General features: G+C 54.9%; 1 protein-coding gene across 3 annotated transcripts; it reads left to right on the top strand.

Moving 5' to 3' along the window:
- Positions 1-44682: 44682 nt before the first annotated feature.
- Positions 44683-62440, top strand: FRMD6 (FERM domain containing 6). Of its 3 annotated transcripts, none has more exons than XM_082284328.1 (15): positions 44683-44760; positions 46339-46460; positions 52975-53160; positions 53945-54035; positions 54178-54257; positions 54934-55010; positions 55501-55687; positions 56681-56836; positions 57367-57432; positions 57522-57590; positions 58275-58449; positions 59327-59662; positions 59757-59882; positions 60596-60687; positions 60770-62440. In XM_082284328.1, the coding sequence occupies exons 3-15, from the start codon at positions 53062-53064 to the stop codon at positions 61052-61054; spliced, it is 1839 nt and encodes a 612-aa protein (XP_082140454.1). In that variant the 5' UTR covers positions 44683-44760; positions 46339-46460; positions 52975-53061; the 3' UTR covers positions 61055-62440. The 3 variants fall into 3 exon arrangements, with proteins under 3 accessions (XP_082140454.1, XP_082140452.1, XP_082140453.1); XM_082284326.1 differs by having other exon boundaries at positions 54178-54320; XM_082284327.1 differs by lacking the exon at positions 46339-46460 and having other exon boundaries at positions 44709-44760; positions 54178-54320.
- The last annotated feature ends 7171 nt before the right edge of the window (positions 62441-69611 follow it).

Here is a 69611-nt window from a genome sequence, read left to right as displayed (position 1 = left end):
CCCTGAGCTGGTGTTCCAGAGTGAAGCCAGCCTGGACGATTAAAGGTTCAGTCAATGATTGCACAGATGTCTCGGACATCCGAGACGGCTCATCCAAGCTGTGGCTTTGGAGCTTCCCAGTGACAACTGGGAAGGGGGAGATCGTCTTTCCTCTCGCAGCCGGTGCCCGATTTAGTCACGGATGACACTTGTGCATCCTCAGAGCCGTAAATCTCCCTAATGGTGGAGTTCCAATCAGCGATGGGAGGCTGGCGGTGCCGAGGCCGGATCGCGTATCCCGATGATCCCGATGCTCGTCTCTCCAGTGGGAAATGAGGCATTTGTGCTGTGCACTGTATGGGATAAATGAACCCAGTGCAATGGTGCTGTTTTAATCCCGAGCTCTGTGCAGCACAGTTGTTATCCTGTGGGAGATAAATGGGAAGAGCAAGGAGCTCGTCCTTCTGACGGGGGAGTCTTGATCAAGGCTTTGGTGTGTGCTCTGTATTCACAGACAGTTCCATGTCTGCTTTTCTCCTCTAACCACCTCATTGTGTTGGATTTCCCAGATGAAGAGTCCCTTTTTATGAGCTCCTCCTCTAAGATTGAAACATGGAGTTTCATTATCTCCCCTTTATTGATTTATTTCAACGCCACGGGCTCGCAGCCCTTCCGTGGAGCTGCTCCCCTGCATGGGAGGCTGGAAGGAGAAGATTCCAGAGTGTGACTCATTTGTGGTGCTCTGCTTTGCTGAGAGCATCAGCAGTATCTGAGGAGCTGGAATTGCTCCTGGCTGCTCGTGCAGTTGGGAATGAGCCGGAGTGTGGCTGCACGGTGAATTATTGATAAGGGAATAATAGCAGCTGGAGATAATCTCTCCCATGGAATACAGGGAATAAATCTTCTCTGCTGTACAGGGAGTTAAGTCTTTCAGCAAGAAGAACAGCAATAATGGTGGCAGGAGGTTTTCCTTGAGTGAAGAGCGGGGAAGGAGCCCCTGGGAACTGCAGGGAAGGGATTTGGCTCTGAGAGGGATGGTGTTACCCACAGACCTCACTGCTGGTTTGGGAACTTCTACTTAGATGAGAGCTGCAGGTCTTTCAGGAGAAAGAGGTCGTGAAAACTTTGGGAATCAAACAGGCATCCCTGTACCTGCCAGGGCAGGTGGAGAGGAGTGGATGCCCACGTTAGAAATGGGATTCCCTGGACTACCCCTGCCTGACTTCGAGGAGCTTCCAGGAGCAATCACCCACCTTCCCAGAATCCTGGTGTGGGCAAACTCTGATCATAGAGTCATGGAATTGTTTGGCTTGGAAGGGGCCCTAAAGACCATCTTGTTCCATGGGCCAGGGCCTTACCACCCTCACAGTAAAATTTCTTCCCAGTATCCATCTAAGCCTGCCCTGTGGCAGTGGGACGCCATTCCCCTTTGTCCTGGCACTCCAGACCCTTGTCCAGAGTCTCTCTCCATCTTCCCTGTAGCCCCTTCAGGCACTGGAAGCTGCAATTAGGTCACCTAAAGCCTTCTCTTCTCCAGGCTGAACAATCCCAACTCTCCCAGCCTTTCCTCACAGCAGAGCTGCTCCATCCCTCTGATCAACTTGGTGACCTCCTCTGGACTTGCTCCAACAGCTCCACATCCTTGCTGGGCTGGAGATACTGCAAAAAAACCTCCTTAGATCCACCCAAAGCCTGGATTTCTTACCTATGCACACACCTGAGCTTATGAAAACATGACCCCCTCTGCCTCACTTAAATCCAGCTGCCTGCAAACCATGGGAAAGTGGGAACACATCGATTGCAGAGGAACATTTCTGGTCACATTTCAGAGGCTCCTGGAACTGTCCCTCCCCCAGGACATAGCTGGGGAAGGGATGACACAGCTTCAGGCTGGGATGGGACCAGGAACTGCCCAGGGCCGTGAGGGAGGAAGGGTTGTGGGTGCACTGGCTTGTGGATGGGGAAAAGGCCCAGCAGGGTCAATACCTGCTCCAGTGAGTCTGTTTCCAGCTTTTCCATGCTGGAAAGTTCTGCCCTGACAGCACCTCCTGGTTATCATTTACACCAGGCCGAGCTCTCCATCCGTCGCCAGTGCTGAGGGCAGTGAGGATGGCACAGGAGATGCAGGCCACAGCTGGGACACCTGGACAGTGTTGGGTTATTTATGGTCGTCAAATACTCCAAATTAAAGTCTTCAGGGGCACCCACAGTGTCTGACCCCCTTCAGGAGGGTTGCAGTGGCGTGGTGGGGCTGCAGTGATCCCTCAGGCCCTGAAATCCCAGCAGCCAGGCTGTGCTCTGCCCTGGAGCTCCATATGGAGATGGGGACGTGGATGCAGCCTCCTCAAATCACAGCCCTTGTTTTCTTCTCCGGTGTCGAACATGAAGAACATAACCCTGAGGTTAGGGGGGGGATGGATTCCCTCCCTCCCCTCTGTTGCAGAGCAGATGGCTGAGCAGTGCAGCTGGGCTGGCTCTGCAAACACCATCAGGTTGGTACAAATCACACGTTGGGGACAGATGGTCCTTTCACCAACAGGATCTGCCCAGCCTCGCCCGACCTGTGTGTTTTCTGCAAACAGATTCCTCTGCACATCCATGATCCCTGTGCCAGCCTGTGGCAGATCTGGAGCGCCACGGCTCTGGTGATGGAGCCTCAAGGCGTTTCTCTCCTCCTTTAAGAGGTGTAGAGGGATTTTCTCCTCTCCTCACCATGCTCAGTGAACCACTTTGGGAGAAAAACTTATCAAAACCAGTAGATGCTCTTCCGTTGTTTAATTTGGAAGCAAAACCATCACCCTGCACCACACGCCTGGATTTCTTACAGCTTAAAAAGCCACTCAGATGGGTCAGTGGACATCTCTCCCATCCATCTGGGAAGAGCAGAGTTCACAAATTCAGTTAAATCCTGGTGAGATGAGCCCCAGCAGCAGCACAGACCAAAGGGCACTCGGGAGCTGTGGTGGCCCATGGGCGGCTGCAGAGGGCAGGGGACAATTCCCTCCTTCCCCATTTCCATGCTGTGGGGCTGGGAGGCAAAGCACCAGTGCTGGGACACTGCCTGGGCCACCAAACCTGTCCCTCTGATATGGAAGAGCAGTGCAAGGAATTCTTGCCTGTGAGGGTGGGCAGGCCCTGGCACAGGGTGCCCACAGAAGCTGTGGCTGCCCCTGGATCCCTGGAAGTGTCCCAGGCCAGGTTGGATGGGGCTTGGAGCAGCCTGGGATAGTGGGAGGTGTCCCTGCCCATGGCAGGGGATGAAATGAGATGATCTTGAAGGTCATTTCCAACCCAAATCATTCCATGATTCCTGCTGCAGACCTTCAGCACTGGGGACTGACAGGGCCCCTCCAGGCTCTGCTGCCAGCTCTGTGTTTTCCCAAATCTTGGGCTGGGCGTTTTTTGGGCACCGGCTGTTGTGGTGCATGGCTGGAAGGGGCGCTGGGGAAGTTTCCCAGTCCCAGGGATGTCATTTCAGGGGTTGTGGTTTGGCTGAGCGACCGTGGAGAGCCACATCTGGCCTGTATTTCTGGGAATCTGTAGAGCTGAGCTCTGTGTTCTCACTCAATTACAGTGGGACACTTGTCAGCAATTTCTTGTTTTGATTTCCTGCGACTTTCCAAACTTGGTTGTTTAAAAAAAAAAGAAAAAAATAGGCAGGAGTTAAAAAAAAAACCCAACAAAAACCCCAAAGCACATGACATGGGTTGAAAGTGCATCAGGAATGGACTTTTTCTGGGCAGGAATGACTCCACTTCTGCTGGAGTGGTGTGTGCAGGGAGAACCAGGCTGCCCAGAGAGCTCCTTAATGAGCCTGTCAGTGTTCCATGGAATCACAGAATGGTTTGGGTTGGAAGGGACCTTAAAAACCATCTCATTCCACCTTCCACGAGACCAGGCCTCTCCAAGCCCCATCCAGTGTGGTCTGGAACACTTCTAGGGAGGTTTAAGAGGCACAGTTCCCTCAATAAATAACTTTTGGTCAGCCCTGAGGTGATCAAGCTGTTGGACTTCATAATTGTGACAACTGAAATATTCCAGTCCGTTCCTGCTGAGGATGAGAGATGCTCAGTGCCCTGTTTTGGGTGGAGTCCAGGAGCACCTTCAGACCTTCCAGAGCAAAAGCAGCCCCAGAGTGATGCAAAATCCACCTCCAAATACCCTGGTCCCTGCATCCTCCTGCTGCCGTGGGTATGGAGATGGAACAACCCCAAAATGAAGGACTTCTTCCAGTAATTGCTGCCTGAAAGCACATAATTAATTCTGATAGATTGAGATGGGACCTTCAAATTGATTTAATGGCAGGTGGAAAAGAAGAATGCCCAAGGGTTGCCAATTTCTGCAGTTTCACTTCCCTGATATATTGGGGGAGCTTTGGAATAATCACGTTTGTTATTAGCACTGTCAGCAGCGCTAATACATTTCAACCACACTAGTGCTGAATTGCTTTATTTTAAAATTTATTCTATTCACTGGGCCAAAGCCATCGAGCTTGGAAATTTCCTTGTTTTGGAAAGCAACTGGAGAATCACAGAATCATTAAGGCTGGAAAAGACCTTCAAGACCATTGACTCCATGTCAGTGCTGTCAACCTCTGTCTCTTACCTCGTCACCACCTTCTCCCACAAGAGTCCTGCTTGTAGGTGTGGCATTAACAGACCTCATGGATGTCACAGAGTGGGGATTGTCCCTGTTGGGCCTTCATTCCCCCCAAATCCCACTCCTGTTGTGGCACTGTTGGAACAAGCACTGTGGACTCACGGAGCCTGGCTTTTGCCAGCTCATTTGCTTTGCCTGTTGGATCCAGCCCCATTGATCAATGGAAGATCAGGATCTCTTTGCTCCAACAGGGAGAAAATCCCTCCTGGCCCCGAATCCTTGGCAGCAGGTTGGCAGAGTGGGCAGCTTCCAGCCCCCTTCTGATGGCTTGGCTTCGCTGCAGTCCCTCCTTCACTGGGAAGCTCTTGTCCAGATGGTGCTGGGAGCCAAAACATCCGTGGTCCCTGATTTCCAGGGCTTTTCCCAAGGATTTGGCACAAATGTGCTCCTGCTGAAACCTCTCAGGTGTCTCTCCTGCATTTGTACAGGGATGAGCGTCCCCAGTGCAGACCTGGATCCGTGATCCTGCTCCTCAGGAAGCCTCTCAGGAGAGCAGGGAACCCAAAATGTTTCCCAGCCCCTCTGAGCAGGTCCCGGGAACCTTTGGGAAGACAGGTGAGAGCTGACCTTGCTGGGAAGGAAACTGGAACATCACCTGGGAATTTTCCTCCAGGTGATGCTACTCACAGTCATCTTGGGCTGGTCAAAACCATTGGGGTTGTTCAGTCTGGAGAAAAGGAGGCTCAGGGGGGACTTTTTCACTCTCCACAACTCCCTGACAGGAGGGTGGAGCAAGGTTGGGCTCTGCTCCCAGGGAACAAGGGACAGGACAGGAGGAAAAAGTCTTAAGCTACACCAGGGAGGGTTCAGATTGGATATTGGGAAAATCTCTTCATGGAAAGGGCTGTCCAGCCCTGGCACAGCTGCCCAGGACAGTGGTGGAGTCCCCATCCCTGGAGGGATTTAAAAGCTGTGTGGATGTGACACTTGGGGACACGGGGCAGTGGTGGCCTTGGCAGTGCTGGGGGAATGGGTGACCTTAAAGGGCTTTTCCCAACCTCAGCAATTCCATGACTCCATAAGAATCTGTGTCCTGCCAGCTGCCGGGAACTAATGGCTGCTGCTCTCCCTTTCTACTTGGGACAGCTGTAAATCAGCACATCCCAACCTCATTCCCGAATTTTTTGTGTTCCTTGGAGCACCATCACCAACAGAACCGGCTGTTCAAGGCTGGGCTTTGCTGGGAGCTCATCCTGGTGTTCCCGGCCTCTCCACCTTTGTTCCATGGCCATTCCCAAACCACACATGCACTGCTGCCCCCAGCCCTGCTCCCAGCCTGTGGAGAGGCATCTGCACAGGCAAATCCAGGCTCTCCTGCAATATTTATCACACAGGAAGGTTCACCATCTGTTGCCTCCTCTGATGCTCCCCAGGACCAGCACTCTGCTGCTTTTCCAGGTTTTCCTGTGGGACTCTAGGGTTGGGGCTGTGCTGAGTTTCAGGCTGCCCACCCAGAGGGTGACAGCAGCACGTCCCAGAGCTGCTCTGCATCCCAGGGCCCTCCCATGGCACATGTGATGCTGTAGCACTGCATAAAAATGCGTTGATAGGGGTCGATTTTTCTTCTGTGATTTATTGTTTTTCTTCACCTGCCTTACAAAAATCCTCACCCAAACCCACGAGAAATTCTGGGTTTGGAGCCTCCCATCTTGTTTCTCCTTTCCTCTTCGTGACCAACTTGTCACCGCTCCTTTTTGGATGAAACCCCACCTCAGCTCCCTCCATTTGTCACATCCCTCACCCTTGAGGGAGTCGACACTTCCACCCTCCTCCTCACCTCAGAGCTCACCCCTTGTACTTTATCTCCCAGATTGATTTGTCCTGTGTCAGCTGCTCCCTCTTGCAATTATTTTCTTCAAGGCTGAGGAAGCAGCACTTGACAGGGATCTTTTCCCACTGGCTGCCTGCAGCCCTTCATCGGTAAACCCAAAAAGCGCTGCCAGGTGGAGCTCCTGGAGCTTGGCTTCACCCAGAAGGTTTTCCTGCAAGCCCTGCCGACTCTGAGCCCCCACCCAAACGCTTCAGCATCCCATGGGATTCTCAGTGGGGTTGGAGCTCGATCTAAGAAAGGGTTTCCCACCCTTGCACGTCCTCTCCAGCTCTGCAGCATCCCATGGGGCACCTGCATCCCCCATGGAGGTGAATTCCTGGTGGGAATGGTGGGGGCTGAAGCTCTGATGGGGTCACTGCTTCGCATCCAGCTGGTTGAACACTCAGAGTTGTGTTTGTCCCTGTCACTGACGCCCTGTCTGTGCTTTGCCCTCTCCCACTTGCCCATTTGAGGCTCTCAGTGAGTCTTGGAGCTGCTCTGAATTGCAAATTTCCCTCTGAGTCCTGATTCTGGGATCTGAGTCCTGCATAATCCACGGCCCCAGGGCTGAGGGGTTCAAATGCAGCCCAGGAGAAGAGTCATGGAGTCATGGAACAGGGAGAGGAAACCATGTCTGGGAATGTAACACCCTGCTGCGAGCTGATAGACCACGGCCATGAGCTGTGTGTGATGCATCACAGGCTCCCTGGTTTCCTGCAAAGGACATGGAACTGTTGGAATGAGTCCAGGAAGGGCCACGGAGCTGCTCCAAGGGCTGGAGAACCATTTCCTATGGAGCCAGGCTGGGAGAGCTGGGGGTGCTCACCTGGAGAAGAGAAGGACCTAAAGGGGCCTAAAGGGGCTCCAGGAGAGCTGGAGAGGGACTGGGGACAAGGGATGGAGGGACACAGGGAGTGGCTTCCCAGTGCCAGAGGGCAGGGATAGATGGGATATTGGGAAGGAATTCTTCCCTGTGAGGGTGGGCAGGCCCTGGCACAGGGTGCCCACAGAAGCTGTGGCTGCCCCTGGATCCCTGGAAGCGTCCAAGGCCAGGCTGGACAGGGCTGGGAGCAGCCTGGGCTAGTGGGAGGTGTCCCTGCCCATGGCAGGGGGTGGAACCAGGTGGTCTTTAAGGTCCTTTCCAACCCTGGCAGGCTGGATCCAGCCTTCCTGGGAGCACAGCTTGGTGTCACCCCCAGGACAGCTCAAGTGTGGGAGGAAAGAGCTCTGGCCCTATAAATTTCCTCCCTGCACAGACAGTGTCACCTTGGAGCTGGCAGCAAGCAGCAGCCAGGCTGTAAATCACTGCTCCCGGTGTTTTTGGGCTGTTCCCAGATTTTGGGTCTGTCCATGGTGAGTCAGAGCAGCCCCAGATGACGCTGTTCCAGTTGCTCCCTGTGTGCATTCCCAGGATTTACAAGGGCAGGGATCAGAGGCTGGGTAAGCAGCTGGAAGGAGACCAGTCACCTGCTAACTGGGGGGCTGCAGCTCTGGGGGGAACTGGGGAGGACATGGGGTGTCCTACGTTGCTTCCACTTGGAAATCAGGCATGGCTTTGCTGGAAGAGCTTTTCTCCCAAGGAACCAAGTGAGACGGAGAACAAAAAGAGCGGGAGAAGAGGACAATCCAGGCACTGAAGAGATCATGAAAATAGCAGATATTTATTTCTTTGCCTTCTTGTTCTCCCAGATGTGGGGATGGGGAGTTCCCAAGGGCCTGGGCAGTGTTTGCTTGGAGAAAGAGGAGTCGATGGCGAGGGCAGGAGCACAAGGAGGGGAGATCCTGCTCCAGATTCCTGAGGGATTCCTGCAGCTGTTCCCTCTCTGCCCCTAAAATGGCGACGTGAAGATGATTTGGGCTTGTGCTGAAGTTTTCAGTGATTTTGATGATATTTGTCAGCCCAGGAGTTGTGGGACTGGGCAACACATCCCTCACCAAAGCCTGGCTTATCTGCAGGGGGTCACTTTAAACCCTTGTTGCTATCCATCTGATTTCCCTGTAAAGCCCAGGCAGGGGAGCAGAGGCAAATCTGGAGACAAGACACAGCAAGTTTCACAGCAGAGTCCTGAAAATTCTCTGATCTGTATCAGGACAGGAATTCTGGAGGAGAACAGAGCAGAGCTGGGCCGGGTTGGGGTCATAAAATCACGGAATTATAGAATGTAGGATATCCTGAGCTGGAAGGGACCCACAGGGATCATCCAGCCCAGCTCCTGGCCCTGCACAGACCCCCCAACAATCCCACCCTGGGCATCCCTGGCAGCGCTGCCCAAACGCTCCTGGAGCTCTGGCAGCCTCGGGGCCGTGCCCATTCCCTGGGGAGCCTGGGCAGTGCCCAGCACCCTCTGGGGGAAGAACCCTTTCCACTGGAGTGGTGAGAGCCTCTCCTGGGTGCTGAGATGCTCTGCTGGAGCAAAGGTTGTCCTGGCTTTAGGAGGAGAAGAGACATAAAGGTGGGAATGTGGGGGATTTCCACGGTGTTGCATGAGAAAGCCCAGAGGAGGCAGAGCTGGAATCTCATTTGAGGCTTTGCTATTTTCCCTCTGATTTTAGTTGTTGTTTATCTGCAGCATCAAATTCTGCCCTTATCTCTTGTTTGTTCCTCTGTTTCCAAGGCTCTGAGAGCACCAGATGAGGCAGGACCAGCCTGGGGTCAGACGAGGGGACCTTTGGCTCATCTTGGGATGGGGAGCCCTCAGAGCCCAGCAAGGGGGATGTGTTTGTGTGCTGGGTGTCCTCTCTAAAGTTCTTAATAAAATTCACAAACCCATCAAGATCAATCCCTGTGCCAGCTTGGCTCATCAATACTTCAGTGCTCGTCTCCCCCGGTCTCTTTGAAGGGATTATTTTAATATGCACCAGCTCCTCAGACATGGATAATGAGGGGTCAGGCGGACGCTTTTGTGTGCTCAGAATGTGTCTGCAGCTGGGCTGCTCCCTCGCTCCCTCCTGCTGGGGCTGCCAGAAGATTCTTCTGGAGCTTCCCAGCTCCCAGACTCCTGGGGCACATCCTGACCTCGTGCTGTGCCCGCTGCTGCGACCGGGGAAAAGCCAAGGACTCAGGACAACAAACCTGTCCCATGGCTGTGGGGCCAGAGGAGACCCCAGACAGTCTCTCCCCAGAGGAGAATCCCATTTTCCATGAATAAACTTCCCCATTTTATCCCAAAATTTCCCCTCAGATTGGGATGGCAGTGGGTATTTGATTGTGTTGATGTTTTTGGAAACCTCCCCTGTTGAGAAGGTCCCTCTTCCTTCCTCTACTTCCACGGGGGATTTGCCCATCCCACTGCTGAGCTGGAGCTCACCCCGTGCCAGCCCTGCGTGACACCAGGCATGGAGCAAGCAGAGCCCTGCTCCCAGAGCTGATGGATTTTGGGATGGGGTCACGGCAGCGAGGTGTTCTGGGACAGCTGGAGTTACTGGAATGCTGCATCCCAGCTGGGTGTGGGCTCGAGGGGGGCTGGGATGGAGGCCACAGGCCACAGTGAGTGGCTGCTTTCCTTCTCTCCATGACAAGCGGGAGGGCTGGCACTGGGGTTTGTTTGTTTTTCTCATCCTTGTTTGCAAACTCATTTAGTGTAATAACAGCCCTGCCGGGGTTTCAAAGGACAGGTTTCCACCGCTTGGAAAAGGAGATTCCATGGAGCAGGAGCAGGAGGGGGTCCTCTGCTATTTGAAATATTTTTCTCTCACAAACATCCTCTCTCCAGCTTTACCTGCTCACCACAAAGGGGCTTGAGCAGCCTGGCTGCAGGAGATCTCCATGGAGATGTTCCAAGGGCTGGAGAACCATTTCCTATGGAGCCAGGCTGGGAGAGCTGGGGATGCTCACCTGGAGAAGAGAAGGATCCAAGGAGAGCTCAGAGCCTCTTCCAGGGCCTAAAGGGGCTCCAGGAGAGCTGGAGAGGGACTGGGGATAAGGCATGGGGGGACAGGACACAGGGAATGGCTTCCCACTGCCAGAGGGCAGGGCTGGATGGGAGATTGGGAATTGGGAATTCCTTGCTGTGAAAGTGAGGAGGCCCTGGCACAGGGTGCCCAGAGCAGCTGTGGCTGCCCCTGGATCCCTGGAAGTGTCCCAGGATAGTTTGGACGGGGCTTGGAGCAGCCTGGGACAGTGGAAGGTGTCCCTGCCCATGGCAGGGGGTGGGACTGGATGAACTTTAAGGTCCCCTCCCACCCCAAACTATTCAGTGACTCCGTGATTTTGTGGAAGTGGTGATGTCACTGCCGTACAGGGATTTGGGAAAAGGCGGTGGCTCACTGGGAGCTGCTCCATCATTCCATGGCATGCCAGGGAAGGGTGACCCAGCGCTGGGGCGTGGGAGTCACAGGGAGCTGGGATCAAAGCCATGGCCGTGCCAAACTTTCCTGACCAGATGTGGGTTTTGATAAAGGAACCGGGCAGTTATCGCTCCACCTCCATGGAGTGTGTGCAAATCATTAAGTAGTTATTAATCCCTCATTAAATTCCAAGCCTGAGAAAGTGTGAGGAAGAATTCACTCCACGTGGTTCAGCCCCAGCACCAAGGAATCACACCTTGATGTGCAGGAGGGGTTGGATGGCTCAGCCCACCCAGAAGGGATGTTCCTGCTCCAAGGCATCCATCACTTTTTGGTAAGACTGTCCTTGAGGAGATTCCTGCCCTTTCACTGTGCCAAGTAGGATGTGATGAATCCCAGAAGACCATCCCCACATCCTCAGCTGTTGTCCCATTATTCCCAGCTGACTTTGGAAGCTGTGAGAAGGCCCAGTGGCAGTGGGCACAGCTGGAGGGTGGCATCAAACCGCGGCCACCAAGCACAAACCCCACGGTGTCAGTGGTAACCCTGTCTGGGCTTTTCTCTCCCCTCCAAAAAGGGCTACGATAGTAAAGTCAATAAAAGTTATCCTCAAGGAATGCTGGGCAGGCACAGGCTCCAGTTTTCCTCTCCATCTGCAGCCCTCACCTTGAGCAGGTGAAGGGTCCATGAGCCACCAGCAGAGAATTAATTGGGCAGATCACAAAACATTTCGGTTCCTCGGAGCAAATTAGGGCTCATCAAGGAAAACTTTCCAGAAGTTCCTTTCCCCAAGCACTTCTGCAGGGCTGGAACTGGGCTGTGAGAAGAGCACTGGGGTTATATAAATCATATTTGGGGGGATTCTCTCATTAAGGAGGGTTTTGAGGTCACACCTCCTGGTGGGTTTATTCCAGCATGGACCAGGGGGTCTGGTGGCCCTTTGGATGAGACCCTGCGGAGATGTTTTCCATGGAGGAGAGCATGGAGGGAGTCTGCAGGCACGTGTGAGCCAGAGGACAATCCGGGAAGCGCCGGCTCCGGGGTGGAGCGGCTGCAGGGACAGGCAGAGCCGGCTGAGCCGCTTCCCACGCCCGCACCGGGAGATTCCCTCGGAGGCAGCCACGGGCTGGAGACAGCGCGGAGGGGCTGCAGTGGCTCCTCTCTGCTTTCCTTCTTGTCTGGCCACGGAATCTGCCTGGGTTTGGGTTTGTCTGGGAATCAGTGGGACGCACCCGGGGCGTGATGAGCTTTGTTTGCCCTGGTGGATCCCCCATTCCACACCTGGAGCCCCTCCTGCCCCATCCCAAAACCCTCCGGCCCGGGCAGCGCTGGGATCATTGGGATCATTCCCTGCCCAGGTTTTGGGCACCATGGCTGGGTGGGGGGCTCAGAGACACAGAGTGGTAGTTCTCCAGGGTGGGAGGCAAGGGAAGGGATGGGGCAGGACAGAATCATGGAATTCCAGAATGGTTTGGGTTGGAAGGGACCTTAAAGCCCATCCAGTCCCATCCCCTGCCATGGGCAGGGACACCTTCCACTATCCCAGGTTGCTCCAAGCCTTGTCCAGCCTGGCCTTGGACACTTCCAGGGATCCAAGGGCAGCACCCTGGCAGAGGGTGCTGGTGCTTGGTGGGTGTTTGCAGCTCCCCTCCAGCTCTTTTCCCACCCCTCTCTACTTCCTTCTCCTTCCTCCTCACTCTCCTGCCTAATTTAAGGACAAAACAGAGCCCATGGACAGCCCTGTCCCTGCCTCCCAAACACTCAGAGTCCTCCTTCCCTCTTTGTGCAGCACCTGGTGTGTGGTCCCTGCTCCAAAGGAGAGGGGACAAAGAGAGGTGGCACTGCCACATCAGATGGCATTTGCCAGCAGGATGCTGCAGGCAGCAACATCACGGTCCAGGGACTGATGCAGAGGCAATGGATGGTGTCTCTTCAGCTCTGGCTGATGCCAGGGAATCGTGGCTAACACGGCTCTTCCCAGTGTCCCGGCCTCTCTTCCTCCACATGGACAAAATCAGCTTGTTTTCTTCCAGGAGACAAAAACCAAAAAAGCAAAGAGAACACCTCAGCCTTTGTTCAGGGAGACAAGGGCTGCAGCCCGCTCAGATGGAATTTATTTTGTGCTCCGTAATTCAATCCATTCGGGCTCAGGATGTGGCCGGGAGAGTTGAGCCAAAAAATGCAAGTTTAAAGTAACTAAATTTTATGCTGTGTGTACAGCGATGTTTGGGGTTGGCTGAGACAAGCAGTTTCCACGGGGCTTTTTGCAATTCCTGTTGTAGCAACGAGCTCCTTGTGCAATGGAAGGGCTGGAGAGGGGCAGGAGGGGAGCTGGGACAGCCCGGACTGGGGACAGGGCTTATCACGAGATGATTGATACCGGCCCTACTGAGTGACCCTCACTGGGGACAGCGTGCTTGGCATGGCTGAGAACATCCCTGTGGTCTGGCCCGGAAAGGGTTGGATGCTTTCCTCCAAGTCCGTTCCCCCAGCATCCAAATGCCTCCAGTGCCATGCAAAGCTTCTCCCGGTGCTGGAATGCGGCTGCTGAGCTGTGCTTTCCCTCACGGAGGTGTCCCTCTCCCTGCTATTAACATTTTTCAGCTGGAAAAGCTGTGCAATGCTGAGCTGTGGCCCAACAGCTGGGCTGCAGATGTGGGAAAAGCCAGCCTGCAGCATGTGTGTGTGTGTGTCCCTGGTCCCTCCAGCCCCATCTGCCCCCTGTGCACATCCCTGAGCTCAGCTCATCCTTAATTTCGCACCTCTGAGTCCTCTGTGGAGCTGCAGAGCCCCTCTGCGATTAAAAATTGTGAAATCAAATCCAGACAAAACCCCAGGGCTCTCAGGAATAACTCATTGTTTTCCCCTTGACCACGGGATTATTATTTCAGCTGGTCAGCTCACTTGGACCAGCCCTGCTCATCCCTCAGCCACGGTTTTGGCAGGAAAAACTTGGTGTGGGAGCTCCTGGTGGGAGCTCAGCACTCCAAGCCTGGAAGAGCATCAGGTCTTGGGCAAAACAAATCTCTGCAGGGGGGTTTTCCTGTTGAATGGCATCAAGTGGCCTTGTTTTGCTCAGAGATCATTCCCACAAAAGCGCTGTTTTTTCAGGGAGTTCATCCCAGTGGCCCAAAAGAGCCCAAGGCAAGTGCTGGGATTTATCCCCAGTCCAGTGGTGGGCTGGAGGGGATTCTCCTGCAGTTTTTCCCCATGCTTTGCTTGTTGCTGCAATCAGGGCCAGCTTACAAAACATTATCAGTTTATCAGGCTGCTCCTGGAATGTGCCCGCAGCCGCCCACGGGACTGGGAGCTGCTCTCCAAACCCTTCTTTCCTTCTTTCTCTCAGGCTTTGCCTGCAGAACACAGACTGCCCTGCTGAAGTCAGTTATGGATTAAATTAATCCTGGAATCCTTCAGGTTGGAAAAGACCTTTAATGCTCCCAGCCCATCCTGTTCCATGGGAGTCTCTCAGTGATGGATATTTCATTTCACTTGTCCAGCTCAGGGGCTTCCTGATGAGGCTTTTGGGAGTTTAGCAACTGGTGGATTTTTATCCCATTAACTTCTCCAGTATCCTCATGAACCCTTGGCATTCCTGGTGCTCTGTGAGCTCAGCAGGTTAAATAGGGGCAGGTAGGGGACCCACCTTCTTTTGGATGCTCTCACCTGCATCATTTGATGCCTGTTTGAGCCTGTGTCAACACCAGCTGGACACAGCTCCTAATTCCCAAGGCCACCAAGATTCCACAGCTGCTTGTTGCCTTATCCTGGAGTTCCAAGTCACCTTGAGCAAACAGAGGGCTCCTCCCCTCTGAGGGTGGGAAGGCCCTGACACAGGGTGCCCACAGAAGCTGGGGTTGCCCCTGGATCCCTGGAAGTGTCCAAGACCAGCTTGGACAGGGCTTGGAGCAGCCTGGGATAGTGGAAGGTGTCCCTGCCCATGACAGGAGGTGGAATGGGATGGGCTTTAAGGTCCTTTCCAACCCAAATCGCTCAGGGATTCCATGGTTCTATCCTGCCCCATCTCTTCCCTGGTCTTCCACCCTGGAGAGCTACCACTGCTGGGCCCCACACCTTGTCCCCAAGAGCACTTTGCATCCCCACAGGTTGAAATCGGAGTGGATTTTGCCCTGGAACTCATGTGTCCACGCCTGCCTCCTCCTCTTCCTCCACCATCTCTCCCAGCAGAGACTTGAGATGATCTCCTGAGATGCTTGGAATATCCTGGACCTGCAGGAGATCTGTGCATTCCTGGAAACCTCCATCCATCCAGCACCACCTCAAGGGTGTTCATGCCTTACCAGTGACAGGACACCACGGAGGTGACACGTGAGGTGTGTGGGGACCTTCTGGAGACCACCCTTGGGACAACACCTCCATGCCCATGATAGGGCTGTGCACATGAGGGGGACTTGTGGACCCCCAAGAGCTGCTGACGAACAGATCTCCACAGGCTGGCCCATAAACTGTTAACACATTAATTAAAAGAAGAAAAAGGAGTTGGTCCCATTAAGCTCCCCATCTGTTTTAATTATCCACTGGAGCTCACAGAAAGCTTTGTACACACTGTAATTGCATAATTAAAATGAACTGTTGGGAGATAGATGGCACTGAGAAGACTGGGGAGAGAAAAGCAGCCCCTGCTCCTGCTCCGCTGTCGCTGAGGAGCATCGTAATTAGAAAGAAACATTAAAAAAACCCTTTTTGGGCTGAGCTTAGCATTGCACAGCCCCAGGTGCCTTGTGAGAGCTTCCCAGGCGTGTTTGTATCGTCTCCACCCTGAGCAGAAGCGGCAGCAGCATCAAACCCCACTTTGCTGATAGCTGGGATGAAACCCCCATGTGCTGCTCCAAAAATTCCGAGTTTTCAGCCCAAATCAGCACCTGGATGCAGACACAACCCAACCTCTCCTGCCTTGTGCCCATGGCATCCCAGCAGAGCTGAGGGAGTTTGTTTGGCAGCTCCCAAAGCCAAGCTCATCCAAAGGGAGCACATCCAAAGCCCAGCTGGTTGTTCTTGGGCACGGAGCAGGTGGCCTTGTGCTCATGAGAGAAGTTTTAAAAATCAAAATATTAGTCTTAAAAAGAGAAAACAACGAGCGTTACAAACTTCTTGTGAAGCAGTGGGAATTCTTCACGTTTTTTGGAGGGGGAGGTAGTCTGTGGGTTGAGGAGTTTTTTATTCTTGAGGTATTGAACTGATACTCTCATGACTTATACCTTGTTTTTCCCAGCTTGCCGCTTTTCCCTGCAAACCTAATCTTTGGATTAATACTTTTATTTTTCTTCACATTAAACTTCTGATCTGTGCCCAGAGAACACGATGAGGTCACTGCGAGTCCTGAAAACTGGAAAAAGTCCTTCTGGTTCAAAGCCCTCCTGGGAGAAGCCTCTGACAAGGAGGAGATCCAAAACACAACTTTTCCCAGAGAAAACACGACTCTGGATCAGGCCAGGAAGGAGCTAATGACGAGGAAAACACTGGAATGGAATTAGAGCAGAACTCTGTAGCCAGCCAGAATGTCAGCTTTAAATGTCAGCTCAGAGACACATGGAAAACTTGGAAGGGTCTTCTGGAGCCAAGGTAAACTTGGGATAATCTCCCAGCACGCCTTGGGAGCAGCGACGCCCTGGTACCACCTCCTCCTTGGCATGGTCCTGGTGGATGGTTTCTGTCACATCCTATTTCCCAGGGGCTGGTATTGTGTTACAAAGCAATTTTCCTGGCAGAGAACGATGATTCCATCAAAACCGAGGTGTTTTGCGGGAATATGGCTGACCCTCCTCACGAGGGCACGTTTTGACTTTTCCTTTAGGGACAAACTTCCCTCCCCATGACAAGACGGGTTATCTTTTTCAATCAGAGCTGGAATGAAAGGGCCAGATTCATCCCAGTTGTCCGGTTTCTCTTTGGAGTTTTGTTTCCTGGCAGATTCCAAGACGTTTTTGAAACGAGTTTGCAAACATGGAGCGCACTCCCAGCAATCCTGGCAGGCAGCAGCTCCAAACATCCGACGGCAATCCAAGGCATGGAGAAAAACGCTCCACCTGCAACAGCTCATTGATGGGCTCCTAACAGAGATGGACCCAAAAAACCCCTATTTTGCAAGGGATGCTTTTCCCTAATTTTTCCTCTCCCAGAGGTTTTTTCCAGACAAAAAGCTGGTGTCGGTTGCTCAGCTCTGCAAAAAAAAAAACGTGGAGAAGGGAAGGGTTACACATCCCGTGTGGATGTGGCACTTGGGGTGGGCTTGGCACTGCTGGGCTTGATGATCTTTGAGGGCTTTTCCAGCCTTAACTCCTTCAAATTCCAGCATGGATATCTAGTGGGAGATGCCGGGGTTTCTATCCATATGAAATTGTGGAAAACGTCACAAATTAAAGCAATGAAGTGGGGTCATGGCAGCAATTGGGGAATTGGAAATGCCCAGTCCTGGATGCAGCAACACATTCCAGGTAAGGGGTCCTGAAGCACCTGGGTGGTTCTTTCCAGAGGGTGGAAAAGCACCTGGTTGGCATTTTCTTGGAAAGCACTTCTGAATCCCAATGGTATTCCCAGGCTGGGATGACTTGCCCATGTGTCCTCTGGAAAACTCCTGGCCTGGGATTGGGAAGCAAATCTCATGGATGGCTTAGCTGAGATGTGTTTTGCCACAGGCCTAACGCTCCGGAAAATTAGAGTGCAGGTTTCATCTTCTCTCCTTTCTTCTCTCAAGTGTACTTTGGAATTAATTGAGCTCAGTGTTGGAGTGAAATAATTGCAGAACATGCAGGAAAAGGACTTTTTAGTCCAAAACTCTTTTTGAGACATTTGGAATGCACAGTTTGCCAAACCATGGCTCGGTTTTGTTGGCAGTTTTAATGGGAAATCTGTCCTGGGTGTCTCCTACCACGGATGTGATCCATGGTGGCTCTCCCTGGAGAACAAAATTCACCCCAAATCGACTGCTCAGGGTTCAAAATAGTGAAGAATCTTTTGGGAAATCCCTTCCATCTGCAGAAGGTATTATTGGGAAGGGCCATTGGTAGTCACCAAAAGGCAGTTGCTCCCCTGAATATATGAATGGATGAATATATGGATAGAAATTGCCCCGATTCCCATGGAAATAAAGGAGTCAATAATGCAGAAAGAGGAATAAAACCAGACGAATGCTCTGAGGGTGGATCAACAACCCAGAATCCTGAAATGGTTTGGGTTGGAAGGGACCTTAAATCCCATCTCGTTCCACCCCCTGCCATGGGCAGGGACATCTTCCACTGTCCCAGGCTGCTCCAAGCCCCATCCAACCTGGCCTTGGACACTTCCAGGGATCCAGGGGCAGCCACAGCTGCTCTGGGCACCCTGTGCCAGGGCCTCACCACCCTCCCAGGGAAGGATTTTAATGAGGCCCTCAGGATTCTTGCAGGGTTTATAAATTGCGGTGTTGTTTTTTCTATTAACATGCGTGAGCAAAAGGAGCCCAGAGAGATGAAGAAATGGGAAAGATTTGGATACTTTTGCTGTAGGGGCCAAGCCAGGAAGCTGGGAAGGTTCTGGTGTAGGGAGTCCAAACCAACTGTGCTCCACAGTTCTCAAAAAAAAAAAAAAAAAAAAAAAGCCAGATTTTTGAGGGATTTTTATTTCACTACTTTTACAAAAGCTCCGAAAAACGCTTTGTCTGGACCCACCCAGAACTGCTCGTGGGACCAGCACCGAGGTTTTGCTCCTGGCGTCAGCTCCCCGTCCCTTTTGTGCAGCAATTTTTCTTCCCACTGAGGTCACTGCTGAACAGAAAGCGCTGGTTGTTTGGAAGCAGAAAGTTTCCTGTAGAAAAACATCCAAATGAAACATTTCAACGCTGGGAAACCTTCCCTCCCACCCGCTCTGGCTTTGCTTGGTTCTCCCCATGGAAAAACCCTCGTGTTGCAAACCCACGGCTCATCCCTGTCCCCCTGCTCTGTCTGGGATCTAAGGCACCTTCCCACTGCTTATCCCTCCTGCTAAGCACGGACACAGAGCATGTTCAGTCCCTGATCCGCTTTCTGGGAAGCCCAGTGAGGTGGTTTTTAAGGGAAGTGGAGGTGACACCTTGGTTTTCCTCCCCAGGCTGCAAGCAGGTGCCTGCCCCACTTGGCAGGTGTCGCAGAGGGAATCAGAGACATGGGCCTGGAATTGCCACAGCTCAGGTACCACTGCACTGAAATTGTCCATCCCCCTGGAATATTGCAGGGGAAGCAATTCCCAGCCCATCTGTTTGCTGGATGATGAGGAGCACAGGCTGTGTTTGGGCTGACAGTGATGCCAGGGATACGGCTCTACTCTGGCTCCAGAGGGGCTGGGGCCATTCCAACATGAAATTCCTACATGACACACAGGGCTGTGCGATCCTCACCCTCAGGACACTTTTTCCAGAGCCCCTCTCTGGACACCTTCTCTCTCTGGAGCTCATTGCAGGTGCAGGAGGAGCTGATTTCCCACCTCCATGGCCCTTCAGAGCTGTTCTCCCTGGGTTGCACTTGCAGGTCACTGCCCAGTCTGGCACAATCCCGAGCTGGTCTGGCTTCTTTCCCTGCTGGGACTGTCCCAGTTGATTGCAGGATTTCTCCTGGGTGTAGATGTTATGTTGCCATCAAGGACCTCCTGGTTTCCTTCTCTCCAAAGGCCTGAGCTACGTGCAGGACAAACCTCCAGTGCTCCACATCAATCCCATGTCCTCCCCTGGTGCTCCCAAAGCTGAGGAGGTTTTTCTGCCCCACAGTTGGGCACTGCTGCTTCACACACCATTCTCCTGCCTCGCCTCCTTCTCCTTTTCCATGTCATCCACAAGAAAGCAAAGGGAGAGATGGAATCACAGAATCATGGAATGGTTTGGGTTGGAAGGGACCTTAAAGCTTAACTTGTTCCAACTCCTGCCATGGGCAGGGACACCTTCCACCATCCCAGGTTGCTCCAAGCCTCGTCCAACCTGGCCTGGGACACTTCCAGAGATGGGACAGCAACAGCTTCTCTGGAAAACCTGTTCCAGGGCCTCACCAATGTCTCCTAGATGTCTCTCATCCAGCATGTGCAATGCACATGTGGAATCCCACCTGGGCAATCCCGAGCAGTGCAGGTTGTTCCTGGTGAGCTCCTGGCAGCATCGGGGCTCTCAGGCTTGGAAGTGGCTCTAGAACAGCAAGGAAAAACACAACATTGACGATGCTTTCCATGGAAATGGCAGCTCCAATCCCAAAGAGCAGCTCCAGCCTCCAGCGTGGCCCTGACCAGCTGTGGGATGTGGTTTAGTGGTGGACTTAGTTCTAGGCTAACATTGCACTCAGTGATCTTGGAGGTCTTTTCCTAATGATTCCATGATTCTATGAAGCAAAAACTGGGGATCTCTTCCTTCCTGGAAATGTCCATCTCCATCCCCTGGCAAGTGTCACTTCTGTGAAATACATGCTAGGATCTCACAGGGAAACCTTGAAACCAGACAGCAAATTTAGGGAAAAACCACCTTGGAATGATCTCCTTGATTGCATATCCATCATCCTCCCATACCAGCTGCAACACAAAGGACAGGAAAAGTAATAAACTGTTTAAAAAGTCATATTTCAAGTTAACTACCCTTTTCTGATGCTCCAGAACAGCCTGTGCTGGGCTGAGCCGGAGTCTTGGAAGAAAAATGAAGGGTTGTTCTTGCTTGGTCTGAACTGGTTCGTTGAGTCATGTTCTTAGTTAATCCCTGGCATCGGCACAGCACAAAATCCTGCTGGAGGGGAAAAACTCACTCAGGGAAAGTTCAGGCCATTCGTGCTGCTCCGAACGGGGCGAGCAGACAAAGCCTCCTTGTTTCACAGGCGGGGGAGAGCAGAGAGGAAGAGGGAGGCGAAGGAGGGCGAGGGATGGTGGGATGGAGCTGGAGAAGAGGCGGATTTGGGATGCCTGCCCACGGCGTGCTGCTCGCACAGCCCCAGCCAGCTGGGACGCATTTTTCCAGTGCTTGAGCTGTGTCAGGAAGAGGCATTCCCTGTGCCAGAGGGGTGCATGCCTCAGAGGGACAGGATGAGACACAGCACGGGCTCGGTGGGGTGGGAAGAGCAGGATGTGGGGAGGAACATCAGGTCCCTGGAGAAGATCCTGTCAGTGGTGCAGGGAAAAGGTGGGTTGGGAAGAGCAGGATTTGGGGAGGAACATCAGATCCCTGGAGAAGATCCCATCAATGGTGCAGGGAGAAGGTGGGATGGGAAGAGGTGCCTGATGCACCAGAGGTGGGCAAGCTTTTCCACGTGGGGAAAGCTTTCCCAGGCAGGTTGATGGATGCTCCAGTGGTACAACAGCTCCGATGGGGGCAGAGTTTGGAATGTTCCCCCAGAATAGACACAGAGTAAACCCCTTGGGAAAATACTGCAGTGACACTTTGTGCAAGGCTCTGCTCACCTTGAGAGCCCCTTCTACCCCCTCCCATGCCAGGAGAGGCGTTGGCATAGGAATGAAGGACCTTTTTCCAGCACACACATCCAGGCTGAGCCAAGCTCAGGCCCCACAGGAGGTCTCAGCAGGTCGGGGCTGTGACAGGACACGTGGCACAGCTTCAGGCAGGCCACCACCTCCTCCTCCTCACCTCCACTGCTGTCATCAAAGGGTGGTAGCCAGGTGAACGCCTCCTGCTCTTGCTGGCTGACTTCCAGGGCTCAATTAGAAAGGCAAAACTGGTTAATTAGGGATGTCTCAGAGCTGGCCATCGAGCCAGACGCTGGTGGGTCTCCAGGGAAGATCTCTGAGCTCGTGCTCTGGAGGATCACAGCAGCCATCAGCCAAATGTGATCTAATAAGCAAATAAATAATCTGCAAATCAACTGCAGCTCTGACAAGTTCCTGCATTTGCAGTGCCCTGGAACTGCTCAGGGCAGTCAGGTTGGGTAATTCCTCCTGCCTCAAATTCAAGCTGGTGTTTTGCTGCTCTATAAGGAGCAGATCTGCAAAAGCTGTGGGAGGAAGGGGAATAGCTCTGGGAGCACAGCATTGGGCCAGAGGTCCTCCTGCTCACCCTGTGGAGTGAAATAATTGAATAATTAGTGAATAACTGCTGCCCCTTGGCCCCTCATGCTCCTGGATAAGGCATGCTGATGCCCAGCTCTTGCCCTCTGTCCAGCATCCTGTGGGATGAACACATGGATGAACTCTTGTCTGGGCAGGGTATATATTCATATTCCCTATATTATTATATTCTACAGAATATTACCCAGCCCATAAAATCATGTCACTGCACCTTTTATTCTCTTTGCATCTATACTGTCCCTCTCATCTCAAAGTCACCCACCATCTACATCTGCAGTGGCTTCCAGATCAGGCTGGAGACAGAATGAATCCTAAAAGTCACTTTGCATTGGCTCGCTCCTAGAATATTCCTTACCTCAAATCCTTACTCAGCTTGAAGCGAGGTTTCCACATTTCAAAGGGGTGTTCTTTTTTAATCCCACCACGCTTCCCAGGTAAGCCTTCCCTGGCTGCCTCTGTTGGGAAATGAGGCCGTGGTGCAGCTGCAGGAGCCCAAATTGTGCTCACAGTGGAGTTTGGATTTAACAGAGGATAGAGAAAGGAAAAAACAGAGGGAAACGCTTCTCTTGGAAAATGGAAAATCAATTCCAAGATGAGAGGAGATGACCATCAAGCCATCAGGGCTGCACAAGGACAGCTTTGATTCTTCCCTGTGAGGGTGGGCAGGCCCTGGCACAGGTCACCCAGAGAAGCTGTGGCTGCCCCTGGATCCCTGGAAATGTCCAAGGCCAGGCTGGACATTGGGCCTTGGAGCCACCTGGGACAGTGGAAGGTGTCCCTGCCCATGGCAGGGGGTGGGCTGGGATGATTTTTAAGGTCCCTTCCAACCCAGACTGCTCTGGGATTCTGTGACACGTCACTTAAGGCTCAGATGGTTGAAGTCGTGTGTGGGGGAGAAGATCACCCTACTAAATAACCCCCTTTTGTGGGGTAATCCATCTGAAGATGCAGCTGGGTGGATGAGATCTACCTTTAAACAGATGATTTTCTTTAAGTTTGTAATTTAAGAGTGCAGCATCAACGCTTCACTTAATGGAGTGGGGGTTTTTTTGGTGGACAGCCGCCTCCTGGGATCTTCCTGCCAGCGTTTAATCCTTTAATGTGAGCTTCATGGATATTCTGTGGCGCTTAGGTTTTAACAGCAAGTTGAGGAGCCCCTCCCTGCCTTTGTTAAGGCAATGTTACACCTGGCCCTGCTGGTGCTGCGAGTAGGATCCATGGTGGGATCCTTTTTCCCTGCCCACCAGAGCTTCAATTCTTGTTTGTGCCAATCTTCTCTTTTTTTGTGGTCAGCTGCTGGCTCTGTTCAATGGTCCAGCTGCACAAATCCCCACTAAAAGGGGAAACACCATCCAGCATCTCCCACCTGTAAGGCATTGGGTTTCTTGGGGCTTTTTGCACAGGCAAAGATGAGAGTCTGATGCTCTTCACAGCAAGGAGTGACACGGAGCTGGTTCCTCTGGTTGTGTGTCTGCTTTCCTGGGCTTTCCCTGAAATGAAAATTGCATCCTGCTGCATTTCAATGCTTGGTCACCTATGGAGTGAGTCGCTGGCGGGCTGTGGTGGTGTTTGCAAGGATTTCCAGGCCTTCAGCTTCCTCCTGCTCTTCCCAGAGTCTGCCCAGGCTGTTGCTTGGCTTTTGGAGCTATTTGTCAGGAAAAAGGGTTTAAGGAGCTCCTGACACCTCTGTCCTTGCACAGGGCTCCTCTCCTTGCCAGGAAGCTGGAGCAGAGCATGGTTGGCTTGGAAAATATTTTGGGTTCCGACTTTTAGAGCAGGGTCAGCACAAACCAGCCACGACCCCCCCAAAATGTGGGACAGCAGATCCTGCTACGGCCACCAAATCCTCCTGGGAGGGTGACAGAGGCCACCACCCTGAGGGACAGAGCTGCAGAGGGAGATCAGCCGGCCCTGGGAGAAACTCTTGCCGTGGGGTGGCTTAATTACATCCTCACTTGAGCAGCTCAGGGCCCTTTGATGTGGGGACGTGGCGCAGGTATCTCGCAGAGGAAATGTCTCCACATCAGCCGCCGTCTAGACTGCTGTGCACAGCTGGGAGCGGCTGACTCAGCCCATCTGCATCCCCCCCTTCCGAGGTGACTCCTCACAACGCGGGTGACAACGGGATGGCAGCCCTGAGCGGAGGCCACGGCGCTCCCAGGAAGCCGTCAGTGCCCCGGGAACAGGGTGAGCTGCTCCACACAGGCAGGGCTGGCAGGTTGCTTTGCCTCCTATGGCTGCTCCAGGAATGCTTCCACAGGCTCCCAAATCCGCTGCAAGGGATGTTTTCCCTGTTTTCCAAGTTATCCCTTTGCATCATGAGAGTTCAAGGCCACGTTAAGTGTTCCAGGCCAGGTTGGACGGGGCTTGGAGCAAGCTAGGAGAGTGTAAGGTGTCCCTGACCACGGCAGGGAGTGGAATGAGATGGTTTGGAGGTCCCTTCCAACCCAAACCATCCTGGCATTCCATGATTTTATGCAGTGACCAGTGATTTGCTCCCCAGTTTTCCAGGCTGGACCCGGTCCCCACCAGCCAGGGACAAGTCATGTCCAAGTTCTGCACAATTTGGGGTGAAACCATGACTTAATTGGAGCTTGGATGTCACTGGAATAGCTCCTAGCAGGGAGTTGAGCTAATTAAAATCCATTTAGGGGAGGGAACTATCTCTTCAGTGGCAGGAGGCAGCAGCTTCGTGGGCTCTAATAAAGTCAGAGAGGAAAGCATGGGTCATGGATACGGGGACGCTGCTCGTTAAGAACCTTCGGGGAGGAACCACTTTGTTCAGTTACCTGGAAATGTAGGAACATTCCCAGGCTCACAGCAGGGAGGTGTGAGCTTCTGGCTCCTCTGCTCTGTGGGGACATCAGCTGTAGGGTTGGCACAGCTCCTCCAGCAGCGAGCAGGGATGAGCCCCACCAGCACCGGTGAGATCCAACACAGAGACAAGAAGGAAAATACAAAATAAACGAATAAATTTTGTTCTTTATTCTCCCTGTTAGGCCTTAAATGTTCTCTGTGTCTCCCACAACCTGGGAGAGTGGTCCTGCACCTTTGGGGACCTCTTTTTTGGCTTTCCCAGCTTCCTAAACCTCCCTCACAGGGAAGAATTTCTTCCCAGTATCCCATCTGGCAGTGGGAAGCCATTCCCTGCGTCCTGTCCGTCCATCCTTTGTCCCAAGTCCCTCTCCAGCTTTCCTGGAGCCCTTTAGGCCCTGGAAGGGGCTTCCTGGAGCCTTCTCCTCCCCAGGTGAACACCCCCAGCCCTTTAGGACAGGGAACATGCTTCCCAAATCCAGAAGAGAGGCAGACTGGAGTCCTTCTAAAGCTGGCTCCCGTGCCAGCAGCACCTTCCCTCCTCAGTGCTTTTCCCACTTTTGATCTCAAGAGACAAATAGAAACATCTGACAAGCAAATGACACTGTTCCCTCCCAGCCCTACCCCACCACGGAACCGCTCCCTTCCAGGTCCTGCACCCATGACCTTTGGGAAAAATGCCACTTCCAGGGGCTGAGCAGAGGTTTCATTCCCCAGTCTTGGTGGGCTTCGGGTCTGGTGTCCCTCAGCCATGAGTCTTCTGCAGTCCAACCTTGCAGGAATTCTGGTTTTCCATGATGGGGAAAGGGCTCCCTTTTCCCCATCCTGCCCTTGGAAGGTTGGCTTAACCCAGCTACGGGTTTCTGTCTCCCACCACTCGCCGCTCCCCCGATAAAGATCCGTGTGAAATTTATCTCGCCATCTTTCATTAAAATAAACCAATTAAGCAACGCTGAGGAGCCTCTGATCCAGGCCAGCTTGGTCAGCTGGTGTATCCACGTTTCCAAAGCATCTTCCCTCTCCGCTTACCCTCACATCAAAGCAAGCCAGGGACCAGCCCTGTCCTTGGAGCAAAGCCTGTCAAGAGATTGGGGAAACAGCTGATTTAATGCCGAGGAAATTAGTAACCAAATGAGTTCTTAGCCAAACGGCTCCTCTTCTTGATCTTGGGAAAAGTGGTGTTTAAATTCTCGATCTCATGGTTTTAGACTCAGGAAATGTGATTACACATCTGTCATTATTTTACTCTTCTGTGTTGATGGCTCATATTAAACAAACCACATTCCTGCATCGCTTAGTAATCTCTGCTGTTCCCTTTCCTTGCTGAGGAGACAAGTCCCAGCTTGACATCCCCATCCCTGTTGATCACAGCTCCACTGTGAACCAACCGGCAGAGCCGTGCCGGCACCAGCTGCAGGAGCATTTGCTCCCCCAACCTCTTTTCTCCAGCTTCCCACAACTTCGTAGCCCCCTTTTCTCCTGAACAACGTTTAGGTGAAGAGCAGGACATCCACACCCTGCTGAGATCCATGTGTTTCTTGGAAAGGTGGTCCGGCCTTCCCTTGTCTTCCATTGAGCAGGTAAGAACACGCGCTTTGGGGTTGGACACCAGTCAAAAAGGGTAGGTCCTTCCAAGCAGAGCACGATTCCCAGGGATCCTGGCGTCTCACCAGCCCAGGAGGACGTGGAGAGCCCCACGGCTCCTGCGGGATGGGCTCCCAGCGGCCACGCAGGAGGAACCTGCTCTGAAAAACGCCACCCCTGCAGCGACACTGAGTTTTTCTCTTGGTGGCTTTATCTTCCAGTTGTGCTGAGACAACGCCGAGCTCGCCATGGAGCTGCTGGAGGAACCTGACTCATAGATGTTCCCAGCACCAGGTAGGGAAACAAGGGCCTGTTTTAATGGTGTTGGGGAGGGAAGGGAGTGGTGGGGGCAGGTGGTGACCTGGTACTGGTGGGGACATTGGAGATGTGGAGCTGTGGTGTTGACTGAGAGGTGCCTGTCCAGGTGTTTTCCATGGCTTGTGGAATCCTTCCCACCTGCTGGAAACTCAGCAGAGGACCTCAGGGAAATCACGTTGTCGGGAAGCTTTGCCTTCTCCTGCTGAGGACACGGTTGGCCAAGTGTTGGCAGCCATGCTCCTTGTGGCCATGTTTTTCCTTTATCATGGAATTTTGGCACAAGAGCTGTGCCAGGAATGGTGAAGATGCCTGGGAATTCTTGTGGAGGATGGTATGGTCTTGGGAAAACCCTGAGCTCCCGGTGCAATGCCATTTGCTTGGATCTTGGGTTTTCCCTTGGTTTCGTTGGTGTGATTTCCATCTTTTGCCTGCGCCAAGCCCCAGATTTCTCCCATCCTGGCAGCGGCCAGAGGTGGAAGTGTTGGAGTGGATGGGATGTGCTCCTTGTCAGCAAACCTGCCATGATTGTGCCAGACTGATTCCTGTGGGAGAAGCAACGTGGCATCGCCCTGTCCTTGTCAAAGTTGAATCCGTTTGGTTAAAAACAGCTCCTTTTGTTCTCTGCCATGTGACATCGGGAGTTTTCCTCCACCAACCCCTACAGGACGGGAAGGGAAGGTCCCGGTGAAGTGGGATCGAAGTGAAACAGTGGTGGGAGTGGGAGGGCAAGGCTGGGTGTGGGCAGGGGACCACTCCTTGCTGTGGGAGGCTGGGTGAGGTCCTGGGGGCACCTCTGCTCCCACCCTGCACCCGGCAGCTGGGAGAGATCCAGTTCCCTTGGTGCAGGGCTTCCAGAGCTCCATCTTCCACAGCCACCCACCCAAGGGTGCTCTGGGCAGTGGGTGCAGCGCTCTGCCTTCGGTCCTGGTGCCTGTTGCTTCCAAGCTTCCATAACCTGAGGAATGAGCTGGGATTGCTGAATTCCAAGCTGCCTGTAGCCTTTGGGTTTTTATATATATGTGTATGAGTAGGTGTTCCTCGGGTGTTTTTGGCAGGGATCCCTTCCGGATTGCATTGGGTCACACAGTTTGGGGACAAGGGCTCAGGAGCACTTTATGCTTCGTGGCTGGTCTTTCCTGATTTGAAATCACCTGCAAGGTTGATGTTGGCACAGATACTGTCAAACTGCTGGAGCCAGTCCAGAGGAGACAAAGAAGGTGCTCCTCTGCTCTGGAGCCAGGCTGGGAGAGCTGGGGGTGCTCACCTGGAGAAGAGAAGGCTCCAGGGAGAGCTCAGAGTCCCTTGCAGGGACTAAAGGGGCTCCAGGAGAGCTGCAGAGGGACTGGGGACAAGGCATGGAGGGACAGGACCCAGGGAATGGCTTCCCAGTGCCAGAGGGCAGGGATGGATGGGAGATTGGGAAGATGGTGGGGAGGCCCTGGCACAGGGTGCCCAGAGAAGCTGTGGCTGCCCCTGGATCCCTGGAAGTGTCCAAGGACAGGCTGGACGGGGCTTGGAGGAGCCTGGGCTAGTGGAAGGCGTCTCCGCCCATGGCATGGGGTGGGACTGGATGTTCTTTAATGCCCCTTCCAACCCAAACCGTTCCATGACTGTGAAACTCCTCTGGACCCGGTGGAACACGGGACCAATGTCTCTTGGCAAGCAGAGCAGCCTGGGAGGAGCGTCTGTAGGATGGCTCTTTTTAAACAATTAAGAGCTTCTCCAGCTCATTTCCTTCAATGCCCTCACAGAGCAAATCAGCTTAATTAGCAGTCTTAGAGAATAATTAATTTTCTCACAGGTTTTTTTGATAGCTTCTTTAAAGCAAGAGGACTCGAGCTGCCGCTGAGCAGCTTCTGGCACGACAACAGCTCAGTCCTTTAGCTGGAGCCTGCAGACCCCAAGGCCCCTTTATTCCCTTATGGGCAGTGGGAAAGGCCAAAAAATGGCACAAGAAGGGACCAGTGGCACAGAGCAGTTTTCCACACGGTTTTCCATCCCCAGCATCCCATGGAGATAGATGCAGCTTATCAATGTCCTAGCAAAGCACTGACGTGTGGCCCCAAAACCTGCTGCCCAGCCAACTGATAGAAAGAGGTTTGAGGCTCCAAAGCCATAAAAATCAGGTTTATTTTCAGCTCTGCCTCTGCTTTTAATGACAGGAGGGTCTGCTGTTGTTTAGACCTGAGTGGAGAGACTTTAATTACTACTTTGGTGCCAAGGATGTAAATATGGACTCGGGGAAGCAGCGAGGGTTATTAAAGAGAAAAGACTGTAATTGCTGGGCCCCTCCCTCTCCATCAGATTTTCCTCTCGCTCCGGTTTGGAAAGGACCGGCTGATCCAGTCGGGCTGTCTCTGGCCACGGGTTGCAGGCTCTCCCTGAGGAAGGGGAATATCCAGCAGCACCCACCCAAGTCAGGATGGAATCACCTTTATCCACGCAGGAAAACTCTGTAGAATCCCTGGATTTTAGCATGGCCACACAGAGATGTTTGCAGAGTGAGGAGCAGGGCAGGCATTTTGGGTGGGTTTCCCCTGGGGAGATCTTTTTGCAGTGGAAGAAACTCCCAGCCCAGCTGTAAACAGCATCTCTCTCAGATGCGAACACTCCCATGGCTTTTTCTTTAAAAAAAAAAGCAACTCCTGTCTTTGATTTCATTTAATAATGGATGAATTATCAGAAATATGTGCTGGCAGGCAGCCTGGGTTTTGTCAGGAGGCAAACGACTTCAGTAACGCGTCGGTTGAAAATATTTTGAAAAAGAAAAAAAGGGAGCGAGAACAAATAAAATAAAAAAATAAAAAGAAAGTCAGTCTATGCGAAAGCCTCCGGGGGTGGGAAAAAACCCCAAGCTGACTGCAGAACTTTTTTTCTCTCCTTTTTCCTTCATGCCTGCGCTGAGGGTGGGACTTGTCTCCCCGAACTCATGTACCTCCAAGAGCACACTGGCACTTCCGTGGGGTGGAGGGGGAATATCAGAGCTGCATCCCCTCAGGAGGGGCCTCATCTCCTCCAAAAATTCAGGCACAGCCTCTCGGAAGTGGGGGTGCAGAGGGGCGATGCTCCTGACCACATCTCAGCCGTGCCCCACTCCCGGCCACGCACCCACATCGCCCATCCCTCGATCCGTGGCCGTGCCCGTCCCCGGGGCGGCACCGCGGGGAGCAGGGAGTGGGTGCCAAGAGGGACTTTTGCCCCAGGGCTGGAGCGTGTGGGGTGAAGCAATCGCACCCAGTCATCGGGCAGGAACGGGGCGAATCCAGGGCGAGCAGGAGCCGGGGGAAGGCAGCACCTCCCCGGCGGCCTGCACCGACACGCCGGGCCCGCGGCTCCGGCACGGCCTCCCCACAGGGCCCCGCTCCTTCCGCCCCTCCAAAGCCATCCCAGCACGGGCTGGGCGGAGGATGGAGTGAGGGCGGCACTGGGGAGAAAGATTTGGGGGTGTCGGTGGGTGAGGAGCTCAGTGTGAGGTGCCCGTGTGAGCTGGGAGCCCAAAAACCAACTGGGTGCTGAGCTGATCCCACAGCGTGGGCAGCAGGGAAAGCGGGGGAGGGATTGTCCTCCTCTGGTGCACTCAGGTGAGACCCCACCTGCAGAGCTGCCTCTGGCATCTCCAGCACCGGAAAGATGTGGAACTGCTGGAACAAATCCACAGAAAGCCATGGAGCTGTTCCGAGGGCTGGAGCTCCTCTGCTCTGGAGCCAGGCTGGGAGAGCTGGGGGTGCTCACCTGGAGAAGAGAAGGCTCCAGGGAGAGCTCAGAGCCCCTTGCAGGGCCTAAAGGGGCTCCAGGAGAGCTGCAGAGGGACTGGGGACAAGGGATGGAGGGACAGGACAAGGGGGAATGGCTTCACTCAGATCAAGGTTAAATGGGATATTGGGAAGGAATTCTTCCCTGTGAGGGTGGGGAGGCCCTGGCACAGGGTGCCCAGAGAAGCTGTGGCTGCCCCTGGATCCCTGGAAGTGTCCAAGGCCAGGTTGGACAGGGCTTGGAGCAGCCTGGGCTAGTGGAAGGTGTCCCTGCGCATGGCAGGGGGTGGAATGAGATGTGATTTAAGATCCCTTCCAACTGAAACCATTTCAGGATTCTGTGACTCTGTGATCCCTTTGGTCACCCTGCTGGCTCTGGATGTTTTTTCTGGCTTTGGGATTCATGTTTGGGATCCCAGCACTGGTGATAACATCATCGCCTCCCACAGCCACGGTGGCTTTCACTGTGTGCAGGGGGATTTCCCACCTGTCCTGCATTTGCCTGATTTTGAGATGAAAATGGAGAGACAGGGAATTGCATCCTAAAAGCCTGACTCCATTTCAGCTGCTTGCTCCAGCCGATGAATTTGGCTTTGTTTCCCTCTAGAAAGGGATTTCTCTTCTCCAAAGAAAGCAAAGCCCATGTGAAGAAGGTCTCTATGGGATGCTCGGCCCTGGCATGTTTGGGATCAGTCCCTGTGTCCTGACAGCGTGGCTGAGGCAGGAGATGCTACTGAGCCAGATTCCATCCCACTCCTCTGTGCCTGAGTCAGAGTGAGTCAGCCCTCTGGATTGCTCTCCTGCTGCCCCGAGCCAACCCAGCATATTTATTAGTTAATTAGTTTGCATTTCCTCCTCCTCTCTTCCCTTCCCTTCCCTTCCCAGTGAACCCTCTCCCTCATCTTCCCTGCAAAGCAAGCATCGGGGACCTCCATCCCATAAATATCCCCATCACCCCTTCCCGAAAGCATCACCCTTCCTGCACAGACACCCAGCTCTTGGTCTCCTGTCCACGCAGTGGGTGGCAGGGGGGACCCACACTGCTTCCAGCAGGTGATCCAGGGTCCATCCCAGCCTTTTCCCTACGAAGACCCAATTTTAGCCCTAAAATATAAGGATTGAAGTTATTTTCCTGGCCGTTTTTCCTGGCAGAGGGGCCGCCGTGCCCCATGACACAGGAAGGGTGCAGGCTGCTATTGTGACATCCCGATGAGTTATTAGCAGAGGGGGAAGTGTGTTGAGGATTGCAGGGAACAGGAGGAGTCCTTGGTGGTTTGCAAACTGTCCCCAGGGCTGGTTTTGCTCCACATCCATGCTCTTCATAGACTCATGGAATCCCAGGATGGTTTGGGTGGGAAGTGATCCCGTTCCAAGCCCTGCCATGGGCAGGGATGTCACGCACTAGATCAGGATCATCCATCTCTGCTTTCCAGAGTTTTATCCCTTAGGGAAGTGCCTGAGCTGGGTCCCACAGCCTGGCTGAGCCCTGCACGTGGACCAGCCTCATCCTCACCAATAAAACCTGGGATTTAGCTAAAAACCTGGGATTTAGCTGAAATCCTGATAAAAAACAGGGCTGGCTAAAAAACCTCCAATCACACTGGCTGCTGGAGGAGAGGGTCTGTCATCCATGGGGAAAGGAATGGGAATGGGTACAGGAATGAAGGTGCAAATGGAGATGGGAAAAGGAATAGGGATGGGGTGGAAATGGGAATGAGGATAGGGATGAGAATAGGGACAGAAACAAACATAAGGATGGGGATAAGCATGGAGAAGGGGATGGGAAAGGTGACAGAAGTGGGGATGAAAATGTTGACAGGAATGGGGATGGGGACAAGGATTGACGATGGGAATGAGGACACGAACAAGCTTAGGGATGGGAATCTGATGGGAACAGGGACAAGGACGGGGATGGGCATGGAGAGAGGGAAGGGATAGAAAGGGAAAGGGAGCAGCCTCCTTCCTGCATTCCCGCCGGCTGCCGGCTCAGCCGGCTCAGGGAAGGAGCAGCTTCCCTACCCTCGGCTGCCCCGCCTGGGTGGGGAGGGTTTTTCCAGCGCTGAGGGTTTGCAAGTGAGGCACCAGAAAGCCGACGGGAAGGAGCAGGTAATTTTTATCCCCATGAACTCAGCGCTGCCACTTCACTTGGAAAACCCATGGATTATCCTGCTGTTTGCTCGCGCCCTTTGTTCTTCCTCATCCAGTTTCCCGCAAGAGGGATGGGGAGACCTGGAGGAGCTGGGCAGTGTTAATGGGGCACGTTGGGTCTGATAGGAATCAGGTCCAGCTCTATCTCATCTCTGCTGGAGGAAAAAAAAATCTCATTTTCTCTGGCTTTGCTGATTAAGGTTTAATTACCTTGAATGCAAATGATTCATCAAAGGAACACAGATGATATTTTTGTGAGAAGTTCATGTGTAGCCTGGGAAGGAAAGTGTTTATTGATGTGCTCTCTGAGCAGGTTCTGCTCAGTGTCAGGCAAAGCTTTTGGGCAGAAACAGGGAAAAAATTACCTTTGCTCTGCTCCCAAATCGCTTTCCCTTCCCTGAAAGATCTCCCTGAGCACTTGACAGCATCACACAGCCCATTGCACAAGTGACTTATATTTTCCTGCTCTCCAGATCTGCAAACCTTTTGCTGGGAATTGCCCAGACTGGGGAAAAATGGGGCCTTTGCTGGTTTTCCATGTTCTTTGTGTGAGTTCATATGCTGGGAGATCTGATTGCAAAACCAGTCCTGGAGTGAGGGAGACAGAATTCCGGGCAGGTGTTCCCACTGCACTTGGGGAGCCTCTTCTTTTCTTTTGGGGTGTGTAATTCCTTTATCTCGCTTATCTTTCCTAGAGATGCCTCTGTAAGCCCAGAGTGAGGCTTGCTGGGGAGCCAACCGAGTTAGCAGGGCTGGCAGGAACTATCTGATCCCCCAAAATTAAAGGGAATGACAGTGTGGGAACACAGCTTGGGGCGCCAGTAGCCTGTGCTAGGAAAAACCACCTCGGCTTTGCATCCTGATGGATTTAAAGCAGGTAAATGGCTGAGGAGGGGTTGCCACCATTTATTTACAACCCCAAGGGAGCTGATCCTGCTGAGATGGGGCTATGGAGGGAAAAGGACCTTTCTGCACAATTCCTCCCCCCCATAAAAACCCCTGGCAATAGAACACAAAACGATCCTGTGGTTCTTGCCCTTCCCAGAAATGACCCCAAAGCCTCTGGAACACCCTGTGCTGCTTATCCAGCTTCTTCCCACTCTCCTGCAGATGTTTGTAGGAATGAGATGCTCAGGGGCAGCCAAATTCCCCTGAAAACCCCAACGTGGGGAATGGGGCCCGAGAATGTAGCAACACAAGGATGCTGGCCTCAGGTTGAGGGGCAGCCATGCATCCATCCCCCCAGGAATCAGACATTCCCAAGAGCAGATAAAAGGGATTGGGGCTGGCTGCCTGCCCATGGAAAATCCCAGCCCAATCTTCTCACCTGGAGCTGTTTGCAGTCTTCTCCTCCATTAGCATAAGCAAAGCTGCCTCGATGCTGCCTTCGATCCCGCTCAGCTGCTGCTCCTGTTGGGATTTGAGGCTGGTTTTAATGTCATTCCCTCCTCCCCTGTGGCACCTGGAGCAGGACCAGCCTGGCACGTCCCGGCCATGGGCAGACAGACACATCCCAGTGGCTTTTCATCAGCTGGGCACCAGCGGCCCCAGCCCTGCCCCGCAGCCATCGCACCCATCCCATGGGTCAGCCAGGGAAATTCCTGAGCCAGCCATCCCCTGGGCTGGCCACTCATGCTGGAAGCTGTGGGAATGGTCCTTTGGCACCCCTAAACACCCACTTTTCCAGCTCATAGCAAAAAAAAAGCCCCACTGTCCAAGCCCCCAAGCACCACTGCGCTCTGCAAACACAAAATAATCGATCTGCAGGTGTTTAGAACTCATTTGCATAATGCAAAGATATTATTAATTGCTATTTAGCAGTCAAACAGCACTAATGGCACCTGGTACAGGGAGGGAATATGCAGCTGGGCCTCTGCAACTGGAAAAACACCCAGCCCTGTGTAATTAAATGTCTTCTCCAGGCTCACCCCACCCGGCTGGCCTGGGCACTTGTGTGGGAAGCTTCCCACGCCGCTGGGATGGGGCAGTGCTGGGATGGAGCAGTGCTGGGATGGGGCAGCTCCAGGCTGGAATTCTGCTGGTCCCACAGATGTGTTGTCCTTTCCTGGTGTTGCTGGGATGAGCGAGGAGAAAAGGATCTCTCCATGGCGTGGGGAAGGAGCAGCACCATTCCAGGAGCTGGTAGGAGTGACCCCTGCACAGGGTAATTGGGGTGTCTGAGGGATGAGATGTGGCTTAGGTTTAGGCTTAGGCTGGGTGTGAAGCCCAGCTCAAGGGAGGGCAGGCCTGGTATTCCTCATGCAGCAGTGGGAGATCCAGCCCTGTCATAAACACAGCCATGGGAATGTGATAAATCCAGGCTGGCTCCTCAGGTAGGGTTGTTTGCTGAGCTCGGAGGGGGAGGAATGGAAAAGGCTTTTTGTGCCTTGGAAAGTGGCCTGATTCTACCTGAAAAACAGGGATTTATGCTTGGAAAAATAAACTGTGAGTGTTATTTTCTCTACTTTGTTTAGCTGATTGCCTCCTAGGAGCACGGGCCGGGCAGATGCGTGTCTGCAGCAGCATTCTGTGTTCCTGAGAAACTGGGAAAGCCTCAGGCATTGGGAATATTGCTGTAGAGAGGGGGAAATCCCCAGTGTGGGTGAGGGTGGTGAGGAGGTGGCACCAGCCTTTACTCCACAGGCCTGGCAGAGGCTGTGCCAGGCACAGGGGTCCTGGCTGCTCCGGGGAGTGATGCTGCAGCTCTTTCCTTACACACAGAGCACAGAACTGGGGACTTTGTGATTGTTTTAACTTTGTTTGGGAGGGATTTTTGGGTTTTGGGTGATGAGCTGGAACAGGTGCTGTGGATCTGGGGACCTCCAGACTTTCCAGAACACCGTGGGACTGGACAGAGCCATGAATTCCTGCTCTGACAGCCCAAATCCCTCCTTTCTTCAAGGTAGCATCTCTCTAATCACTGGTGGCATAAAACAAGGGACTCCCAGAGTGTGCTGAGGGCTTGTGGACATCGGGGGAGTGAGTTGTGCTGCCACATCCAGTGGGAGGATTTGGGATGTAAATGGGAGGATTTTGGGGTGTAAATGGATTCAAACTGCCAGAGGGCAGGGTTAGGTGGGATATTGGGAAGGAATTCTTGGCTCTGAGGGTGAGGAGGCCCTGGCACAGGGTGCCCAGAGAAGCTGTGGCTGCCCCTGGATCCCTGGAAGTGTCCAAGGCCAGGTTGGATGGGGCTTGGAGCAGCCTGGGATAATGGAAGGTGTCCCTGCCCATGGCAGGGGGTGGGACTGGATGGGCTTTAAGGTCCCTTCCATCCCAAACCATTCTGGGATCCCATAAATTGGGGGCAGCTTAATTAGCGGTGATGGCTGAGCCTGGGGACTCCCCTTCTGCAAAGCACCAAAATTAAGGAATTCCTTTAGAACAAGGGCTCTGAGGGCTGGGTTTGCACCAGGAAAGGTGCAAAGGGGTGGAGAAAGTCATGGCTGGAGATGAAGGCATCTGTGCCTCCCACTCTGGGCTTTTAAAGCAGGATGGGATATGGGGTGAGCCAGGATGGGAGTTACTGGGTGGGATAACACAGCAGGACCCTGGTTCCTCTGCAAAAACCACGTTAATTTTAAATACAGCAAGTGCTGATGGAGCAGGGGGAGCTGGGAATGCTGCTCTGAGCAGGGTTTCAGTGAGGTGACAGTTCCCCAGTGTTTTCCTGGGATGCCCACAGCATCCTTTGTTTGGGGAAGGCCTTGGACAAAGCAACATTGGCACAGGGCAGAGTTGTGCAAACACGAGGTGGGTAAGGCTGAACAAGGAACACCTGGGATTTCTCCCTCACTGCCCATCACGGGCTTCCAGGCACCTTATTTTTAGGATTTTCTTAAAAAAAAAAAATCACTGGAAATAATCTCCTGGGATGGATGAGAGTCAGGGCACTGCATTTCATGCCCCTGCAGTAACGGCTGTCAGGGTTGTCCTTTAAACCTCCATTTCCCAGGGCTTTGTATCTGGATCATAAAAATTCAGAGGAGGGAGGAAGGAAAAAAGGAATTGCATAAAAGGGGGTAAAAGGAGCTTGTAGCCACAGCTGCTTTTGGTTTATCGTGCTCACAGAGCTCATAAACAGCCTGGGTTTGGAAGTGGAGAGGGCCAGGTCCAGCTGCTGTGGGATGTTTGGGGTAGGAGCCCAGGGATTTTGAGGGTGCCATGAAAATGTGAGCTCATGGGAGAGTGGATTGAGGTTTTGGTGATTGGGGCTTGCCCTGATAATGCCTTGCCCAGGGATGAGGGGAGGGGCTGCAGCACCCGCTGGTGTGGTGGGACCCCAAAATGGGGTAGAATCCTAAAATCCCAGAATTATTTGGGTTGGAAGGGACCTTCAAGACCATCCAGTTCCAACCCCCTTGCCATGGGTAGGGACACCTTCCACTATCCCAGTTTGCTCCAAGCCCCATCCAACCTGGCCTTGGACACTTCCAGGGATAGGGCAGAGGTTTGGGAGCTGCCAGGGCAGCGAGGGACATTTTTGAGGTGGCCCAGATCCATCCCCAAAGCCGTGATTCCTCCCTCCTGCCTTGCACCGACTCCCAGACACAGCCCTGGGGAAGGGCGAGCCGGCTCTTTCCCTCCCAGTTTGCTGTAATGGAACCAGTGCCTGGGTCCTGCTGAGAATCCCAGCTTCCCCAGACTCTGGGAAGGGAGGGAGGGATCTAAACATGGAGCAAATTCCCTTGTGGAAGTGCAGGAGCCCGGGCTGGGGTGAGCACTGTCTGCTCCTCCATCCACAGGGTGCCCCTGGCACCCACGGTGAGTGGCTTGGGCGTTGTGTTCACCCCGGGATGGAAATCATCTGTTCCTCCCTGGCCAGGCTGGTTTGGGGCACATCCCTGAGCCTGACCTGGCCTTGGTGTTTACCCTCAGCCCATCCAGGTATCCTGCACATCCCAGATACGAGGGAATGATGTCATTTCAGGGCCATGTTGTCCAGAAACTCAATTTGGTGCTGGTCTGGGAGACAGCATTCTTCCAGCGGGGTCGTTACCAGCTTCCCGAGGGATAAGTACTTTTGGAGCAGGATATCCCTGCTGGGTGGAAGCTGGGGATGAGCATTTTGGCACAGGGCAGTGCCTGTGCCTGACTCACTGCTCAAACATGTCCTTTCCTCTGTGCCATGGATCGGGAGCAGCGTGTGGAGCTGGCAGCGGGAAGCGGCCGGAGATGCCGCAGCTGCTGCTTCCCGGGGAAGTGGCGTGTCTGGAAAAGGCTTCCACTGAGAGTTGCCCCTTCAAACCAAACCAAAATGATGCCTTTTCCTGCTGCAGAGAAGGGAGGGAGGGCAGCGGGAGTCATGGAATCATGGAATTCCAGAATGGTTTGGAATGGAAGGGACCTTAAAGACCACCCAGTTCCAACCCCCTGCCATGGGAAGGGACACTTTCCACTAGCCCAGGTTGGTCAGGTTTTAGATTTAATAACCAAATGTTCTATATACATATAGAAATATGTATATCCACATTTCCACAGGCTTTCCCTGCCATAGGAGCACCCCAAAATCCTGCCTGGAAAAATACACTGCAATAATGCACCGTGGTTTTGCAAGCCCTCCAAATGCATTTGCTCACTCACAGGTTTACAAGAACGTTCCTGGTATTAATTTGCAGCTAAATAAGCAAATAAACACATGAATAAAGTGTTTGCTGCAACAGCAGGGAGATATTCCCAATCCATGACTAAAGCTGTGGGGCTTCAAGGCTTTTTGGGACATGGTGCCAGCTCCAGAGTGCCCCATGGGTGCCAGAGCACTCGGTGGTGCCACCACTGCAGTGAGATTCCCCAGGGAACAGGACTGGGATAAAGCCCAGCCAAAACTTGTGGTTGTTTCTGAGCTGGTGTCCAGTGCTGGTTCACTGTGCAGCCCCAAAAATGGGGTTTTTAGCCCTGGGGGGTGATGGAGCAGAGGGGGATCCCCTTGGGGTGGGATGGAATGAGGGAGGGGGAAGGAGAGGCACTGGGAGAAGTGGGTGGCCATAGTGGAGGGATGCAGGAATTTGGGGAACGCAGCAACGTGCCTGGGGAGCTTGGAGACCTGGGGACCTCAGGGAGCTCAGGAACCTGGGGAATCCAGGGAGCTGAGGGACCTGGGGAGCTTGGAGACCCTGGGAGTTCAGGGATCCAGGGAGCTTGGCTGCAGCTGGCTGGCTCCTGTCTGCCATTAATAAACACAAAGAGATTAACGAGCTATTTGTGGGAGCCCATTAGACAAATATTAGCCCAGCTATGGATCCTCCTGGAGGCTGCCTCAGTCCATTTCATAAAAATCGATTCTCGTTTGGGTGGGCATCGGGAGAGGCCACAGTGGCTTCAAAAAGCACAGGAATTGCACAAATCCTGCCCGACAGCACCGGCACCTTTGAAACCCCTCATGTGAGGTGCCTGTTTTGATCCAGCCCCAACATCCCACTGCCAGTTTTCCTGGGACTGGTTTTAGGCTGTGCTGCCCGCTGTGTCACTGACCCTGGTGGGAAGCGATTCCCGCTGTCTCCAAAGGGGATTTTCAGCCCTGCTTGGACTCAAACCCTGGGCAGAGGCTGTTGGCACCAGCCCCATAACCCCTTGGGGTGCCAGAGTGGGATCAAGTGGCTGTGGAAGGGGTTAATGGAGTGAGATGAGCTTTAAGATCCTTTCCAACCCAAACCATTCCATGTTCCCACGATTCTGTCACCAGCTGCTCCAGGCTCCTCGAGCCTGGTGGGAGCAGGGATGCTCAGGATGAGCCCATGGTGCTGCTGGGGTCTAAGGGAGCTCTGCTTTTCCCTGCCTTGCACTCCCAACCCCTCTCCCCTTTGGCATCCATCCCTTCCCCTGCCAAATGGAGCGCTGACCTTGGCCGGGGCCGCCGGGAAGCCCCGGAGCACAAACAGCTCTTCACAGCAGCGGTAAATCATTGATAGATGGCTGATGGACACATGGGGCCACAGCCAAGCTCCGTGGGCTCCCTGGGCTGCTTTGTCCCTGGGGATGGAGAGGGGGACGGGTGGCCTGGGCTGGCTTTTCCCTGCTGCAAACCTGTTTACGACGCACGAGGCCGGGGCCCTGTTTCCCTGGACAAAGAGGTGCCTGCCTGTTTTCCTTGGGGATGCGAACAGCACCATCTGCTCTCCAAAGCATCCCAGAAAGTCGTGGTAGCACCAGGAAAGCACATCCCGGCAGGCCAGTGCCACCCCAGGGCACGGTGGTGGGGATGGAGGGAATGCTGAGCCCGTGGGAGCCTTTGTGTCCTTCTGTGATGGAGCTGGGGTTTAAACTATGGGAAAATCCTAATTTAACTGGCTCAGGGTGTGAAGGTGCGACTGGGGTCACTCCAGGAAGGGCACTGGAGGATCTCCAGCTCTCCCAGTGCAAATGTGGTGCTGGTGCAGGACCCCTCATGCTCAATTCATGCCTGATGTCGCTGCACTTTGCGTGGGCACAGAGCAAACCCAGCCCTGCTCCCCTGACCTGCTTGGCACTGGCCCCTTATCCCGGCTTTAGCCCACAGCCACGCTTCCCTGGATCAGGTTTGGAGCAAAACCTGTGCTCCATTCCCAGATTTCACCCTGGCTCCTGCACACTTGTAGCCAAACCCTGCTGCCATGAAAAATACCTGGATGCAGGTGAGCAAGGAGCTGGATCACCAGGTCAGGGATGGAATCCTCGTCCTTTGGAGCGCCCTGATGGATACCCTGGCTCTTTGCCAGTCTTTCACCACCCGAATTCCACTTTTTTTTCTTTTTTTCCAGCAGACAAATTCCCAGTTTTCCTCCCACCCCACCACACCGAGAGGGGGGGATTCTCTCATGTCTCGGGGCTGTTGGTGACCCCCTGAGGGGGCCCTTGCTGGGGTTTCTCTCCCGTTCCAGCCCTGAGGCATCTGCCCCTCTGTCAGACGGGATTGGAGTCACGGAGTGGTGTTGAAGCCGGAGCACAGACGGGCTAAAAATATTCCCCCGCTCGCTCCTGTGATCTTTCCTCCCCGTCCGCCCCTCCCCGCCGCCCTTTCCTGCTTTACAGCACAATTCCATGGGATTTCAGCAGCTCTGGCAGGCTGAGAGCAAACTCTAGGAACAACCCCCAGGCCCAGAGCCACGGAAAAGCCTTTGGGGGCCCCGGAAAACGGAAAGGATGGGGGAGCTGCGGTGGGAGGGGGGACAAGGGGCTTTTTAAAGGGGCTGTGGAAATGCTCTGCGGATTTGGGAATGAGCCGGGGGGGGAGGGCTGTGGGAAAACCAGGCTTACTGCACAGAAAATCCCTGCCCACCTCACCCCGGATTTATCAATAATTTGGTGATAAACCCCATCTTGGCGCCCCGGGTTGGGCGAGGATGGGGGGGTTCGGTTTGGGGGACGATCCCGCCTTTCCCTCCAGCCATCCCGAGGAATCTCCCGGGCTCAAATCGCATCCCGCTGCTGCGGAGGATGCTGGGCTGGAGGAGCTGTGAATGCTGCGGGGTAGATTAGCAGAACGCACCGGATCAGCAGTGCCGAGCCGGGGGGATGCTTCCCTGCCGAGATGCACGCTTGGATTTTCTTGATGGTTCCAACACTTGGGGATTCAGGCTGGATTTTCTCGCTTCCCGGCCTCGTTGGACTTAAATCTCAATGCAGCTCATTTTTATTTTCGTCCTTGCCGACTTCCCAGGCAAAGGCTGGGCACAGTAAATACAGAGGGAGATTTGAGGGGCCGGTTAAATATTGTAACATCCTCCCCCAGGTAAAATCTGATGGAAGAAACCCTCTGGGAGCATCCCCTGAATTCCCAGGGAGCCAGGGGTGGTTTGGCATTGCCAGCATTCCTGAATGCTCAAGGAGCCATCCGGCTCTCCACCTGGATCCTGAGCTGGGGTGTCTCCAGGCCACTCCCAGGGATGCTCCCCCTTTCCTGGCACCATCCAGGGCTGGCTCCTGCATGCTGGGTACCGGCTTTCCCAAAATTCAGCTGGCATGGATGGAGTTGGAGCTGCCCCCATGTGGGAAAGAAAAGTGGGGCAGCACTGGGGCAAAACCCCTGAGGAGGGATCCCAATGTGTGCTCAGGCTTTTAATTATAAACCCAGTTAAAGCAGAGGCTTGATTAGATCTCTGTGAATTGGGTATTTATGGCCAAAAATCAGACGGAATTCTCCCAAACACCCCAGAAAAATGCCGGAGAGGGTCCCACCAACCTGTGCTGGGGGAACAGGGACTCGCCCAGCCCAGCCTGGATAGGGAGGGAGGAAGAGCTTCCTTGGAAATCCCCGTGAAATGCAGGAATGGGAGCGAGGTCCAGCTCCTCTGCGGAGTTTATAGCAACGCTCCGGCTGTTGTGGCTCCGCGCCGGGGTTTCTTTATTTAATTTCTTCCCCTTATGGGCTGAGAACCTTCCCAGCCCCAGCACAGCCTGCTCACAGTAGCTGGGATTTGTTTTCCTCTCTTGTCCAGGCAGGAATTTCTAAATCCCAGCTGCAGCCAGAGCTGGAGCCCTGAAATATGTTGAGTTGGAAGGGGCCCATCAGGATCATCGAGTCTGATGCTGTGCCAGGTGTCATCGAGCAGCGGTGACAACCCTGTCCCCAAATGCACCCCACAAGGCTCGTGGTCAGTGCTGAGGTCCCCGTGCTGCTGCTCCAGGGTAAATTTTCCTAGCAGGGCGTCCCAAAAATCCCTAGCAATGGATGCTGAGCACTGACAGCAGCAAGCTTGGGTTGGCACCACTGATCCATCAGCCTTTGGGAAGGGAATTGGATGCAGAGATTGGGATGGGTTTAGTTGTTATTCTGTTGCTTTTGGAATAATTTTTATGCCATAAACAAAATCCGAGGGAAACTGTGAGATAAGAGAGCTCCCACGTCTCTGTGTCCATCCCTGCCAGTGACAATGCTGGCATTGAAATTCTGGGATGGGAGATGCTCGGCTGGTGATAATGCAGGATCACAGTGAGCCGCTGCTATTTCCTGTCCTCTCCGTATAAATACATCCAGTGTGAGAAAAATCCCTGTATTTTATGGGAATGGTATTTTCAGTCATAACCACAACACCTTTTTTTTCATTAGTATTATTAATTTGGAGACAGGCCTAGCGATGCCATTAGCTAGGCAGAAAGAAAAAAAAAAAAACAACCCCAAAAGAATTCCATTCTTTTTTCCATTCTCCATCTGCGTTTCCGCTCCTTGGGACTCTGAGCGAGATTAAATCCAGAACTGTGAGAGAAATGTCACCGCAGTCTTTGGGCTTTTCCTCTCCCCGAGAGGAGAGGCAGAGCGGACTCTGGCTGAGGTCCATCTTTCCGAGCTCTCCCCACATCGCAGCCTGGGATGGCTTTTCCCAGGGCGTCTCCTCCGGCCTTGGGAGCATCTCCCTGTGGAATGAGCCGAGACATTTCCCCCGGCTCTGGAGCAGCGCTCGCACCCGCGCCATCCACGTCGGTGTTTATCCATCGCCTCGCTGGCATCCGAGAGCTCTTCCTGCTGCTTTATTTAGCCTCTGCGGCAAGGCAGGCGCTGGGTTCCTGTATTCCTGTATTCCACAGGCCTTGGAATGGGGCTGGGGATGGGCTCAGCAGGACTGACTCGTCCTCTTCAGCACTGCAACCGTGGGGCCGTGTCCTGCTTGCGCCTCCCCGCAGCCCTAAAATGTTTTATGGGTTTGGATAAATGAGACAAAGGGTGGCTTTGCTTGGTTATCCCCCTGTGTTAACTGCAGGACGGGTGCTTCCAGAGGGAGTTTTTTGGGAAAAAAGACATTTCTGGCTGGAATGACAGGCCCTGCTTGGACAGGGTGATCCCTGTGCCCTCGGCAGTGGCACCAGTGGCTTTGTAAGGACTCAAGCAGGAGGTGTGGGGTAGAAACCCTCTCCCAGTTCCACCAGGAGCATGAGAACGAGCCCCAACCCAAGGGTTTTCCAGCCCCAGCTCTGCAGAAAGCCAGGTTGTTTTTTTCCATGAGGAGAGCGGCGCGTTGGATTCCCAGCACTGGTACCGTGCACTCCCATAATGTAATTACCCAGCACGATCTGTTGAGCTGCAAACAGATTTCAGCGAGGAGCGTCAGGGTGTTCACAGCAGAGCTGCTCTTTATTTAGGGCTGGGAACAAGCGGCTCCTCTCTCCCGGAGCCTCGTAGAGACTGCGGGGGCCGAGGCGGCCTCGCAGGTCAGCGCGAGAAACGCCTGTAGACGCTTAAAAGTGAGGAATAAATAACTCCTCCAAAAACAATCTCGCCAGATGGCACTTCTGAAGGAGGAGCGGCTCGGAGATGCTTTGCTGCTAATTTATGGTGCTGCTGCTGTTGCTATTCCGGGCCTGGGTCACCTATGGAGATGGATCCGTGTGTGCATCGGCTCCGAGGGGTGGCCAGGCCTCCCAGGAGTGAGCCCCACTCGCCTTTATCCAGCTGCCAGGGCATCAGTGGGGGGATTTAATGGGAATGGGGTTTAATTCTGCTCCTGCCTCAACCTGAATCCTAAGAAATGGTTTAATGTGCCAATGGCTCAGCCAGGGCTGGGGATACTGGGGTGGGTGTGGGGGGTCTTCTATCCAAGGGCGTTTGGATGCCCACAGAGGACACGTGAGTCCCTTCCCTGGGAGATCACAGAATCCCGGGGTTGTATGGATTAGAAGAGACCTTAAAAAAACATCTCGTTCCACCCCCTGCCATGGGCAGGGACACCTTCCACTTGCTCAGGCTGCTCCAAGTCCTGTCCAGCCTGGCCTTGGACACTTCCAGGGATCCAGGGGCAGCCCCAGCTTCTCTGGGCACCCTGTGCCAGGGCCTCCCCACCCTCCCAGGGAAGAATTTCTCCCTCATATCCAATCTAACCCTGCCCTCTGGCAGTGGGAAGCCATTCCCCCTTATCCAAACTCCCTCTCCAGCTCTCTTGGAGCCCCGCTGGAAGGGGCTCTAAGGTCAATCCAAGCCGAACACCCCCAGCTCTCCAGAGCTGAGGCTCCCCAGCCCTCGGAGCATCTCCGTGGCCTCCTCCGGCCTCGCTCCCCCGCGCTCCCCGCAGGAGGATGCTCAGCTCCGCTGCTGAGCACGTTCGGGTGCCTCAAGCCCCGCACGGACCGTGCCCGTGTGTCCTCCCGGGGGATGCTCGGGCTCTTTCCAGAGCCTTTCGTGGGCACCGTGGCGGCGGCTGCCCGGCTCCCCACGCCTCCTCCGGGGCCAGCACTCGGCTCTGCCGCCCGGGGGCCGCCCCGTTGCCGACCCTCTCCCCGCTGTCCCGGGCACGGCGCCGGGGCGGGAGGCGGTGCCGGTGCCGCTCGGGGCGGTGCGGGGCGGCCCGGGAAGGGGCGGGGGCGGCGGGATGGGCTGGGCTGGGCTGGGCTCGGCACGGCTCGGCTCGGCTCGGCACGGCGGGGTTCGGCTCGGCACGGCTCGGCTCGGCTCGGCTGGCACGCAGCGCGCTCCCGCAGCCGCAGGTAGGTGCGTGCCCGGCGCTCCGCACCGCGCTCGGCTCGGCTCAGCCCGGCTCGGCTCAGCCCGGTTCCGCTCCGCTCCGCTCGGTTCGGCTCGCTTTGGCTCAGCCCGGTCCGGCTCGGCTCGGCCCCGCGGGGCTGTGCCGCGGGTGGGCCCGGCGCGGCCGCTTGTTGCGCTCGGGGGCGAGTTGGAGCCGGAGCGGTGCGAGCGGCCCCGGCTGCAGGAATGCGAGTCATTTCCTCCGCCCGCCCGCGGGAGCTGCGGCTCCGCCGGAACCCCCCCACGGCCCCCGACGGCCGCGACACGGCCACGACACGGCCGCGACACTGCCACGGCCACCCCGGACCCGCTCCGGCGCGGGGCGCGCTCCAGGGGCGCGCTCGCCCACGGGACCCCTCGCCCCTGGGTCACACTCGCCCACGGGTCCCCTTGCCCTGGGTCACACTTGGCCACTGTTCTCGCTCACCCGTGGGCCGCCTCGTCCCCTCACCCACAGGTCTCACTCACCCATGGGACCCTTTTCCCTGGGTGACACTCACCCACAGGTCCCCCCACCCGTGGGACCCCTTGCTTTCAGGTCACACTCACCCACAGGTCCTTTCACCTGGGGGTCACCATCACCCTTGGGTCCCCTCATTCGCGGTTTACAGTCGCCCACGGGTCCCCTTGTCCCTGGGTCACACTCACCCACGGGTCACTTCACTCGTGACAGCCCTTGCTCTTGGGTCACACTCACCCCCAGGTCCCCTTGCCCCCAGGTTCCCAGGTGCCCACGGCTCCCTTTGTCCCTGGGTCACACTTGCCCATGGGTCCCCTCACCCCTGGGTCTCACCCACCCGCAGGCCCCCTTGTCACTGGGCCACATTCACCCAAAAGTCCTCTTCCCCATGGATCCCCTCACCCCTGGCTCACACATCCCCTCACCTGCGGGTGCTCTGTGCCTGTGCCAGCTCCTTTCCGTGGGCTGTGGTGACCCACGGGTCCCCTCAGCCACAGTTCCCATCGTCTCTTGGTTCCCTGTGCTCCTCTCATCCGTGGATCCTCCTGTTCCTGGGTCACGGCCACTGTGGGACCCCGTTGTCCATGGGCTCCCCTCACCCACGGGTGACCCCACCCCGTGGAGGTGCTTGGGGTGCCAGCTGGTCCCTGGTAGTGTCACTGATGGCCTTGTCCACGTTTCCCACCGGGAATGCCTATCCCTGACACATTGTGGAAGCGGCGAGGATAAATCCGTGCAGCTCCTAAGCCGGGCTTTATCTGCCACGGTGCCCTCGTGGCAGCAGGGAAATTGGGACTGAGCTTTCCCAGGACCGTCCTTGGTGTTCCCGTGTCCTTTGGCTCGCCCGTGGGAGTGAGGCACATCCCGACCCTGCCATGCCCCTGGTCCCCCGCCACCTTCGCTGCCGTCTCCCATTCCTGAATCCTCCTCTTCTTGCTCATGGCCAATGCCTTTCTGGCCATCAGGACGTTTTTCCCTCTAAGCCAAACTCTGCTTTTCCAGAGATGCTTCCGTGTGGCACTGATGGAGCTTTGCTGCTCTGCCTAATTCTGGGCTGGTTTGTGTTGGTGTTTTTCCACAGGGCTCGCTCTCCCTCTCCGAATCTTGGATAGAGCTGGGATTAATTCGAGCTCTCTTGCCTGAAAGAGATGTTGTTCCGTTTAAAATTCCCAATCCCGAAGGCATATTGGAGTTTGGTTCTAGGTACTGGATTTTTACTATCGGTTTTTAAAGGGGTTTCTTTTTTTAAACTGGGTTTATTCAGGCTCTTTAAACCCCAAGTCTGTAAGCAATTATTCCATTACATGAAAGTCAGGATGCTGAGAAAGATTAATTCAGACCAGATGTAAAAATAAATGGGAATTTGAAATTAAGATGATGTCAGTTCCCTCCTGCTAAAAAAAAAACCCGGCAGCCTTTGGACTCCAGATGGAGTATACAAACCATGGCGCTGGTTAAAATATCTGCCTGCTCCTTAATTGAGTTTTATGCCGCTTTTTTTCCCCCCTTGACTGAAAAGTGGGCTTAGGATATTTTTCCCAAAAAGCTTTCCCTGATTGTGCCCTGGGCATGGAAGTTGGTGGAGGCTGTGGCGTGGCCGAGGAGCTTTCCCGGCTGGAAAACTGGAGAGCGGCGCTGCTGAGGGAAGACAAATCTCCCTCTGCCCGCCCCAGGAATAAAAAAATCAGGAACTTGGTTTGGCTTCGTTTTGCTGGATTTGGAGCTGGAGGCGAGGACGCCACAGAGGGCAGCGGGAGCTCCACATAGTCCAGGCATGGATTTGAGTATTTGGGCATAAAATGGAGCTGGTTTTTGGGTTCTGGTGTGTCTGCAGAGCACTTTGCATCCGACTTTTTCCCCTCTGTGTGCACCAAGCACTGCATATTCCCCAGAGTGGGAATGGGTTTGGGCACCAATCCCATATGGAGTGTGCCTGTGGGCGGGATATTGGGAATGGGGCTCCCCAAAAGGGCCCCATTCTGGGAAGGAAGGGTTTGCCCAGGGTCAGAGCATCTTGGGGGTGTGTTATTGTAGAAAATAACGTAAATATTCATTGTTGTATGTTATTAATATTCATATTTACGTGCCATTATTAATTATATAATATTATATTGTTAATTAAATTTAAAATATGACTTTAACTTACAAATAGGGAGCTCCACGGTTTGGAGACTCAGGGCTGTGCTTTCTGTGGCGCAGGGATTTGGGATGGTGCTTCTGCCCCTTAGGGCAGCTTTGTGGTCCGGGGATCCCACAGCCAAATCCCAAGGGATTTATGGCAGCTGCTGCTGGTGTGGGCTGCAGCCTGCCCACGGAGAGGGGAGCCAAGGCAATGCTCCACATCCATGTGCATCCTTGGGAGTGATGCCTGTCATCCTGGGAGTGGGATCAGAGCTCTGGGAGATTTGGGCTTGTTGGTGCTGGAGGATGGTTCCTAAAATGCCTGGGAACGCCGTGGGATGGGCTCTGGAGCTGGATGGGAGAGCTTGGCTGCCCTGAGCATGACCTTCTCCAACGCAGTCTTGACATTGTTCTAATCCCAAAGGCTCAGGCAAAGTTTCCCGGAAGGAAATCTGATGGAAGGGGCTGGTTCGGCAGCAGAGGAGGGAAGAGGGAGAGCAGGCGTTGTCCCTCCCTCGCTGGAGCCCTTGCCAGGAGAAATCCATCTCTGCATCCACCCCTGGCGGAGGCTGGGACACTTTGTTTATATTTTAGTGCTCCAAAGTCAGGGAATGGAGAGGCCTGGGATGGCTCTGCTGTGGGTTGGATGGAAAATCAGCACTTCCAGCCTGGATTCTGCTCCATGCATGAGGAGAGGCAGGGGAGCAGTTTCCTGAGCTGCCATGGCTCAGCCTGTGTTTCCCCATGGAATGTGGTGTTCCATGGGGCTCATCCCAAGCAGGAGGGGACATCATCCCGTTTTTCGGATGATCCACGTGGCTCAGCCATCCCTGCCCATCGCTGTTGTCCCACTGCAGTAGCCAAAGGGGAGGAGGATGAGGAAGAGGAGGAATGTTGGAGAGGTGGAGATGGGCGAGCTCCTGGAGGAACTTTCCTTGGAGAGGCTTCTCGGGTACCCCCAGCACTCGGGGGCATCTGCTGGGGCTGGTGGGGGCTGGCCCCCGGCTGCCCAGGCTGAGTTTCCAGCATCCAAATAGCTTTCGTGGCGGATGAAGTCATGGAATATTTATAACCAAGTCCTTTTTCCCAGTGAAGGTCTCTTTCATCTGCCTCTCTTCATTAGGAGGAAACTGTTGAGTTCATGAAGAATTGGAGACGATTTTAATTACGGGGCAACCGCAAGCAGGAATTAATCTGGCTTTTGGGTTCGGAGAAGCTGCATTAAGGGACGGCCCTAAAACTTGTAATAACAGCTCTGTGCATACCTGCGCCTGTGATGTGGGGTGAGACCCACTCCAGACTCTTCAAAACAAGAAATTCCTGCCCCATGAATTCATTTTCCCGTCTCGCCCCGCGCTCTGGGCAGCCTCTGGCTGCGGGATGGCCCCTGCCTACGTGTGGGTCCTGGGCTGGATCCCTTCCCTTGCCCCTGGGGTGCTGCAGGAGGGCTGGAACAAAAGCCTGGCAGTGGGTTAGAATCAGGGAATCGTGGAGTTCTTTAGGTTGGAAAAGGATTGTAACCAACCATTCCCCCAGCACTGCCAAGGCCACCACTGCCCCATGTCCCCAAGTGCCATGGCCACACGGCTGTTGAATCCCTCCAGGGATGGAGATGTCTGATAGGGCTGAGTTTTTTAAAAAGTGGATATTTTGGCAAGGAGGGATGGATTTGGGTGATGGAGAAATGGGCAGGATCTGCCTGGAGGCTCTGGGTCGTGGCTGGGTTGAATGTGGGGCACTGGGATGTCTGGTGGGTACCACAGAGGGACAAACCTGACCCAAACCCACAAGGACAGCAACTCAACTGCTTCTTTAAAATCCATTTAAATCCATGGAGAGGGAAAAACGCTGCACATCCACCCAGCCTCGCTTCACATCCACAGAATCTGGGAGAAAACACCACCTCAGCTAGCAAGTTCAAGCCATGTTCAATCCCCACCCTGGAATTACATCCAAATTCCCATTTCCGACGAGAGCCTGCTCCAGCACCTCCGTCTGAACCGATCCCAGGCTTTGCCTGCCCTTGGATGTGTTTGCAGGACCCCGGGATGAACAAATCCCTCGCCGAGTCAGCAGCGCCAGCCCCGGCTGCTTTTCCCAGGTTTTTCACGGGATGTTTTCTTTGCAGCAGAGCTTTGCGACGGGATTTATCCCATGGCATCAGGGAGGGAGACAATATTCCAGCAGCCTGGGCCTGGAAAACACGGTGGATCGAGGAATTTTCTCGGCACGGCTCTGGAGTTACGAGCAGTTTGCAGTGCCTTCCTATGGAGTTTTAGTGCTCTTTTCCCTACAGCAGGGAAAACATGGCTGGAAGACCTGGATCTCCTCACTCTGCTGATCCATGCCCAAGTCCTCATTCCCAGCGTTTTTTCCAGCTGACTTTGCTCTCTGGATGGAAAACCCTTTGGAAAACTGCTTGGGGTGGAGGTTCCTGCTTGGAGTGTGGGGTGACCTCTGTTGCCCCCTCTGCTGTGGGGCAATCCAGGGGGGCTCTCCCTGCAATCCAGGATCTTTCCAGCTCGGAGGCAGGAAGGCTGGGCTGGATCTTTAAAGATCCCTTCCAAGCCAAACCATTCGATGCTTCCATGTTTGTGCCTCCTGTCAACGCTTCCTCCGGAGCGGGAGCGACTCGGCGCGGGGTCCCAGGGAATCAAAGCCGACATTGTCGGAATGAGCAGCAGATGCTTGGAAAGAATTTGCCGGCGTCTGGCTGAGGTTGCTGCAGGCACAGCACCCTGGAAAGGGCTTTGTGTGTCCCCTCGCTGAATCCCCGCAGCTCCCAGGGCTGGCAGAGCCCCTGGGAAGCGCCTGGAACTGAGGGATTCTCCGTAGGGACTGTCCCTATGTGATGGGCTGATGGAATGTTCCCATTCAGCAGCAGGAACTGGGATGTTTTCTATACAAATACCAAAATGTACGGTTTGGGGTTGGTTTTGTTTTTTCCCTCCGATGTCCGTGCTCTGCTGACGCCAGCTCGTGCAGTTTAATCCCTGGTGTTCTGGGACCAATCCAAGCTGCAGGAGGAGGAGGAAATGCAGTGACTGGTGTGGGGGCAAACAGCCCTGGAATGCCAGAGAGCAGCAGGACAAGGGGGAATGATTTTAAACTGGCAGAGGGCAGGGTTAGATGGGATATTGGGAAGGAATTCCTGACTGGGAGGGTGGGGAGGCCCTGGCACGGTGTGCCCAGAGAAGCTGTGGCTGCCCCATCCTTGGAAGTTTTCCACATTGGACAGGGTTTGGAGCAACCTGGGCTAGTGGAAGGTGTCCCTGCCTGTGTGGGGGCTGATATCCAGGAGAGAATCCCAGTGATGGATTCACCAGTAACTCAGCAGCGGGTGCTGCCCGTGGCTGGAATTCCAAGCTGGCTGTAGCCTATGGAAAAAGCTCTTGTGCACCACTGGGACTCAAGGAGCCCTCAGGGTGGGAGCAGGACACGGAGGGTGCTGGAGGTGCCCCGGGACACGGCTGCTTCGCCAGAAACCCGGCCCCTCCCCAGCTCAGCCTGCGCAAGTCCCATCACGCCGGTGCCCGGGAGCTGCCGGTGCCCGGCCGGGCCAGGACGTGCCAAATCCCTTCAGCCCCGTTGCGTGCATGCCGGGGTTCTTAATGAACCCCAAACCCAACCCGACCATGGCGCTGCCGGCTCCCGTTGGGATCAGCCACGGCCAGGCACAGCCTCAGAGCATGGATACCATGGAGAGGTGCCAGGCACAGCCACGGTGCAGGGATGCACTGCATGGATGCCACGGTGCTCCAGCACAATGCATGGATGCCACAGTGTGTGGATGCAATGTGTAGGTGCAAGGCATGGCCATCCAGGATGCACGTCTGTGCTGCGCAGATGCAATGCATGGCTGCCATGATGTTCCAGCTCCATGCGTGGATGCCACAATGCATGGATGCAATGCATGGCCACAACGCACCATCCCAAGGCATGGATGCAATGCAGGGATGCCATGGTGCTCCAACACAATGCATGGATACCACAGTGCACAGATGCAATGATGCACCACTGCAATGCATGTGTGCCATGAGGTTCCAACTCAACGCATGGATGCCACAGTGCATGGATGCAATGTGTAGGGGCAATGCATGACTGCCAAGATGCACAGATGCAATGCATGGCTGCCATGATGCATGGGTGCAGTGCACAGGTGCCATGATGTTCCAACTCCATGCATGGATGCAGTGCAAGGCCATGATGCCCACGGATGCAACACAGAGAACCCGTGATGTACCACCACAATGCATGGATGCAGTGCATGGGTGCAATACATGGCCCCAGTGCATGGGTGCAATGCATGGCTGCCAAGATGTTCCAGCTCAATGCATGGATGCCACAATGGATGGATGCAGCGGAGGGCCATGATTCATGTGGATGCAACAATGTACCACTAGAATGCATGGATGCAATGCATGGATGCAACACACCATCCCAAGGCATGGATGCAATGCATGGATGCCATGATACGTGGATGCAATGCGTGGATGTAATGCATGGATGCCGTGATACACGGATGCAATGCGTGGATGCGATGCACTACCCCAAGGCATGGATGTGATGCACTATCCCAAGGCATGGATGCAATGCATGGATGCTGTGATACACGGATGCAATGCATGGATGCCCTGCGTGGACACGACACATGTTTGAAATCCATGGATGCCACGCATGGAATCCACGATGCACGCACACAACGCACAATACACGGACACAACCTCCCTGGTGTGGTCCCAGAGTTCCTTGGCGATGGGAAAGCATCGCCTCCGGATTTCCCAACTTCTGCAAAACCCCAGGAACCACCAACAAAAATTCACCTCGGGGCACTTTTTCCTCTGTGCTGCTGCACAAATACGCAAATTCCAGGCTTTCGGAAGCCAAAGGCGCTTCCATGTAGACCAAAGCAAATATTTGGTGACAAGGGAGACACTCTGCCTGGGTGCCAGCGTAAATCTGGGGTAGGAAAAGACTGAACTAGGTCAGAGTTTAAAGTCCATCCTCGTGGTGTCATGTGGGAATTTGTGTCCTTGTGGATGGTGGGGTAAAAAGTGCTTTGGGAATATTCACCCTCGGAATTGAGAATTTCCTGGGGTCAGTGCTAGGATGGATTCATCGGCTCTGCATGGCAATTCCCATCTGCAAATCCCTGTTAGTGCTTGGATTGGTTTTTTTCACCCCAGCAAAGAGTCGGAACTGGGGGGAAGGATGTTGGAAGGAATGTGGGGGTCCCCCTGTGGGTTTTCCTTACCTTTCCATGGCTGGCAGGGAAACCTCCTGCTTCCAGCACTGCTCCTTGCTGGCCCAACTGGCTTGTTCCCAGCGGATAAACTTTTATTTATTTTAATGATGCCAGAAAAGCCTTTCCTGAGGTTTTTCTGAACTCAAGCCAGGAGAATCACACTGCTGGCTCAGGTTTCTGGGGCCAAAACCCATGGGGGTGGCTGTGGTGGGGTGTGCTCAGGGGTTTTGGGGGACACCCTGACCATGAGCCCGTACCTTGTGGGAGCATGCTGGTGGCTGGGAAGGATGGGGGACGGGGATGGGGAGCTGAGGGTGCCGTGCCCAGGGCTCATCCCCCTTTTTCCCACAGGGATGGCGCCCGCGGGGCCCGAGGCCGCCCCGGCCCGCCGGTGAGGTGCTCCCCACCAGCCACCCCGAGCCCCCTGCCCGGAGCACGATGAACAAGCTGCCCTTCCACAACAACAGAGTCATGCAGGACCGGCGCAGCGTGTGCATCTTCCTCCCCAACGACGACTCCCTCAACATCATCATCAACGTAAGGCGGCGCTGGGCAACCCCCGAGCGCTGACATTTCCATCACCCCCGTCCCCCGGGGCTGTGTTTGCACACCCTGGGTTTGCTCCTGGGTGTCATTTGGAGCCTGCCTGGCCTTGCCCTGCTGGGGAAATGCTCATGAGGTATTCCCCCGAAGGCTGAGGCAGCGTTTTACGCTCTCCTGCCTCTCCTTGCTCGACGTGCTGCTGGCAGCAGCGGGGCTTGGGGAGGGTGAGCTGCTGCTTGGCACCCCACGGCGTGGCACGAGCCCCATCCTTCAGCCTCACACCACAAATCCCTTCTGGATGGCACTTCAGCCTCATCCAGCCCAGGGAATAAACAGGAGGGGCTTTGGCTCTGATTGGGATGGAGCATTGAATGTGAAAATCCCCCACTTTTTGTTGTATTTTTTGTTAATTCACCCCTACCCAATGTTGCTGTTGATGCAGGAAAATGTTTAAATTCCTTTCAGAACTTAAAGGGAGCTTATCAAAAAGATGGAGAGAGATTTGGAAAGAGGCAGATAATGATAGGATAAGGGGAATGTTTTTAAACTAAAAGAGGAAAGATTTAGATGAGATAATAGGAATAAATCCTTGCCTGTGAGGATGAGGAGGCCCTGGCACAGGTTTCTCAGGGTAACTGTGGCTGCCCCATCCCTGGAAATGTTCCAGGCCAGGTTGGTTGGAGTGGAGCAACCTGGGATAGTGAAAGGTGTCCAGAGGGTGGAATGAGATCAGGTGGGCACAGATGCATCCAGGGCTCACAGAAGGGATTTTTTGCAGGTGAAGATTTTGTGCCAAGAGTTACTGGTGCAGGTGTGTGACCTCCTGAGGCTGAAGGACTGTCACCTCTTCGGGCTCAGCGTCATCCAGAGTAAGTCAGTGGCTTAAGTGTGCAGCTTACCCCTTTTGGTGGCCTCGTTGGGTGACGAGGAGGTCACAGCTGGGTGACCAATGGGTCGTGGCGGGAGGCAGGGGACACGTGGGGATGCTGATGCCACCTCTGTCCCTCCCAGACAATGAGCACGTGTACATGGACCTGGCCCAGAAACTCTACAAGTACTGCCCCAAGGAGTGGAAGAAGGAGGCCAGCAAGGTCAGCGGTGAGGTCTTGCATGGAGAGCTGACGGCAGTAAGGCCACCTCTGTCCCCGTCGCAGGTCACTTCCAGGACCCGGGAGCGCTGCCAAGGGGTGGGGGGGCATTTAGTCAGTGTGGGGCTGGGGGGTGGATGTGCAAAACCACATCCCTGGGGATGGTGGTGGTGGCATCCCTGGGGTTGTCACTACAAGTGCCACCACGTGCCCCAGCTGGGGGTGCATCCTCCAGGCTCAGTCCCTGGAGCTCGGATTTTTTTTTCCTGCCTTATACTTCAGCAGAATTTTTAGGGTCTCTTCTTCCAAGTTCTAAAATCAAACTGGGGTTTTTTCTCCCCAAAGCACCTTCTCATTATTTCAATGCCGAGGGGTGTCCAGGCTCCGATGCTGGTGCTGAGCTGGTGGATGATGGACTGAGAGAGGGAGAGCAGCAATGAGGGGTTGCAGAACTCCTGGGCTTCTCAAACCCAACCAACCTGCTTCTTTAAATCCAAATCCCCTTCATTTCCAGCATTTTGTGGGGGAAAATGGGGGACAATGGAGGAACAAAAATGCCATTGGTGCCATGGCAGGCAAGGGCTGGCTGTGACAGACATGACCCCAGAGAGTTGAGGTGAGGGGTTGGGATGTGATACTGGGATCCCCACAGGATTCCTGAAATCCTCCTCCCTTCCAGGGGATTGACCAGTTTGGGCCGCCGATGATCATCCACTTCCGAGTGCAGTACTACGTGGAGAACGGGCGGCTCATCAGGTAGGGTGTGCCCACCCCCACGGGCACCTCCTGGCATGGCTGTGCAGCCTTGGGGTGCTGTGGGGTGCTGAGCACATCCCAAAAGCTGGGGCTGTTCGTGGGTGGGTGCTGAGTGGCTTCTCACAGGGGCGGGTGGGGACACCACCCCCAGCCAGCAATGACAAAGCCTTTCGGGGAGTGAGGACGTCGTGTTCAGGGGTTTAGCACAGCCTGATTTGGACTTAGGTATGGCTGGGTGGGAGCTGCAGGTCCTGCTTGAGGGCTAAAACGATTTCCATGGGTTTGGGGACACAGTGGCCCCTCCACAGATTTTTTTCTTGGGGCGTTATTCCACCTGGCTGGTGAAGCGGCTCCATGTTCACGCCGCTGAGTGGGAATTTTAACCAACAGGGAAGAGGGAGCAAAACCCCTGGGTGACGCCTCCCTGAGGGCTTCCCAGTGGGTGTCCCCTGGCTGCTCACACCTCCCTGTGTCCCCTGTCCCTCCCCAGTGACAGGACAGCTCGGTACTACTACTACTGGCACCTGAGGAAGCAGGTGCTGCACTCGCAGTGTGTGCTGAGGGAGGAGGCCTATTTCCTGCTCACTGCCTTCGCCCTCCAAGCCGACCTGGGAGACTTCAAGAGGAACAAGCACTACGGGAAGTACTTCGAGCCCGAGGCCTATTTCCCTGCCTGGGTAAGAGATCCTGATGTGCTCCCTGCTCTGAGCTTGGCGCTGGGCTGCTCGGAGCCTTCCGGCCCAATCCCGGTCCCTGGGTTAATCCTGGTTATAAATAACCTGGGACAGCTGTGGGGATGGAAATAGCTGCGGCTTGGGGTTGGTGTGGGGCTGGTGGGAATTCCCTGTGTGCTGTTGGGATGCTCCCGGGGGATTCCCTGCGGGCATTGCCCCACCACCATCAGGTGCAGCCCTCTGGGAACTGGTGGCACGGAATTCCAGAATCCCAGAATGGTTTGGGTTGGAAGGACCTTAAAGCCCACGCCGTTCCATCCCCTGCCATGGGCAGGGACACCTTCCACTGTCCCAGGCTGCTCCAAGCCCCATCCAACCTGGCCTTGGACGCTTCCAGGGATCCAGGGGCAGCCACAGCTTCTCTGGGCACCCTGTGCCAGGGCCTGCCCACCCTCCCAGTCAGGAATTCCTTCCCAATATCCCATCCATCCCTGCCCTCTGGCAGTGGGAAGCCATTCTCCTTTATCCTGTCATTCCAATCCCTTGTCCCAAGTCCCTCTCCAGCTCTCCTGGAGCCCCTTCAGGTGCTCAAAGCTCTCTCTGAAGCCTTTTCTTCTCCTTCCCAACCTCTTTCTTGGTTTTGTCCCAAAATCTTCCAGCTTCTCCTTTTTTCACACACGTCACTGGGGAGTGGTGGCCCCGGTGCCGTGTCCCCAGCCACGCAGGGAGTCCATGTGTGACTGTCCCTGCCCCAGCACAGGTGCCACCAGTGGTGTAGGCTCTGTGGAATGGGCACACGGAGCACCCTTCCCACTGGGAAATCCCACTGGCAAGAAGTCACTGGCTGCTGTAATTATTTAATTTTTGCTTGGAGGTCTCTAAAACGAAGCTCCAATTCCCCCTTTTCCCTTGAAACCACCACTCCCAGGAGCGCTGGGGATGCAGCCCTGAGCGAGCCTGGGGCAGCTGGACAAGCTTCTCTCCTCCTCCTGCCAGGTGGTTGCCAAGAGGGGCAAGGATTACATCCTGAAGCACGTGCCCAACATGCACAAGGACCAGTTTGCCCTGACGGCCTCGGAAGCCCATCTCAAGTACATCAAGGAGGCCGTCAGGCTGGACGACGTGGCCGTGCACTACTACAGGCTGTACAAGGTGAGCCCTGGCCCTGTGGTTGTTGGGATCTTGATTTTGGGAATGCCCTCCCTGAGAAATACAACCTGGGTTTTTCTCCTGGGAACGAAGCCGTTTGTTTGCCGGGAGAGCCGGAGGTGTTTCAGTTGAATCTCGGAATGGTTTGGGTTGGAAGGGACCTTAAAGCCCATCCAGTTCCACCCTCTACCATGGGCAGGGACATCTTCCACTGTCCCAGGTTGCTCCAACCTGGCCTTGGACATTTCCAGGGATCCAGGGGCAGCCACAGCTTCTCTGGGCAACCTGTGCCAGGGCCTCAGCACCCTCCCAGCCAGGAATTTCTTCCCAATATCCCATCTAAATGTCTTTTAGCTTAAAACCATTCCCCCTTATCCTGTCAGCTTGCAAAGTCGCTTTCCATTTTTCATTTGGCACATTAATCACAGAATGGTGACTGGGGTGACTGCAGGAGGATCCCTGGGCTGAGGTGGGGTGGATTTATCCACTTCATGCTGCAAATTGTACATCTAAAACCATTTCTCCCCCCTTAGGACAAAAGGGAAGTGGAGGCTTCACTGACGCTGGGGCTGACAACACGAGGCATCCAGATTTTCCAGGTAGGTGACGGAATGAAGGTGATGGCTCAGCTCAGCTCCCTGCCCCTGCCAGAACCCTCAGCCATGGCTCCCTCTCCTCTTTTTTGCAGAACTTGGATGAGGAAAAGCAGCTGCTCTACGACTTCCCATGGACAAATGTGGGCAAACTTGTTTTTGTGGTGAGTGCCACCTTCCCCACCTGGAGCACTGCTTCCAGCTCCAGGAGTCCTCGGCACAGGAAGGACATGGAGCTGTTGGAGCAAGTCCACAGAAGGCCATGGAGATGCTCCAAGGGCTGGAGCACCATGTCCTATGGAGCCAGGCTGGGAGAGCTGGGGGTGCTCACCTGGAGAAGAGAAGGCTCCAGGGAGAGCTCAGAGCCCCTTGCAGGGCCTAAAGGGGCTCCAGGAGAGCTGGAGAGGGACTGGGGACAAAGGATGGAGGGACAGGACAAGGGGGAATGGCTTCCCAGTGCCAGAGGGCAGGGTTGGATGGGATATTGGGAATTGGGAATTCCTGGCTGTGAGGCTGGGGAGGCCCTGGCACAAAGAAGCTGTGGCTGCCCCATCCATGGAAGCATTCCAGGCCAGCTTGGACAGGGCTTGGAGCACCCTGGGATAGTGGAAGGTGGAAGAGGATTGGGCTAGATGGTCTTTAAGGTGCCTTCCACCCCAAACCACTCCGTGATTCCACGATCCCCAGGCGGGGCATCCCCTGGGCTCAGCTGTGGGCGTGGGATGCCGTTGGCACAGTCCCCCAGCAGGCGATGACAACCCATGGGGTTAACGAGGAGCTGCAGCAGGACTGGGTGAGAATGGGAGCATTCTCCTCTTGGGGGCTGATGTCTCCCTTGTCCCACCCAGGGCAAGAAGTTCGAGATCCTGCCGGACGGGCTGCCCTCGGCCCGGAAGCTCATCTACTACACGGGCTGCCCGCTGCGCTCGCGCCACCTCCTGCAGCTGCTGAGCAGCAGCCACCGGCTCTACATGAACCTGCAGCCCGTGCTGCGCCAGGTCCGCCGGCTGGAGGAGAACGAGGGTAGGTGCTCCAGGCCCCAATCCCGCCGGGACGGGCTCCCACGGGGCGTTTCTGCCTGTGAAAGCACCTGGTGCTTGTGCCAGCCCCGTGCCCACAGCCCCCGCACTGCTGTGGGATGGGCACAAGCCCTGCGGCCACCCCTGATATCCCAGTTCTGCCCGGTGCTTCAGCGCAGCTTTCCCAGTGCCCCTCATCCTTGTGAAAGCTTAAGGTCTTCTTGCTCTTCTTTTCTCTCCTTGTCTTCCTCTTTCTCTTCCTCATCTTCCTTTCTCCTTTTCTTATTTGTTCTTGTCCTGCTCTTCTTCATCCTCCTCATCTGCCTCAACTTCTTCCTCCTTCTCCTTCATCTTTTTCATCCTTGTCTTCCTCATCTTATTCCTTGCTCTCATCTTCATCCTCCTCTTCTTTTGTTTTCCTCCTTCTCGTCCTTCTCTTCCTGTTTCTCTTCCTTCTACTCTTCCTCTTCTTCCTCTTCCTTCATCTCCTCTTCCTCCTCCTCTTTCTCATCTTTCCCCTTCTCATCTTCCTTTCTCTTCCTCATCCTCCTCTTTCCTCCCCTCTTGTTCCTCCTCCTCATCTTCCTCCTCCTCATTTATTTTCTTCTCTTCCTGCTCCTCCTTATTTTCTGTCTTCTTCTTTATCCTCTTCCTCGACATCTCTTCCTCCTCCTCCTCCTCTGTTGGAGGGACAGCCCCTCACAGAGCACAGCAGGTTTGGGGCTCCTGCCCCACCATCCCTCTGTCACCGTCTCCAGCTGTGCCACCACGCTGGGCTCGGGTAACAATTCCTCTGGGTGCCAGGGGGTCCATGCCCTTCCAGGGGGTCTGGTTTCCCTGGGGGTCGTGGGAATCGTGCTGATTCCGTGCCCCCCTTGCAGAGAAGAAGCAGTACCGGGAATCCTACATCAGCGACACCCTGGACCTGGACATGGAGCAGCTGGAGAAGCGCTCGCGCGCCAGCGGCAGCAGCGCCGGCAGCATCCGGCACAAGCGGCTGTCCCGGCATTCCACCGCCTCCCACAGCAGCTCCCACACCTCCGGCATCGAGGCCGACCCCAAACCCCGGGAGATGGGGCCCGAGGACGGATTCTCGGGCACCGGCGCCCACCGCAAGCTGAAGACCTGCAGCTCCATGACCAGCCACGGCAGCTCCCACACCTCCGGCGTGGAGAGCGGCGGGAAGGACCGGCTGGAGGAGGATTCCCAGGATGACGGTGAGGCGCTGGTTTGGGTTTTCCAGTGGTTTTGGGCTTGGAGGGTGCTCTGAAGGTGCACACCTGACTTGTCCTGTCTCCTCGTGTCCCACAGAAATCGAGATGCTGGTGGATGATCCCCGGGAGCTGGAGCAGGCCGGGGAGATGGAGGTGAGCCCCGACATGTGCGTCTACATCACCGAGGACATGCTGCTGTCCCGCAAGTTCAACGGGCACTCGGGTAAGGTGGTGGCCGCTTCTCTTCCCAATCCCCCAGTGCAAGTCATGCCTTTGGGAGCTGGAATGAGATGATCTTCAAGGTCCCTTCCAACCCTGGTCATCCTGTGTTTCTTTGGTGTTTGGCAGAGTGGAATTAGCCCAGGGTGTCCACTGGGACATGAGGAAAAGCTGTTCACCCAATGGGTTGAAGGAGAGGTGGGGTAAAGAAAAGAGGAACCTCTCTCAAGTTGTGCTAGGGGAGGTTTAAATTGGATATCAGGGAAAATTTCTTCCTGCAAAGGTTTGTCCAGCCCTGGCACAGCTGCCAGGGCAGTGGTGGAGTCCCTGTTCCTGGAGGGATTTAAAAGCTGTTTGGATATGGTGCTTGGAGACACAGGGCAGTGGTGGCCTTGGCAGTGTTCAGGGGATGGTTGGACTTGATGATCTTCTCTGGAGCTGCACCCAGAAAGTCACCTGCATTTCCAGGTCCATGCTGGGAGCTACTGGGAGGTCTTTAGGATGCCAGGCTCCCTGGGGACAGCTTTGAATGCCATTTTGGAGCAAATTTGGGAGGCTTTGTAGGTAACGCTGGTTGCAAGTGGAGCTGTAGGGCTGAAGACCCTGCATTGCGCTGAGGGAGCCTTTGTCCCCATGGACAGCAAGAGTGGATCCCAGCAGAGCTGAGCCACCCCAAAATAACCTTGGCACCCTCCTCTTCCTCTCTCCTTTGTGCAGGACTCATCGTGAAGGAGATCAGCTCCTCCACCTCCAGCTCCTCGGAGACAGTGGTGAAGCTGCGGGGGCAGAGCACCGACTCCTTACCCCAGGTACGTGGGACTGGGGGCTTTGGGATTCCCCAACCCCCTGGGCTCCCTGGCAGACCCTGAGCCTCCTCTTGGCTTTTCTCAGACGACGTGCAGGAAACCCAAGACGTCGACGGACCGGCACAGCCTGAGCCTGGATGACATCCGGCTCTACCAGAAGGACTTCTTGCAGTTGGCCAACCTGTGCCAGGACACGGCGCAGAGCTTCACCTTCGGCTGCGCCCACGGCCTGGACGAGGACGGGCTCTACTGCAACGGCTGCCTGGCCCAGCAGTGCATCAACATCCAGGACACCTTCCCGGTGAAAAGAACCAGCAAATATTTCTCCTTGGATCTGACCCACGACGAAGTCCCCGAGTTCGTGGTCTGAGCGTGGGAAGGCTCCGATGCTGCCTTCCCCCCGCCCCGCTCCCTGCAAACCATGGGAACTGTGGCACTGCACCGGAGGATTGTCCGGATAAGGGGCGGGATGGGGGTGCCCGGGCACGGAGTTGGTTCCAGAGGAGTTTGTGCCAAACACAAGTTGTCTTATTCCGACTGGGAGGAACACGGCTCCGTCTGAGCCGGCAGAAGCCCACCTGTGTTTTCTCGTGGCCTCGTGGCGAGGTGGCCTCTCCCCCTCCTTGCCCCCAGGTGACTCCGGGGCAGCTGGAAGGTGCCAGACTGTCGTGTTCAAGCCAAGCCAAAGAAATGTAAATAACCCTAAAGGCCAGTATGGGAAGGGAGAATCAAGCAATAACCAGCCAGGGATCTCCAGGCACGGTGATGTTCCATGGAGGAAGGCACGGCCAGCAGCTCCTGGGGCAGAGCATGATCCCAGTTTGTCCAAAAACCTGTGCTGGAGATCAGGCCGCAGCAGTCCCAGCCAGGTGGGTGATGGCTGGAAGCTCTCAGAGCCATTTGCAACTTGTTTTTATCTTTTTTTTAAATTTTTTTTTTTTGAGAGCAAAACCCTCAAAACCAAAAAAAAACCCAAAACCCACCCAAAAAAAAAAAAAAAAAAAAACCAAAAGAAGAAGAAAGCAAAGGAGGATGGAAAAAGATAAATCCCCTATAAGGATAATGCAATAATGCATCCCAAACATTGACTATCTAGAGAATACATATATAAATATATCAAGGTATGTATGTTTATATATGTCTGGATCTTATAGACCCATTTGTGTTTTACTCCTGCTCTAAAACACCTTTTATACAAAGGATCTGCCTCTCTTCTTTCACGAGCTCTGTCAGCAATCCTATATTTTTCCTAAGCACTAAGGTGAGAAAACAGACTTTCCTCTCGAGGAGAACGTGCATCCAAACCGCCTCGTCCGTGTGGCTCTTCCCGCTGCCGTCTCCGTTCCCGTTTCCCAAGGCTTTCCATGTGTCTTTAGGTGTCTTACAGTTGGAATCATTCTGCCAGAGGATGATGGTGACGTGCTAGGAAAATCCCAGGGTGGTTTCTGAGTGCGTCCCAGGGAAGCCAGACAGCCCCGGTGGAATATTTGCCGTCGGTTCCGGAGGGTGAAGCATTGCAGAGTTGATGATCACAGCACAATGCCTTTGTAGTGGGTATTTTTAATTAGAGTTTAGCCATTGACAGCCAAAGTTTTGCCATATTTTGATATACCACCGTTTTTTTTTTTTTTTAACTGGAAGCTTTTTCTTAAAAAAACAAACCAAAAAAAAATTGTAATTATTTTATAAATAAGCACAATCTTATTTTTATAAGAAATGTTGGGGGAGGGAGCTGAGAAAGGGGAGCTGGTACCAAAAGAAATGGAGCGTAGCTATAGGTAGAGTGCACTAAAAAATCCCTTGGGATGTTGGGATATGGGAGAGCTGCTGTGGGACCGTGCCACTGGCACCGTGTCCCCACCCCAGAGCTTGATCTGGCCCTGCCTGAGGGGTTTTATGGGAAAAATGTCAACATCCAAATGCTGGCAGGGCAGGATGGGGTCCCTAAAGCATCCTGCTCTCCCTAAATCCCCACAGGGCAGGATGATGGTCCCTAAATCCCCACAGGGCAGGATGGGGTCCCTAAATCCCCACAGGGCAGGATGGGGGTCCCTAAAGCATCCTGCTCTCCCTAAATCCCCACAGGGCAGGATGGGGGTCCCTAAAGCATCCTGCTCTCCCTAAATCCCCACAGGGCAGCTGGAGCGATGCTGCCTGGGGCTCAGGACTGTGTATCCTGCTCTGGCTTGGGGGAGACCCCACCAAATACCCCAAAAATCTCTCTTTGGGTGCCATATCCGTGGCTGGGATAAGGTTTGTGACTCCAGACCCCATCCATGGCTGGGTTTGCAGTGTGTGCACCAGCAGCGTGAGCTTCCATGCTGGCACAGGCAGGAAAATTCCCCAAATTCATCCCCAGCCTCTTTTTCCCCGCTGTGGCAGCCCCTGGGGGCTGCAGCACCACCCTGGGTGCTCTCCATGGGATCCTCACCCTGCAGAAACCCAGAGCTGGAGGGAAAAAAGGGATAAATCGTGTAAAGAAATGCTCAACGCTGCTCTGAAGTGGGGAGGGGGCAGCCAAAGCAGGGCCTCTCCTTTTCTCCTCCCCATCCCATTGTCCTGCAGTCGAAGCTGGAGTGATGAGATCGGAGTGATGGGGTTGGGATGTTGTTGAGGGCTCTGATGGAGCTTATCCCTACAAACAGCAGCAGTGCCAGGGAGCAGGGGGACACAGAGGTGCCATTTATTCCCAGTTATTCCGCAGGTGGCCGGGGTGGCTCCGGCAGGGGCCGGGGGTGGCCGTGCCCGCCTGCCCTTGGGGCCGTTCCCCCTGCAATAAGGGGCTGTCTGTCTGCACAAAATAGTCCTTTCTGTGAAAGGATCTTCCCATCAGGGCGATGGGAGAGCCCAGTGACTGTGTTGCAAAAGGAAACAAAAAAAAAAAAAATAGAAAACTCAAGGAAAATGACATGAAAAGCCCCGGAGCGAAATTCTTTTGTACCAATGAAGTTTGTTGTGTGCCTTTTGCAGTACGGCTGGACGTGACAATAAAGTGACAGTTGTTTGCATCACTTCGACTCTTGGAGATCTAAAATGCTCCCAGGCTTAAGGGAGAGCTGGAACACGGCTGAATTTAAGGACAACGTTGCATTTATTGCGTTCTCTGCTCCGGCAGTCCTGGCTCCAGAGAGCAGGTTAATGCAACTCCTGCCCCAGGCAGGGCAGTGGATGGGCTGAGCCTTTCATTCCTGATTTTTGGTGATTTTTGTGGAAGTGACAGCCGGTTCCAGCGCTCTGGAGTTGGGAGGAGGCGAGGTGGGAGCTCCTGAAATACGTGGAGTGTCCGTAGTACGGATCCTGGTGAGATGCTCAGGGCGGTCCCCAACCTTCAGGAGCTGTGGGGATGAAGGGTTGAACCCCTCCTTGTGGAGCTGGCTGGGCAGAGCCTGTCCCAGCCCCCCAAGATCCCAATCCTGCTCCCCACCTCGGCCAGGGGACGGGCAGCACTCATTGTGTGACACTTCCCTTTCCTTCCTCTTCCTCCTCTGCTTGGAACCGGCTCTCTGTAGGGACACTGGGATGGGTGTTTGGGAGCAGCACCCAGGTGGGTTTTCCCAAGGGAGGGAGCTCCACAGTGTTGGTTCAAGGTGTGATTCCGAGCAGGATCCTGAGTGGATGTTTTTGGGTGGAGCATGTGGATTCTCCAGTGTCTGCTGGAGGGTTTGTGCTGCCTTTCTCCTCCACAGCACCCGGGACCACCCTCCCGTCTCCCACTGGTGCTAATTAAACTCAGAACATAATTGGCCAGTTTTTTTTCCTTGTGGTTTTGCCAGGTTTGCTGATCCTGGCACCTCCTTCCTCCAGCCAAGGAAAACTGTGGAAGGTACCAACACCCACAACCTTTCTGTGTCCCCATTCCCAGTTTCTGGAGCGTCTCTTGATCCTCAGTGTATTTATCCTCTCACAGGGAGAGGGTATGGAGTGTCAGGACACAGGGAATGGCTCCCACTGCCAGAGGGCAGGGTTAGATGGGATATTGGGATGGAATTCCTGGCTCTGAAGGTGCTGAGGCCCTGGCTCAGGGTGCCCAGAGAAGCTGTGGCTGCCTCTGGATCACTGGAATTGTTCCAGGCCAGGTTGGATGAGGCTTGGAGCAGCCTGGGCTAGTGGAAGGTGTCCCTGCCCATGGCAGGGGATGGAACTGGAAGATCTTTAAGGTCCCTTCCAACCCAAACCATTCTAGGATTCCATGAAGATGATGATGAAGAGCCTGTTTTCCCATGGAAGAAGCATCAGTAAAGCTTCCAGAGCGGTTTCTCCCAGCACACACCACTGCCCTGTGGCCCTGGATGCAGCCATGGCCCAGTTTAAGGCTGGGGCCCAGGAGCCTGGAGCATCCCTGGATGCTGCCTGCTCTCCATCCATCCCTCTTCCAAACCCCCTGGGAGAGGGACGGGGATGGAGATGTGGGGCTGTACCCCTCCGGAACGCCCCACTGCCCCCCTCCCCTGGCACCTTCAGCATCCACAGTGCCAGGAGCATCCAGTGCCTTTTCCACAGGCTCCAGAAATAATTGCATGTTCCCAGCAAATTCCCTTTGTCCTCTATAAATATCCCTTGGCCCCGGCGAGGCGGGCGCTGACCATCCGCAGGTCTGGGGCCCTAATTGCTGATTTCTGCTAAGATGCAACATTTTTGGGGGCAGGAGGGGGGAGCACGAGGGGATGAGCCACTTCTGGGAGGGGGACTGCATTGTCTGCTGCTAACTATAGCCTCCAGATTTCATCCCTGCCCTATAAAACACCGGAATTTTCCTCAAACCAGATGGGGAAGTGTTTGTTGCACCGGCCAGCCCTGGCTGGCGGGGGTGAGGAGGGGGAGGGAACTCTCCCCTCCCCGCGGGCTGTGCTTAGGAAAGGCTAAATGGGAACGAATTTAATGAATCCCCCTCCCTCTGATGACTTGACTTCCATTCCTGCTTCATCTCAGCACGGGGGAGGTCCCCAGGGGAGGGAAAGGTCCTCGAGTTCCCATCCCGGCGTGTCCCCAGGCACCCACGCTGGCCTTTTCTCTGGGATGCTCCCTGCTGCTGGCAGCCCTCCTGCTGCTCTGCCTTACCGCTCCATGCCTGACTCAAAGGCTGCCCTGGGGCCGTCTCTTCTCCAGTCGCTCCATTTCCGAATTTCGCAGCTCCCCTCACTATTCCAGGGCGGCCGGAGAAGTCGGAGACTTTGGGTTTGTGGGGTGACCACGGGCAAATGCCAATTTCGTGGAGCTGACTGCAAAAAGGGAAATGTTGCAGTGGCATCCTTAATTTATTCATTAATTTCGTGACCAGATGCAAACGGGAGCTGCTTTCTCCTGCTGTTAAGCAGGGGTGGGTGCCTGGCCCTGCACCCTCTTCTTATCAGCCCTCCCAAAACAATCACGGCTGGACGTGCCCACCAGCACCACCCCATTGAGGCAGCAGGGACTAATTGGTGAGAATCACAAAAATCCCCCGTGTGCTGGTGGCTTTTTAGGGAATTTTTGGCACCCTGAAATGATCCCTGGATGCAACACTTTTAATTAACGCGGGTGCCCTGCGCCGTGCCGGGGTCACTGTGCAGGGCTGGGGGGGACCCTGCCAGCTCCATGCTGGGTGTCCAGGGGCATCCCAGGCGGGTGCCAGCGCTCCAGGGGCAGCTCTGGGTGGGTTTTTGGGATGTCGAGGTGCTGTGCCAGGCTGTGCAGGGCAGCGGAGGAAATCAGTCATCGAAGGAAATCAGTCAGCGGGTGTTGCTGTGGAAACGCGAGGGGAAGCCCGGACCGTAGCAGCCAGCGAGGCTCTGCCAGGACCCTGCGGAGCCTGGCCGGGGGAGGGGTGACACACAGCCCCCGTGTCCCCCGCTGCGGCCCCGGGGGGCTCCCGATGTCACCCTTTTGGGATGTTCCCAAAGGGAGCTGCATCCCGCGGTGCTGCTGCTGCTGCTGTGGGCGCTGGCAGCGCTGCTCTGGGGGCTGCGCCCCTCCCCAGCTCTGCTGTGCCCCCCGCCCCAGCCCTGCCTGGGGGACACAGGAACTTCTTTTCTTATAAATCATGGAATTCCAGGATGGTTTGGGTTGGAAGGGAGCTTAAAGCCCATCCCATTCCACCTCTGCTATGGGCAGGGACACCTCCCACTGTCCCAGGCTGCTCCAAGCCCCGTCCAAACTGGCCTGGGACACTGCCAGCGATCCAGGGGCAGCCACAGCTGCTCTGGGCACCCTGTGCCAGGGCCTCCCCACCCTCCCAGGGAAGGATTTCCATAAGGACACAGCTGGGCTGGGCCAGGTGGAGGAAAAGGAAAAGCTGCCTTATAAAAAACCCATCAGCTCCCTCCAAAGTCTTCCACCTGGAATCCCCCAAACTGCGGTGTGGGCTCAAATTGATGGAAAAGAAAATATAAAATACTGAGTGATCCTCCCCTGAGCTGGCCCCTAAATGGGAGCTTTTGAGTGAGGAAGGGTTTGAGGTACAGGGAGGGGTCTGGGTGTGCCAGAGGGATGGGGGCTGTCGGTGAGGGAAGGGACGGGAGGGATCCAGGGTTTTGGGGGGCTTGGGTGACATGGAGGGATCAAGGCACGGGGTGCTTGGAGTGGTGTAGGGGGTGAGAGGGGGCAGGGATGGGTTCAGGGGGGCTGTGGGTGCAGGGATGGGTGTGTGGGGTTCAGGGGGTGTGATGGGGTACAGGGGTGGTTTAGGGGTGGGATGGTTCAGGAGGGGATATGTGGGGTGCAGGGGGTGTGATGGGTGCAGGGGGAGTGCAGGGGGTGTGAATCGTTCAGGGGGGCACATATGGGGTTCAGGGGGTGTGATGGGTGCAGGGGGGTGTATCTTGGGTTCAGGGACAGTCCAGGGGGTGTGATGGGTGCAGGGGGTGTGTATGGGGTGCGGGGGGGGGCTGGGTGTAGGAAATGTGGGTGCAGACGGGTGTGGGGTGCAGGATGGGGGTACAGCGGGTGGCTGTGTGGGTTGTGGGGTTGGCACGTAGCGTGTGTGGGGTGCAGGGTCGGGGCGTGAATGGGGCGGACGAGGGACAAGGGGCGATATAAGGGACAGGAGATGGGCAGAGCCACGGAGAGGGGCCGGCGCGGGGTGCGGGGCAGGGGAGGAGGCAGAGGGGTCTGGGCAAAAGCGATCCGCACAACCCGGGGATCGCAGAGGAGAGCAGGAGGAGGAGGAGAGGAGGAGGAGGAGGAGGAGGAGAAGAGGAGGAGGAGGAGGAAGTCGGGGCTGAGCCGCTTCCTGTAGGCAGCGGGATGAGCGCAGACAAAGCTGGGTGGGGACTCGCCGCTCGGGGCTGCTGCTGACCACCCTCCTCCTCCTCCTGCGGCCGCATCCCTCCGACCCTCCCTCCTCCATCTCTTCCTCCATCGCTTCCTCCATCCTTCCCTCCATCCATCCATCCCAGCGTCCGTCCATCCATCCCTCCATCCGTCCGTCCGTCCCGCCGCCGCCCGCCCCGCGGGGACCGGGGCACCGCCGCCCGCTTCCAGGTACCGCCGGGCACAGGGGGGAGCGGGGCTGGGGGCACTGGGAGCACTGGGAGCACTGGGAGGGCTGGCACTGCCCGCACCGGCGCACGGTGGGGCTGGGCAGGGCGGTCCCCACCCCCGCCACTCGCTGTCACTGACCCCCGTGGGGACCGAGCCGCTCCTAAATCGGCAGAAAATCCCCCCAAATCCCGCAGGGAGCCAATCGCCGCATGCTCCGACCCCACGGGGACCCCACAGTCTCGGGGGGCGATGGGGGCGCGGGGGTCCCAGCCCCCGGGGGCCGGGAAGGTGCCTTGTACAGGGAGTTCAGTCTCCCAACAAAGGTTGGATTTAGAGGGTTTGATCCTCCTTAATCAACTGATTTGCCATCACAGGCAAGGCTTTCTCCGTGGATGAATGAGGCGTAGTGTTCTTTCTTTCCCGATTTTTTTTTTAAATCACGGGAAGGAAGGAGCAGGGAGACTTTCCCAACCCCAAATCCCCGCAGCAGCCTCAGCTGCGATCAGCCCCAGCCTGGCTTGGAGGGATTTGGGGTGATGTCCACGCAGGTGGAAGGGCATCCGTCCTGCCATCCCTTACAGCACTGTCCCTCTCCCAGCGTTTCTGCCAAAATCCGTATTTTTCCCAGCAGTGCTTTGGGTGAATGATTCCCGGGAAAATCGCCGGGAAGATGAGCTCAAGGAAAACTGGTCCAGGGCTCGCTTGCCCCAGTGGGAGGGGAATCCAGCAAAAAGCTGCCAGAGGGAAGATTTGGAATAGATATTAGGAGGAAATTCCTGGCTGTGAGGGAGGGGAGGCCCTGGCACAGGGTGCCCAGAGAAGCTGTGGCCGCCCCAAATCCCTGGAATTGCTCCAGGCCAGGTTGGACGGGGCTTGGAGCAACCTGGGATAGTGGAAGGTGTGGATGGCACGGAACGGGATGGGCTTTAAGCTCCCTTCCAACCCGAACCTCTGTGATCCCATGATTCTCGCCTCCTTGGTGGAAAATGATTTATATTTAAGGAGAATCTTGGCGCACAGCGATGCCCCCTCATTAATCAATTGCTAATGAGTTCCTAATGAACTTCGAGCACGGTACCCAGAGGGCAGTGGCTCGGAGCAGCAATGATCTGCCACCGCTGCTCCTGCTGCCGCAGGTTCCATCAATTATTTCTGTCCCTATTTCCCCCTTCCCCCCTGAATTGCCCACGATCCATCTCCTCACCAGCGATCCCGCGCTCCTCACTCCTGGAAAAGGGATCCTGGATAAGGGGCTGGGGCCGTGTGGATGGATGACAGCAGCCTGGCAGCGGGCTGGAGCCAGGCACTGAGGATTTTTCCTCATAACTGGATTTCCCTGGATGCAACTGGAGCATGCGATTTTAATCCTCTTTCCTACCATATGGCCGCTGGCTGGATTGAAATATGACTCAATTAATTATTGCCAGGAAAGCCCTGGAGCCAAGCCTTTCTCCAGGAGGAGGTTTGGA

This window comes from Coloeus monedula, assembly GCF_965178545.1.
Source record: "Coloeus monedula genome assembly, chromosome: 6".
Taxonomy (NCBI): domain Eukaryota; kingdom Metazoa; phylum Chordata; class Aves; order Passeriformes; family Corvidae; genus Coloeus; species Coloeus monedula.
The sequence above is the reverse complement of the archived record's forward strand: the minus strand, read 5'-3'. Positions and strand labels throughout refer to the sequence as shown.

Coding starts and splice junctions, on each gene's coding strand:
- FRMD6 (XM_082284326.1), top strand. CDS start 53,062: ATGAACAAGCTGCCCTTCCACAACAACAGAGTCATGCAGGACCGGCGC. Junction 59,883..60,595: donor CAAGTTCAACGGGCACTCGG/GTAAGGTGGTGG, acceptor TCCTTTGTGCAG/GACTCATCGTGAAGGAGATC. Junction 60,688..60,769: donor GCACCGACTCCTTACCCCAG/GTACGTGGGACT, acceptor GGCTTTTCTCAG/ACGACGTGCAGGAAACCCAA.